The following is a 72,089-nucleotide window of genomic DNA, read 5'->3' as shown; positions in this document are numbered from 1 at the left end:
CTTCTTTCAGAAAACCACGTCATAACCCCATGTTTTCGGTTACTCCCCGCATCCTTAGAGGAACCTTCTCTCCTTATGCCATTTTGACCTTAGTTCTGCAATCACGAGAGTCAAAACCCTTTGACGTAACACAGACAAGATAAAACCTCTATTTTGTCTTGGATTTGAACTGACGACCACCACAAAGAATCCTAATTCTTATATTCATTGCTACAACAAATGAATTAGCCTAGAAGATTTTAAACAAAATCTTATACTTAAAAATAGTTTTATAATGAAGATATATTCATCACATCAAATCAGCGTAGATATATAGCTTTGAAACTATGACTGTGTGACAACGGAATAGGTTTTATTCAAGGTACGATACTGACAATGAAGCAGATTAAATGGCGATTGTTTTACCTTTTTTAGGTCGTGTGCTAAAAAAGTTCGAAGATACAGGTTATGTTAGGCCATTTCCTATATATAGCATTATTTTCAAAATCAATAATATAATTTAAGAACCAATAAGGCATATACACTTTGTCATTTCCTCTCAAATTCACATGTGTATCACTCCATTAGTATGAAATTGTTAAGAAAATGATGGTTAAATACATCCCGGAAAAATTTTCCTATGGGTTCGGGATTTTTCGGTGCTCGTTTTTTTCTGGCGTCAAAGTTTTCGGGCCCAAAGTCATAATTACTATCACATATTATAATTGTTTCCAACGCATTTTCATGTTTTGAAAACAATTCATGACATTTTTAATCACGACTTAAAAAAAAACTCATTTTCAATATAACAAATACAAGCATCATATATATAGTCGTCACCCATTTAATTACGCAAAATCAAAGAAAGATTCGTCGTGAGGTCTGGATCGATTAAAGGCTCATCAAAGAAAGAGTCAGTCGGCAAGCCGTTGTTGTCGTCTGGTTCAAGTGCGACAGATAAGACGTTGGTTGAAGTCTTGAGGCGAACTGGCGAAGGCGACGAGATGGATGGTCGTTGCAGCAATAAGAGAGAGAAATCCTAAGGTCGCAGCTGCCTTCTTGGATGGGTTTTATCGGTTGATAGAAACATAATTTATCGGTCGCCGAGGCGACGGATGTTGTTTTTGTTCTTTTATTTAATTTTCACTTTGGTATTATGTTTAAGAATGCAAATTGAGTTGGGTTTGCTGGACAATTCTATGAATAATTTAGACTTTTTATATAATTTATATATGGGTTATTATTGATCCATTTATAATGTTTGTTAGCAATTTTTAAAACTTATTTATATTATAATAAAATATTCATTACTAAAAGAATTTTAACTAAAATTTTTATAATTAATGGATTCGGATACTTTTTTTAAAATGGCTTTGGGTTCGCTCGCAGAAAAAGAATGAGTTCGATCGTTGTTTCGATACTATAGGTTGTATGTAAACCGAAAAAAGACTGGGTTCGGCCGAACCCGGTCACCACCATGTGGCTCCGCCACTGGTTAAATAGCATCATGCATTTTCTTTTCTTAAAAAGTTGTGATGCCATAAAATAACGGGCTCCAACCCAAGGCCGGCTCAACAAAGGTTAGAGAGCGATCAATGAAGGCCCGGTCTTTTCCATTAGGCCCGTGTTTTTATTTTTTTTCATTTATATATACTATTTAAGAATCAATGTTTTAGGATCATTTATATTATAATGTTAATCATGCTTTGAGCTAAACGTAGGAACTAAACCTTGAATCATTGTTTACTCTCTTTAAGAAATTGGAATATGATTAAAGAATATGAAGAATTAGAAGGATGCCGTGTTTTGATATAAAAAGTTCACTGAAATTGGGATAGCATTAACATTCCTCATTTATCTAAATTAATTTAACACCTAAAAGACCATACCCTTTTATTATAATTCAATAATTTTCACATGTAAAACTATATGAAAATTAAACATTTAAATTTATTTTGTAGAGACTAAAAGTTTAAAAAAGATATGTGTAATGTATATTATAATCTATCTATTTATCCTTCGTATTACGGGGGTTATTTTACATTATTCGTTTTTAATATTTATATATGTATATTTGGATTTTAATTTTATTTATTGTAAGAAAGTTAATAATTAACATACTTGAGGTTTGATGATTAAATGGTTTCACAAATAAATGATATGTTATAATCCGGTATAAAAGTTATCTGGGTTTGGTGATACCCATTACCCGTTTATTTTCTTTATTATAAAATTGTTTATTAATTATAAATAATATTTTTTTTTTAAATAAATTAGGATGTTAATTTTTAGTATATCATGACTTGAGAGAATGATTGTTTTACATTTTTTGTTTTTTAATATTTATTTTTTGAAATTTTAATTTTCTTTATTGTAAAAAAGTTAATAATATACTTAAGGTTAAAGTGTTTCATAAATAAATGATATGTTATAAACTGTTTAAAAGCTATATGAATTTGGTGACCCATGACCCGCTCATGTTTTTTTACTATAAATTTTTTTATTAATTATAAATAATATCTTTTTATTTTTAAATTGGATATTAAATTTTATTATATCCCTATTTTATAGGATTTTCATATCAAATAATTGGTAAGATTAATTTTTAATTTAATGAGATTTTATAACCCATTTAAGAGCTATTTGGTTTTGGTAAGACTCATACCCATGAATTTGGGTTAAATCAATGAGAGACCTCCATTTAAAAATCAAACAATTTGGTGGCTTCCATAAAAATGGGGAGTGACCACATCACGACACGTAGGATTTTAGGGGTTTCGTTTATATATATTACTAGATTTTATCTCCCTTATTACCGGAGTTGTTTTTATTTTTTGTTTCTAATATTTATATATTTTTTTTATTTTAATTTTATTTATTGTAAGAGAGTTAATTATACAATTAGGTTTGATGATAAAAGAGTTTCACAAATAAATGAGATGTTATAATCCGCTTAAAAGATATATGGGTTTGTGAGACCCATGACCGTCTCGTATTATGTGAGTTGTTTTACATTTTTAGTTTTTTAATATTTATGTTTTATATTTTAATTTTCTTTATTGTAAGAAAGTTAATAATATACTTACGGGATTGTTTTACATTTTTTGTTTTTTAATATTTATTTTTTGAATTTTAAAAAAGTTAATAATATGCATAGGCCATGTTTGGCTTTACTTATTTGCACCTCCTTTTGACTTATATAAGATGTTTTTGATAAGTTACTCCTTCCAAACTTATCAAAACCTCATTTTTCCTTCTTTAAAAACTTAAAAAAGTCACATTATCCAACACCTTTTTAACTTATAAAAGTTAATAAGTTACAAGAAGGAATAAATAAGGAATCCCAAACACCCCATTAGGGTTTGATGATAAAGGGTTTAACAGATAAATGATATTTTATAACCCGTTTAAAAGCTATCTGGATTTTGTTACCCATGACCCGTTTATTTTTTTACTATAAAATTGTTTCTTAATTATAAATAATATCTTTTTAAAAGAAATCCAATATTAATTTTTTGTATATCCCTATTTTTATGTAAGGCCCCGAACCCGGTGACCCTACTTTAGCGTCGGATTTACTCATAAACACAGTTCTTCAAATCAAAGTTTATTAAAACTTTTCGCGGAATATAAAACATCAATCATTTGTTACAAACATTAATTCTTTTCTTTGATACCATAACACAAAACTTTATATTTAAAACAGCTTTACTTCTTTCTTCAGATGCCAGTCGTTCAATCCATGCCGTGTGTCATCCTCATGCTAACTCTATAATCAGCTCTCCTGCGTGCATACTAAAAGTCAGCTACGCTGAGTGAGTTCTAGTTAATCGAACGCCATACAATACATACACATACATACATATCTGTAGATACATATCCATACTTCACTAGTTACCCTTCTGTTCTACATACATACTTGCTACCATACATACATACATACATATCTACAATCACTAACCTCAGTCTACCGAGAGTACGTTCATAGTTCACCGTCTATACCTGTACTCAAGGTCGTGAACACGTACAAGGTTCGCAGTCCTTACCTATGTTCACCATTTATGGTACGTACAAGGATCGCGGTCCTTCCCTATACCATAGTACATCCACAACACGTACAAGGTTTGCAGTCCTTCCCTATGTTGCAACCTAATTCATAGCACGTACGAGGTTCGCAGTCCTCCCCTATGCTACAAAATCAGCACGTATAAGGTTCACAGTCCTTTCCTATGCTGAAATACATTCACAACACGTACAAGGTTCGCAGTCCTTCCCTATGTTGCAACCTAATTCATAGCACGTACGAGGTTCGCAGTCCTCCCCTATGCTACAAATACAGCACGTATAAGGTTCACAGTCCTTTCCTATGCTGACGCCTATCTACATTACGTATAAGGTTCGCAGTCCTTATCTACGTCTACATATATCATCTACTTCACGTATAAGGCTCGCAGTCCTTAACTACGCCATCACCAGCCGAGTCTATGTCCGACAGAAGCTTGAGGGATTTGCCATCCTAACTTACTATGTCGAACGTAGAACTCACATGCCATTCGTGTACCTATATACACATACTTACATTATAACATAAGAACACTCTAGGCATTCTTTACCTCATTCATTTAACAACCATACCCCTTGTCGACACGTGCAATATCCGAAGATCGTTCACGCCCCGACAAGTATTCATTTGAAACATTCGTACATCTTCCATATATAATATTCGTACCTTCATTTATAACCTGACAGTACGCGCAATATCCGAAGATCGTTTGCGTACCGACAAGCAATCATTCCTACCTATCACATATATCACATATGACATACACTTATCACTTAGGATAAATGTATTAACAACACATCGAGTATGCACACAGCCCCGAAAACATAACAAGGAATGGGGCTAGAAACTCACCTGAACACGGTTACGTTCTCCGTTGATCGTAATCCCTTTCTTCAGTTGTGCACGACTGACTGTATAACAAGTATACATATCAATTTAACTATCACTACTTATAACGTCTTTCTAGTCTTAATTACTACCCACAACGAACGGGGGTCCGGGGGCAACGCCCCTGGCAGCGGGGTCTAGGGGCGGCAGCCCCTAGCAGGGTCCAAGGGGCAGAGCCCCTGGCTGGGGTCGAGCTGCCAGGTCAGCTTGGAAAAATTTTATTTCCATTAACTGTCTTAACACATTTTTCATTAGATTTTTAATTTATTTTCTAATCGAACTTGACTTTAGGCGAAGTTAACCTTAGGCGAACTTAGCTTTAGGCGAAGTTACCAGCTAGGCGAACTTAGCTTTACAGCGAAGTTGTCATCAGGCGAACTTGGCCTCAGGCGAAGTTACCAGTTAGGCGAACTTAACTTTACAGCGAAGTTGCCATCAGGCGAACTTAGCTTGCAGGCGAAGTTCATCAGGCGAACTTAGCTTGCAGGCGAAGTTCGTCGCTTTGAAGGCGAAGTTGCCCAGACAGCCGCTGTTTTAGTTTCTGATCGGCATTTCGAGCGATTTTAACACCCTTGCTATGGTTCAATATCACCCACTACGCTACCCGACCATTTTTGGTCGTTTATACACTAAAAAGCTTGGATCTTTAAAATTCAAAGATCAAGAATCATACCTTTTTGAGCTTGTTTGGATCTTGTTTACTTGCTAATCACACTAATCTCTCTCTCTCTCTCTCTCTCTCTCTCTCTCTCTCTGATCTCGGTCTTCTCTCATCCCGGCCGCCGGCGAAGTTGGTGGTGTGTGTTTGTTTTGGAGTGTTAGGGAGTTTGGTGTAAATGAAGATATTTTGGGTTTAGGGGATATTTATATCCCTTAGATCCCATTCTCATTTAACCCATCTCAATTAATCTAAGTCCATAACCCATATCCATTACCCAACGCTAGCCCGACCCATACCAACTCCTACTCTATTTATTTATTTCCCGATAACCCGAGTAAACTTTCCCTCTATTATTAAGTAATATAATTAATATCATTTTGGAAATTTCGGGATGTTACATTTTATAGGCTTTTCACATCAATTATTTGGTAAGATTAATTTTTAATTTAATGAGATGTTATAACCCGTTTAAGAGACATTTGGGTTTGGTGAGACCCATACCCGTGAATTCGGGTCAAATGCATGAGAAGTCTCATTTTAAAAATCAAGCAACCACATCGCGATACGTAGGATTTTAAATGTTTCTTTTATATATATTATAGATAGATATAAACGAAACTTTTAAAAGCTCTCTGGTTGCTCTCTAAATTCTCTCAAGCCACCAGATTGCTTTATTTGTAGGTGAAAGCTTCTCATGTATTGAACCGAATTCACGGGTATGGGTCTTACCAAACCTTGATAGCTCTTAAACGGGCTATAATATCTCATTAACTTAAAAATTAATCTTACCAAATATTTGATATGAAAATCCTATAAAATAGAGATATACTAAATATTAATATTCGATTTTTTTAAAAAAAAAGTTATTATTTATAATTAAGAAACTTTTATAGTAAAAAAAAATAAGCAGGTCATGGGTCACCAAATTCAAATTGCTTTTAAATGAGTTATAACATATCATATATTTGTGAAACTCTTTCATCATCAAACCATAAGCATATTACTAACTTTCTTACAATAAAGAAAATTAAAATAAAAAAAATAAATATTAAAAAATAAAAAACGTAAAACAGCGTCGTAATATGGGGGAATAAAACGTAGTACACAATGGGGGTGTTCATGGTTCGGTTTTCGCGGTTTTTGGGTCAAACCGTGAACCGAACCGTTGGTAATGGTTTTTGATTCTTGTAAACCAAAACCAAACCGTTGAACTCTTAAACTAAACCGTTCATTACGGTTTGGTTCCGGTTTGGTTTTGCGGTTTAAGTCGGTAATAATTTGAAATGTTTAACATATATAAATACAATTCGTCCATGATCATGTTTAAATACAATCTGTCAAGAAATATGAAAATATATCGGAATAAGTGGCTTGAGATTCTGAGTCTGAGATCACAAAGTATATTTTGATTTAAGGTTTAATACTTTAATGAATGAAATTTAAAGACCGATTCATTGCAACTTGCTACTGCATTAGCACTATCGGTTCATATTTAACATAAATATTGAAATTATATATCTATATACATATATATATATATATATGTTATTATATATATATAATTATATTATACGGTCCGATCTGGTTTTGTACGGTTGTTTTTTTATATAAACCGTAAACCAAACCGTTCACTCCGGTTTGAAATTATTGAAACTGACTGACCGAAATTTGAAGAAAAAAACCAACCGTTAAACCGAACCGATGACCGGTTTGAACGGTTTCAAACCGAACCGTGAACACGCTAGTACACAATAACTTTAGTCGTATTCTCGTATACAAATTAATTACTCTCTACAAATCAATTTCCTAATTACTAACTGAAAACATGCACCCATCTTTCCTTTTTATGCTTTTCATGAAGTATTTGATTCTAGCTCACTAGATGATATTTGAGTGTCTTGTCATTCAATCAAAATTATTTCTCATCCATGATTAACTTTTCTTTTTTAACTGTAACTTTTATTCACAGGCCAAAGACAACCACAAACACACCCACTTAGAGGTGCACACTGTAACCGGTTAACCGGTTTCTAAACAGTTCCTAACCGAAAAGCTAACCGGTTACTAATCGGTCGGATCCTAACCGGTTACTAATCGGTCCTAACCACCGGTTAGTAACCGGTTTATATTCTTGATTTCAAAACCGGTTAACCGAACCAGTTAACTGATATATTTTTTTAATTTCAAACCGGTTAATAACCGACCGGTTAATCGATTTTCTTTTTTTTTATTAATTTTTCAAAACCAGTTAGTACCCGACCCGATTAACTGGTCTAACCGGTTATTTCGCGCAAAAAAAATCAGGTTAGGAAAAAACCCGGTTTTCGGTTAACCGATTAACCGGAATGTGCACCTCTCCCACTAGCCAAGAGGCCCGCCATAACTCAAATTACACAGAGCTAACTTTATACCAATTCGTACACTCCAAGGACTTAAACTTAACATATTTTTAAACCAAAGAAATCCCAAGGTCATTATATCTCCTATGATTTCCTCCACTATGGTCACTCTCAAAAACCTTTTCGTTTCTTGCCTTTCAAATTCTTCAACACGCTAAGAGCACAATGCCATGAAACACATTCTTTTCGTGACCCCCCAAACCCTCATTAGAAATTTAGAATGCAACTCATCCAAATCTCTCACCGAGTAAGCATAAAATCGGGACACCTTACACCACACGCTAATGTGATGTCAAACCACCGAGGCGATAATACACCCGGTAAATATATGATCCACCGAATCCTTCCCTTCCTCACACAACACACAAATTTCAGAGCCCACATGTATGTTTCTCCTTTGTAATGCTTCTTGGGTCGGAATTTTATTCATCTTTGTCAGCCATGCAAAAATATTGCACTTGGAGGGAAGCCACTTGCACCATGCATGACAAACAGGTTACTTGGATCAATACTGAGCACGCACAGCTTCTTGACCGAACTAACTAAAAAACACCCGAAGGATCTCCTAACCACTTCCACTTATCCATGATTAACTTACTAAGGCGAACTTCGATTTTTTAATAAGAAATGATACATATAATATAAAGTTGAGTTAAACAGATTGCTTTTATTAAATTATTATTGAAGTTATATTAAATATATATACCGGTAATACTAAGAACTATGAAAATTTATCTTGATGGTTCAATCGATAACACAATAACGTAGTGAGTATATTGGCGCTAATGTAACTAAATAGATGTCCTCGAGGGGATCTCATGTTGGTAACTTCAATCTAATGGTTGTGGGTTCAAATTTAGCGGAATGCATCGGTTATGGTAATGGAAATGTTGTTGGTGATAACAAACAAGTGACGAAGACAAACAGTGGCCATGAGTAGTGTTTAATTTTTCAGACCCTTTTTAAGTTAACAAGTTTTTGTAATTGTCAACTCAATCGATGACTGGGTAATAGTTCACATTTTTATGATAGGTTTAGAGAAATTCACATCATCTAATTGAAAGTTATGCTTGTTGGCGCATGTGTTTAATTCTTTATTTTCTCAAAGTGATAAGTTTGTCTTATGATAGAACCCGATTCGAGATGGTTAATCTCCCAATAGATTTTTGAAGTGGGTTAGGCTCTAAGAACAAGAGAAAAAAAAAAGAGAAACCGAACTTGAAACAATTTTCTGATTATTTTTCTTATTCTTTTTCTCAAACAAAGATTACATATATTGTAAAATCAAAGACATAATAATTGGAAAAATAAATAATAAGGAAACCTAATTATAATAAAATAAGGAAACTAAATAAAAGATAAATTAACTTAATTAATATGTTAAACTTAAATAATATTTATGATCATATCAATTTTTCGCCCCTTCAAAACGTTCTTGTCCTCAAGAACGGAAAGCGTTTTCCATGGTGGTCGCCATTCAAGTCGGACTACCTCAAGCAGGGCGGTCTCGACCGCTCGCCACGGTGGCCGCCACTCGCGTCTTCTGGTTGCGTGTGCTAACGGGTTCATTAGTTTTTCTGTAAATATTGATATCATGACTTGATTCAACCAGTATGGAACCATGTATGGTGCTATTTTTGGCACCGGTTCGGGTGTGTTTATTGTTGTCCGTTTTGGTTTAGGTTTTCCAGTATTTGTTAGCAACAAATAAATGTTGATATATGACCTTGGTTTCTTTGTGTGTACAATGGCACTTAGAGTTGTCTCAGAAGATCTTAATTATCGGTAACGGTGGCTACAACACGTAATTTTGAATTATGATTTCATGACCCACACACGTCAAAAAATTAAAAAAAATCATCCTATGTTGCAATATACTGTTCTAGTGGAGAGTGGGAGAGTGCAATACAGCACTGCAGACTGCAGTAGTACTTTACTACTTTGTCTTTGATTATGAGCACTTTCAGTTAACTGGGCCTCATTGGGCCTCCCTCTAAGCTATGCTAAATGTGATCTGAAATCATCTATAGACTACGTGGGTGTTTGGGTGAGCTTTTAAAACTTATTTATTTGCTTGTTTGTTGGTTGAAAAGCAAAATGTATTTGGCAAAGCTCCTCCAAAAGCTTTAAATTGGAGCTTTTTAGAAGTTGCTTTTACTTTTCAAAAAGCAAATCAGCAAAAAAACATTTTTAAAAGCTCATCCAAACACTTCTCCTCGCACACAGAAACCGGTTAACCGGTTTCTAACCAAAAAACTAATCGGTTATCAACCGGTCGGATCGGATCTGTTAGTAGCCGATTTATATTATTGATTTCAAAACCGGTTACTAACCGGTTAACTGATGTTTTTTTAATATTTTATTAAAAACCGGTTTTTACCCGACCGGTTAACCCATTTTTTTATTAATTTATCAAAAACCGGTTAGTACCCGACCCGATTAACCGGTCTAATCGGTTATTTCCCATAAAAAAAACCGGTTAATTCGGTTAACCGGTGAACCGATTTGTGCACCTCGGTACACAACTACGTTAGCCTAGAAATTTGTATCTGATTATAGAAAGCTCATCAATTTTGATACCTAGATCATCCATCCATGATGCTATCAATTTCAAACTCATTCACAAATTACCACCTCACCACAACAAATTACAAACATCCTTCAAAATATCTATTCCCTTGTAAAACTATAATATTTCAAACACCGATTAAAAAAATATTAAACTAATATATTTAATAACTTTGTATGTGTGCGCGGAACCTAGCTCGTTTGAAACCGGTTTGGAATTCCGGACCAAAGGCTTACTTGGGGTGCGGACGAGAGCTACAATGGTGTCGTTTGAAATTGTTTCACGTTTGATAATCTGGATGAGCTCCATGTAGGAGCGTTATGATGCTCTAACAAACGTTGCATAACATGTAATACAATACTTGATATAATTTTTAAGTATTCTCTTTTAGCATTCCTTAATCATCTTATAAACCTTTAAAAGCTTAAAAGTTGTAAAACACTCTTCTTCTTTTCTTTCTTTTCTTTCTTTTTTTTCCCCTTTATTTCCGAAAATACACGGCTGAATCAACCATGTTAATTATAGTCGTAAATATATCATTGAGAAGATAATATTAAAAAAAAAAATGCTAAAGATCATAGATTGGCTTAATCCTGGTTTCCAACTTTCCATCATCCATGACGTTTTAGTCCCACCAATTATTATGCATTTAAATTCAAAGGTGTGGACTTGATGCTTAATTCGATTTTAACATAATGACTTTGTGTTCAAAGTTTTGATTCGACCGATCGCGAGCGGGTTATAACATATCATTTATTTATGAAAAACCCTTTCATCATCAAACCCTAAGTATATTATTAACTTTCTTACAATAAAGAAACTTAAAATCCAAAAAATAAATATTTAAAAACGAAAAATGTAAAACAACCATTCTCCCAAGCCATCAGATTACTTTATTTATAAATGAAGGCTTCTCACGTATTTTACCTGAATTCACGTGTAAAGGTCTCATCAAACCCAGATAGCTCTTAAACAGGTTATAACATCTCATTATATTAAAAAATAATCTCATCAAATATTTGATATGAAAATCCTATAATATAGAAATATACTAAAAATTAATATCCTATTTTATTTTAAAAAAAGATATTATTTATAATTAAGAAACAATTTTATAACAAAGAAAATAAACGGGTAATGGGTATCACCAAACCCAAATATCTTTTAAACCGGATTATACATATCATTTATTTGTGAAACCATTTCATCATCAAACCTCAAGTATATTAATTATTAACTTTCTTACAATAAATAAAGTTTAAATTTAAATATACATATATAAATATTAAAAACGAATAATGTAAAACAATCTCCGTAATACGGGGGATAAAATCTAGTTGATAATAAAAGAGATGGCAATGTTTGCTTTTAACCATCCAAATGGAATTTTTTGGTATGAGAATCTTGGGTAGACAACCCGTTAAGAGGCTTCTAGGTGTTTAGTTTGGAAGTGATTGTGTTTTTTGTATACTTTCGTTTCCTTTTCTTGTATTTGTTTTTAGCCTCTTTCAGTGCCTTATTGAGATTTTTTTAATATATCTTCGCCTTTCACAAAATAAAAAATTAAATACAAACACTTTTGTGCGATAACAATCAGGGGTGTGCAAATTGAGGTTCGATTCAGTTACCACTCATAATCATAACCATAACCATAACTATAACTGTAAGTTTCGGTTATGTGATTTCATTGACCATAACCATAACCGAACTTTGGTCCCAGTTAATCGGTTATGGTTTGCTTTCGGTTAATTAATAGATTCTAAGTTTAAACTAAATTTTATAACTAAATGAGCATAAATGAGCATGTAAAAACAATGGGGACATTAAGTGGGAATTAAATGAATGCTGATATCAGTGGCGGATTCAGGAATTTTTTTTTAGGTAGCGCACTACTTTTAGAGTCGGATATAAAAAAATTTAGGGTCGGTTCGATAGTTCAGGCAAAACTCATTAGATAATAAAAATGCGATAAAACTAGCAATCTAACAAATCAAAACTAAAATTTAGCAAATAACTTAACAATTAACATCAAGAGCAATTAATAAATAACAAGAACCATTAGCATTTAACAAATGAATCTAAAACCCTAAAACTGGTATAAGGCTGAATTAAAAAAAATTCTAAAAATTTGTAAGGTGCACAGAATTGAACCTGCGACTTCTGGTTTACAATGCTTTGAGGTTACCAACTAGATCAGCGCATGTTTTTGTATATAGGATGGTTCCTTCTTAATTTATAAGGTGGTTCACTCTAAATTTCTATATATCAACACACTATTATTTTGAAACTCGGGTGATTTCGGGGAAACACCCATTTGTCAACTGGATCCGCCCCTGCTAATATGCACGTATACACAAACACTCAAGGTTTTTTTCTTACAACATTGACGCGTATACCCAGGGCCATCTCAATTCTCAACATCCCACGCAAGACTCGACCGGTATCTAAGGCACGGTCTCAGAGAGGGCCTGGAATTTCAGAAAAGTTATAGATATATGCATACAAATACATTCTTTTAACATTACTAGGTGAAGTTAATTGAAAATGGCTAATAAGAAACCTATAAGAGTCCCCAAAATTTGAATGGCTAAACAATCTAAAATATGTTACCGAATTTTGAGTTTACTAACGAAGTAATGAACTTGTAAATAACCCAATAATATATTTTATTGGGCCATATTTGAATGGAAATTTTTTTATGCGCGGATCTTTCTTTATTACCAATTCATGAAAGGACTTTTTAATTCTTCTCGGTTAGGTTTGGTTAATATTTAGTAATAGGATGCCCTTAACCATAATCGATTAATCAAATAACCTTAAAGATATTTGTTAGTTGTGAGGCCTCCGACCCGGGAACCCTACTTTCTCGCTGGTTGGATTTACTCATTCACATAATTCGTAAAATCAGAGTTAATTAAAACATTTCGCGGAAGTAAAAGTCATTCATTCATACATATCATAAACATCTTGTTTTAAAATAACATAACATAAGTCTTAAACATAAAACGTAAACGACACGGGTGTCTTCTTCATAGCGATGCCAGTCTTCCTCTTATTGCCACGTGTCCTCATCAAGCAACTTGCCTCATTCTAATTGCATGCATGCATACTAAAAGTCAGTTACGCTGAGTGAGTTCTAGTTAATTAACATACATTGCATTCACTTACTTACTAATATGCGTCCGAAGATACGTATTAATATTTACCTGTTCCTTTATTAATCAATCATACATACATACATTCATACATTCCTACATTCATACTTCTTATTAATCGCATACCTCAGATACTATAAAGATCCGGTCCTTACTTACCTTGGATATTATAAGGGTCTAGTGCCCTACATACCTTGGAATTTATAAGGATCCGGTGTCCTTCATACCATGGATCTCCTCAGAGTCCAGTCCCTACTTACCTTGGATATTATAAGGGTCCAGTGCCCTACATACCTCGGTTATTATTGAGGCCCGGTGCCCTCTAACATACCATACCATTCTAACTTCATTACATTTCCTTTCTAATTCTTTCAACCATAACTAATATAACATTACGTGCATACTAATTAATCAATCCATAACATTAACATTCATACACAAACATATATCTAATATACACTTACCATTTAAGTTAAGTGTATAAATCTAAACAAATCGTAGTATGCACACAGCCCCGAAAACATAACACATAAAAGGGGCTAGAACTCACCTGGATCCTGTTACATTCACCGTCAATACATGCACGGCTAACTTAGACGAACCAGTTTGAATCGGTTTCTCGTACACGGCCGAATCTTGGTGTATTTCTTGCTTGCTAAGACGCTCGAACGCCAACAAACTTCGGTTCTTCCTTGGATTTGGATCCAAAAGGAAGAGAGTATGTGTGTGTGTGTGTTTTAGAGTGTGCTGGTAAAAATAGAAAGGTATGGAAATTATGAGATCTAGGGTTTTAAAAAAGGTTTAAGGGGTACTTATACCCTTAGCTTATGGACCTTAGGCCCATTAATCCACTAAGTCCATGTTTTATTGTTAAGTCCATATCCATTAAGCCTACCATCTCTCATTTTAATTTATTATTTATTATTATACGACGATTAAATAACAAACTTTATTTAAATATTTCTTTATCTATTATTTCTAAAAGTCAGACGTTACATTTGTTAATCTCTTTTAATTTATAATCCAATAACAATTCGGTTATCGGGTAATTTTAGTTAACAGCAAAGGTTTGGTCACCCAAACGACATCCAACATCCAATAATGGAGTATGTTATATATCTTCATCATCTTAAATAAATATCCACATGCCTCGTTGTAATCCACTCTCACCACACCATGGATTATCTCCTCGTCACCATCACACTCCTACTCACCGCCACTTATTTCCGCCGCACCACCACCAACCTCCCACCCACAAACTTCCCAAACCTCCCCATCATCGGCCACCTCTACTTACTAAAACCACCACTCCACAAAACACTCGCCACAGTCTCCACCAACCACGGTCCCCATCCTCTTCCTCCACTTCAGGTCCCGCATGGTCCTGTTAATCTCCTCTCCTACCGCAGCCGAAGAATGCTTCACCAAAAATGACATCGTTTTTGCCAATCGCCATCGTCTTCTCGCCGGCAAGATCCTCGGCTACAACTACACCAGCTTCCGGTGGGCCCTGTACGGCACCCACTGGCGTAACCTTCGCCGGATATCCACCGTCAAAATATTATCTTCTCACCGGTTAAACGAGTTCCACGACATACGTGCGGATGAAGCAAGAATTTTAATCCAGAAGCTGACGTCAGCATGCGGTGAGAATGATCCTGTGATCGATTTGAGTTTGGTGTTTCATGAGATGACCTTGAATATGATGATGAGAATGATATCCGGGAAGAGGTTTTTATTCGGGAATAATAATAATGATGATGATGATGATGAGGAGGAAGAGGGGAAGCGGTTTAAGGAGATAGTGAAGGAGTCGTTTCGGGTGTCGGGTGCTTCGAATTTAGGCGATCATTTGCCGGTTTTGAAGTGGTTGGGAGTTACGGGATTGGAGAAGAAGATGGTTGTGTTGCAGGGGAAGAGGGATTCATTTATTCAAGGGTTGATTGATCAGCTTAGAAATGTGAAGCAGGAAGAAACTGAAACTAATAATAATATGGAGAAGAAGAACAACACCATGATTGAAGTGTTGTTGCAGCTTAAAGAAGATGGTCTTGAATACTACACTGATAAACTTATCAAAAGCTTTGTGCTGGTAAGATATATATATATATATATATATATATATATATATATATTAGAAGTCAATATTGTCTCAATCTTTTCCTTCTCTATTTTCGATATTTTAGTTATTAATTGATTGTGTTTGATTGTATTTCTATTTTGCTTCCCCTTGTATATATGGGGATTGCATCTCATTGTAATTAGTTGATCAATATCAATAAACACATTATCACTCTTGGTACTGATTTCATCATGGTATCAGAATGGTTTTTTACCACTCTTTAAACAAATCAACCCTAACCCTAAATATCAAAGCAGCCGACGCCACCCATGGCTGGCGATGCAAACGCCAACATGGATCCTGCACCCGGATCAGTGGGACCTGATGTAAACTCACCCCTCTATGTTCATCCCTCCGATTATCCGAAACAGCTTCACGTAAACGAAACCCTTAATGACCACAACTACAACGACTGGACACATGAGATGTTGAACTTTCTGTTCGCCAAAAACAGAGTCTCGTTTGTTGATGGCACTCTCAAGAAACCAGAAAACAACTCCGCAGATCAAATGCACTGGAGGCGTGCTGATGCTATGGTAAAGGGGTGGCTCACCACCACCATGGAAAAAGAGATACGAAACAGTGTGAAATATGCTGGAACTGCTTATGAGATCTGGTCAGATCTCCTTGAACGTTTCGGTAAAGATAATGCTCTGAGAGCTTACGAATTGAAGCTCGCCTTAACCAGCATGCAGCAAGCGGGATCAACCGTTTCAGCATACTTCACAAAGCTCCGTGGCATTTGGGACGAGATTGATTCAGTCGTATCCGTACCCAGATGCGTTTGTAATGGGTGCACCTGTGATATTGGAAACAGGTTAACCGATGCAAAAGACAAAGATAGGCTTTATGAGTTCCTTATGGGACTAGATAATGAGTTTGGTGTGATTAAAACTCAGATCTTGGCAACTAAACCTACACCAAGCTTGAACAACGTATTTCATCTAGTTAAAAACGATGAAAACCAAAGGTCTATCTCTTTAGACAGAAAGCCGAATGAAGCTGCCGCTTTCAAGGCCTCCTTTCAATATCGTCGAGATGGTAGTGGCAATCGGGATGCGACAAAACGTGACAAGGCTGTGGTGAAGGATCCAAAACGAAGTGATGTCGTTGAACATTGCACTCATTGCGGTAGAGATGGCCATAACAAAGACGGATGTTTTAAGAAGATTGGGTACCCGGAGTGGTGGCCGGGTAATAAGGCAAAGCGAGAAGGTGGCAAGGCTGCCTATGTTGAAGCTAACTCAAGCCCTATTCCTGGTCTCACAAAAGAACAATACGAGACACTCTTGAAGACTTTTGCGGGAGACAATAATCAAAAGGATGACCCGTCACGTATGTCCAGCTTTGCAGGCAACGAAGAAAGGGAAGGTGAGTGGGTAATGGACTCGGGGGCCACTGAGCACATTACCTATGATCCAGACTTTCTTTATAATAACATTAAAAGCAACTTTGAGGCACCGGTCATTATTGCTAATGGCACTAAGGTGCTAGTTAAAGGAAAGGGCGACGGTGCCCTAAAGGGGGGTACCAAAATAAATAAAATTTTATATGTTCCTGAATTTACTTGCAACCTTCTTTCTGTGGGAAAGTTAGCAAACGATTTACAATGTGTTGTCTCATTTTTTCTCTGATTTTTTCGTGATGCAGAAGCTTCGTACAAAGAGCTTGATTAGTGCGGGGCAATACCGGGAAGGTCTATATCGGATAGGGATGATGAGGAACAACAGGGTGGCAATGGCGGTGAAAAATAGCATATGGCACAACAGGTTGGGACATGCTTCTGATGAAAAACTCAAACATTAGTTTCCTTAAAAGTGTTTCATTCAATAAGTTGTGTGATTCCTGTTCCAAGGCTAAACACAAGAGACTTTCTTTTCCAAATAGTACTATTAAGACAATTGGGTGTTTTGATTTAATACATTGTGAAATTTGGGGCAGATATCGAACACCCTCTTTTACTGGTGCAAGGTATTTTTTGACCAATGTTGATGATTATAGTAGAGCTATTTGGGTTTTCTTGCTAAGGCACAAAAATGAAGCCAGTACGTACATAAAGGATTTTCAAAAAATGGTTAAAACACAATTTGGAAAAGTTGTTAAAAGAATTAGGTGTGATAACGGTGGGGAGTTCACATCAAATGAAATGATATTTTTTTTACAAGGAGAATAGGATAATTCTTGAAACTACTTTCCCCCACACATCGCAACAAAATGGTGTCATCGAAAGAAAACATCGACATCTTCTCGAAACAGCCCGTGCCTTAAGGTTTGAGGCAAAGTTACCAAAATATTTTTGGGGGGAATGTGTTCTAACGGCTACATATATAATCAATCGCTTACCCTCTAAGGTCCTTGGAAATAAAACGCCATTTGAATTGCTTCACAACTAAAAACCCGACTACAACTTTATGAGGGTTTTCGGTTGTTTGGCATACTATAAAAACACCAACACCAAAGGGGACAAGTTTGAAATGAGAGGGAGACCCGGTGTTTTCTTGGGCTACCCACCAGGAACAAAAGGTTATAAAATTTATGATTTAGAAAGCAAAAGGGTAACTATCTCGAGAGAGGTTGTCTTTCACGAGGAGAATTTTCCGTTTGGTCAAATCATTCCTAATTGTGATAATGATGATATGTTCGAGCAAGATAATTCATTTACTGAAGATGTCATGGCCCAGCCAAGTTCTAGGTCCACTTCCCAAACGCTAGAAATGAGAAATGATGATTTAGACACAAGTGAGCCTCATCACCAACCTGATTCTCCACAATCACAAATGAATGGGCCAACAAATGAAACTGGACCGACACCCAATGAAGATTCTGGGGTGGACCTTCATGACCCAAATGAAAGTGAAAATGATGAAAGTGAAAATGGCATTGAATCTCAGGTCCACGATTCCGCTATTGGGTTCGAGCGGGCCCAACGAAGCAGAAGCCAACCTGCACGATTAAAGGACTTTCACGTTGATCTTCCCCCATCCATAGATCCGACCCGGCTTGCACCACGTCAAGGCTCTTCAACGGTATACCCTCTCTCTAATTATGTTTCTTATGATAATTTTTCCAACACTCATAAAATTTTCCTAGCAACCATCACCACCAATGATGAGCCTAAGACTTTCAATAAAAAATGAAAAATGGAAAGATGCCATGGAGAGGGAAATACGAGCTCTTGAAAAGAACGGCACATAGACTCTAGAAAGTTTACCGAAAGGAAAACGAGCTATAGATTCCAAGTGGGTCTACAAAATAAAGTATAAACCAAATGGTGAGGTGGAACGATACAAGGCACTGTTGGTAGCGAAAGGATTCACGCAACAAGAGGGAGTCGATTATCATGATACCTTTGCCCCAGTGGCTAAACTTGTCACGGTTCGAACGCTTCTAGCTGTAGCCACAAAAAGGAATTGGATCATTCACCAAATTGATGTAAACAATGCCTTTCTTCACGGGGATCTGAGTAAAGAACTTTACATGAAAATTCCCCAAGGTTTTTCTAAAGAAGGAGAAACCAGAGTTTGCCGTTTGAAGAAATCCCTTTATGGTTTAAAGCAGGCTTCTCGGAACTGGTATCAAAAGTTTACTGCTTCCCTCCTTAGTCTTGGTTATAAACAGTCGAAGGCCGATTACTCTCTGTTTATATACAAACAGAAGGATGTGTTTGTGGCAGCCTTGATATACGTGGACGACGTTGTTATTGTTGAAATAATCGTGACAGAATACAGGCTCTAAAGGACGAGATGAATAAAAGATTTAGTATTAAAGATTTGAGACCCCTTAAATATTTTCTTGGCATCGAAGCAACACGAACTTCCGAGGGGCTGGTTTTGAGCCAACACAAATACACGCTTGATATTCTCAAAGATTGTGAGCTAGAAGGATGTTGACCTAGCTCTTTTCCGATTGAACCACATTTGAAACTCGATAAGGGAGAATCAGAACCAGCAGTCGATAACAGCCAATATCGTCGACTGGTGGGTCGTTTACTTTATTTACAAGTTACTCGTCCGGATATTACCTATGCGGTCAATGTCTTGAGTCAGTTCATGTCTGACCCCAGACAAAACCACTTGGATGCTGCCCATCGTGTCCTTCGTTATCTTAAAACTACACCGGGACAAGGAATCCTTCTTCCGATTGAGGGAGGTTATCAACTCGAAGCATACTCTGATGCAGATTGTCTTGGTTGTCCATTCATGAGACGCTCTCGTACCGGGTACGTTCTCCTCTTAGGAGGAGCTCCGATTTCTTGGAAAACAAAGAAACAAATTGTCGTATCACGTTCTTCCGCTGAAGCAGAATATCGCTCCATGGCTTCTACTGTTAGTGACATTTTATGGATGCGTTGGCTTCTACAACAATTAGATGTTCCTGTTGCAGGACCTACCCCTTTATTTTGTGATAATCAGGCAGCTCGACACATAGCTAATAATCCGGTATTTCACGAGAGAGCTAAGCATGTGGAAATGGATTGTTATTTTGTTTGTGAACGGGTTGAAAGCAAAGAAATTAGTCCATATCCGGTCACAACCAAGATGCAAGTTGCTGATATTTTAACAAAAGGAATGGCCGCACCCCAACTTAATTTTCTACTTGGCAAGTTGGGTGTTGTCAACTTACACACTCTAACTTGAGAGGGAGTATTAGAAGTCAATATTGTCTCAATCTTTTCCTTCTCTATTTCCGATATTTTAGTTATTAATTGATTGTGTTTGATTGTATTTCCTTTTTGCTTCCCCTTGTATATATGGGGATTGCATCTCATTGTAATTAGTTGATCAATATCAATAAACACATTATCACTCTTGGTACCGATTTCATCAATATATATATATATATAGGGGTGGGTTCTAATGAAAACTCCTCTTAAAGAGAAAACTTAAAAACTCTTGAAAACTTCTAAAAAACTATTTTTAACTTTTTTTTAAAATTTTTTTTGAAGTTTCTTTTTTTCCATTATTCTTATATGTTGTTATTGGTTCCAAAAAAAAATTGTTGGTAACCTCGTCGGTATAGTGCGCATGTGAATAGTGTGCATTGCATATATGCAAAAGTGTTTGTATTGCATAGAATACAACACTATTGCACATATTTGATACACACAATTGTATATATGCAATGTAAGACTAATACACACATCGAATACACATTAGTACGTATGTGTAATACAACATTAACGCACATGTGCACCACATCGACTTTTATTTTATTATTATTAACACTACTACACATATACAATACACAAATATTGAATATATGCAATAAAACACTATTAAACTCAAAAATACATAGTAATACACATGTGTAATACAAATGTATCGCACAGTAATGTGTATGTGCATTACAGCGGTTTTTTTTATTTTTTTTTAATTTTTTTTATATTTTTCGAGTGAAATATGAGAAAATATAAGAATAATGGCTAAAACAGAGTTTTGAAAATATTTTTTTATTTTTAATTAAAAATAATTCTTTAGGAGTTTTTAAGTTTTCTCTTTAAATGTGAGTTTTCTCTTGATCCTCTCCCTATATATATATATATATATATATATAGGGGTGGATCCAGTGAAAACTTCTCTTAAAGAGAAAACTTAAAAACTCCAAAAAACACCTAAAAACTATTTTTAACTTTTTAAAAAAAAAATTTTTTGAAGTTTCTGTTTTTTCATTATTCTTATATTTTGTTATTGGTTCAAAAAAAAAACCTTTTCGGTAACCTCGTCGGTGTAGTGCACACGTGTAATGGTGTGCGCTGCATGTATGCAAAAGTGTTTGTATTGCATAGTATACAATACTATTGCACATATTTGATACACACTATTGTATATATGCAATATAAGACTAATACACACATCGATTACACATTAGTACGTATGTGTAATACAACATTAACGCACATGTGCACTACATCGGCTTTTATTTTATTATTATTTTTTTCCATATAATACAACACTACTACACATATACAATACACAAATATTGAATATATACAACTAAGCACTATTGAACTTAAAAATACATAGTAATACACATGTATAATACAACGGTTTCGCACAGTAATACGTATGTGCATTACAGCGGGTTTTTTTTTAATTTTTTTTTTCGAGTGAAGGGGACCAAAATATAAGAATAATGGCAAAAACAGAAATTTAAAAATATTTTTTATATTTAATTAAAAATAATTCTTTAGGAGTTTTTAAGTTTTCTCCCTAAAGATGAGTTTTCTTTTGATCCTCTCCTTCCAACAATCTCCTATATATATATATAGTTCATTTCAGAAGTGTTTTTAGTGTGAGAAGTGCGAGAAGAGATTCTGGCCAATCAGAAGTTTTCTTTTTAATTTTGGATTATTCAATTATAGAAATATATTAGTAAAAAGTTTAGGAGTTTCTTTTAGTAATTAATACTAATTAATGTTAAGTTAAAAATGATTATACATTTATTTTTATTTTTTAATTTGATTTAATGTTTAAACAATTTATAAAACAAAACCATCATACTCATATTATAAAAAATATAAATATATTAACCATCATAAAAACAAATACCTACACAAATCATAATATTAACCTACACATACAAAAACTAGTTCATGTTATCACCTACACAGATCACAATATTTATATGCGTGTACATATCTAGTTCATGTTAACCTACACAAATCACAATAATAACCTACATATACAAACTTACTTCATGTTATAGCCTACCCATTTGTCTTTACCTACACATATCAGAATATTAACCAACATAAACAAACCTTGTTCATGATATCACATACAATTAATAGTATTAACCTAAACTTGTAAAATATTCGCAATGTAGGAACACATCATATTTTTTATAATTTTAATTATTTTATAATCTATCTTTTTGTGTAGGCAAATACGAGTTATGTGTACATGAATATTATTTATATGTAGGTGAAAACAAAATAAACTAGCAAGCTGTGTAGGTGAATACGATATATGTGTAGGTAAATACTAGTTATGTGTTGGTGAAAAATAAAATAAACAAAATTAGTGTAGGAGAAATAAGTTGTGTTGGTAAATACGAGTTATATTTTGATAAAAATAAAAATAACTAACAGTTTGTATAATTGAATATGAGCTATGTGTAGATTATTATGTTACTTGTGTAGGTGATCAATTTAATACAATTCACCTTCGTATACATTTTTTTATATGTAGGTAATAGATAGTTCAAATGTGTAACTTTCTACTAGAATTAATGTGGAGAATATTTTAGCTGTAATTAAAGGAATTAATGCATTGAACAAATTAGAGATAATCAATTGTTGAGATCGACTTCTCGCACTTCTCGCTATAATATCACTTCTCGCATGATCCATCCCATATATATATATATATATATATATATATATGATCCTCCTCCTCCTACCACTACTACTTAATATTCTAATAACAATAACAATAAATGTTTGAAATCAAGGGGTGTAAACGAGCCAAGCTGACCCGTTAATGGGATGCTCTAGATCAGCTTGTTAAAAACTTGAATCGAGTTAAGTTTAAATGAGATTGAGCTTGAGCTTTTATAAAGGCTCGCTTAATAAACTAGTTCGAGCCAAAGTTTCACATATTAAGCTTGAGCAGGCTTGCGAGCCTAAATGAGATTTTTATCGATATAAATTTTATTTAATATAATAGCTATTATTATATTTAAGTATATGATAATTTAATCAACACTTATATATTATATTATATATAAAAAATTGTAATTAGAAATATATGTAAATAATTAATAAATTATAAAAGAATCGAGCTGGACCTTGACAAATTATTCACGAGCCTAAACCAGCCAGGGCTTAGCTCCGCTCATTCGCCTACTGAAATCTGAACTGAATATTTGAATTGTATATATTATGTTTGATGGGCAGAATCTGTTGTCAGCTGGTACGGATACTTCAACTGCAACAATGGAATGGGCTTTCTCCTTATTGCTGAACCATAAACATGTGCTAAAGAAGGCCCGAGAAGAAATCGATACACAAGTAGGACAAAACCGGCTTGTTAATGAGTCAGATATGGCCAACTTGCCTTACCTTCTATGTATTGTGAACGAGACTATGCGAATGTACCCTGCGGGCCCGTTACTAGTACCTCACGAGTCATCGGATGATTGTGTTGTTGCAGGCTATCACGTGCCACGTGGGACCATGTTTATTGGCAATCAATGGGCTATACATCATGACCCTGAGTTGTGGAGTGAGCATGAGGTGTTTAAGCCAGAATGGTTTGAAAGGTTAGAAGGTAATGCAAGAGATGGGTTCAGGTTTACGTTCATGCCATTTGTGATAGGGTTAGAAACCGTAAGGAGAAAGAAAACTAAGAGACAGAGATTATTTACTCAAATTCTAGATACCCTTCAGTAGGTTCTATTCATTCATTATATAAAACTAGATTTACAACTGGACCCCCCACAAGTGAAAACAAACCATAATACATCCCTATAGAATGCAAAGTACTTAAAACCCAAATAAACTAAAAACGAAACGTATCAATACTCCACCCTTAAAAGATTCTTGACCCCAAGAATTAAAAAAAAAGATAAATAATAATAAAAAATAAATAAACTGCAGAATCCGTGCACTCTTTGGGTCAACCCGTTCCATGGTGGACGCCACTTGAATCTTCCGTTAGCATTTGGAGCAGTTTTATTGGCACGCCACGTTGGGTGTGGGGTGCACTTGTGTTCCATGGCTATAACTTTAAAAATATAACAACCCTTGCATTCAGACCGATACCCCATAGCTCGAAGAATTAAAGCCATTTTCCCATAGCATATTATAGTTGGTTTTCCTGATGTAGTGTCTTTGAGTGTTTCTACAAACTTCTTAGCCCTTAGCTCTTGCAAAAGAATAGTTGTTGCATGAACTGTTAGTAGTAAAACTTAGGCAGAGGCTCAATAAAGGCACCAATTCTCCTTACTTCATATTTAACTCCATCATACCATGCTAAGACTAAGCAAATTTCAGCAACTAGGAAAAACTTAACTAATGTCCCCTTGAATTGTTGTGAAATTAACCTGATAATAGACTGCCCTTGATGCAAACACTCAGATGACTTGAAGAGAAAAACCCAAAACTGCAAGTCATATTCTTTATTCTCGATCGATGCTCTCTAGTGTGCTTTTCCATTGACTGGTTGACTGGACGATCTTGAAATTTTAGTTGATGCTTGGTAAACTTAGCATATAAAGTAACCTATTTCTTGTGAGAAAGTGTATGCTCAACATCTCCTTTATTTCTTTTGAGCAAATATGAATGTACTACCAAATACAACCTCACTACCACTTGTGCAAAAGTCGCATAATTTTGACCCAGGTATGAAAGATGTTTTTCTTTAAAAGTGGACACCCTTACAAGCTTACCACATTCTGCTGCAATCTGAATATATTTTTCATGTATATCATTTTGAGCTGTAGAAGTAGAAATATTTAGTACATCCTTTGAAAATAGGCAGGCACCAAATCTTAGCACGCCACACTCAATGCCTAATGCTACTCGGGTATGATTTCTCAATGCAATCTCTGGAATCATCTGTGAAATCAGATATAGGTACTGTTGTATTATGTTAATGAGTGGTGCATCACCTTTTGAAAACCTAAATTTATCCCTGTCCACCGTGTTCAGGTTTCTACCACTCTTACATTCAACAAAGGGTGTATGTGGAATGTTACTGTCCTATACCATGTACCATACCATTTCAAAATAAGTTTTCTTTTTATAGGCAATATAATCATTCCAAACCTTTTTAATTTGTTGGTTTACTCGAGTAACATTTTCAAAGGTGACATCAAAAATATGCCCATCATGCATGGTCAAGATATCTCCACATTTGATAATTTCAAACCACTTATAATAAGTGCACCAAAAATTCAAGCCCATTATAATATGCAACCAGCTCTGGTGTAGACAAAAGCCATGAAAATAAAGGAAGGGAAGACTTTGTAAAAGCCCTTCTAAGATAATTTTGACACTCTATAATTTGATTTTCCATTTGTGCCACATATACACCCAAGCTTTCATCTTGAAGAGATCCTGGTCTGTCGCATCAGGAATCAATAAAAGTAGTAATGCTTCTTTTATTATTTCCTGGTGACACGCTCCTAACTTGACACCCATAATAACATCATCAAAAGTACCCACAAATTGGAAACCATAATCATTCCTACTTGAATTCTCAGTTCGTCCCCAACCTGTATCACTCCAATAATAATTCAAACGTTTCGTCCATTTCCATGAAGCTTTTTTTTTCGTTAAAGTTAAACCCAAGACTTGAACATTTTCATCAGATTTAACCTGATTATCTGACATGAAACTGAACTTAACTAACCAGGGGCTGAATTGCACATTCCCATAAATTTTATTTTGTATATCCGGATCTAAAACACCAATTTCACGTTGAACGTTCATGTGTGTAACAACCCAATGTTCCTGATTAGTATCAAATAAAACACCAATTGTTTCTTGAATCTTATCCCTAATATCATATTCATCCATAGCTTCTTTAAACTCGTCACCCACTCTTTTATGCATTTCATCGAACACCTTGTGGGCAGTTTTAATTTCGCTACTTTCATTATCACTAGGGGTAACAAAACTATTTTCTTGTTGATAAACATATGTGCTCACCTGAGAATATGTTGACACTTCTTGTATCCGGGCTAAAGAAAACGCCTCCTTCAAAGTTAAATTGCTTCCGATATTATGGTGCCCCTTAAGAACTTCAGCGATTTCTGGTTTAAGACCATATATGAAGAGATGTACTGCATAGACTTCGCAGACGTTCACGGTATTAAACCTGGCCTCGAATGTATCACAGTACTCTTGGACTGTTCCTTCTTGATTGAGGGATAAAACCTCCTCCCAATCATTTTCCATTGAATTAATTCGTGATTCTTTTGCAATATATGTTGTTGATGCAGAAGAACCGTTTGTTGCCCTGCTGTGTGTAGCCCACCGGTCAGGAGGATAGATTGGCTCTGATACCCTTGATAGGGTTAGAAACCGTAAGGAGAAAGAAAACTAAGAGACAGAAGATTTACTCAAATTCTAGATACCTTCCAGTAGGTTCTATTCATTCATTATATAAAACTAGATTTACAACTAGACCCCCCACAAGTAAAAACAAACCATAATACATCTCTATAGAATGCAAAGTACTTAAAACCCAAATAAACTAAAAACGACACGTATCATTTGGGTTTGGAAGGATACTCCTAAAGGAAGAGTTAGCCATGCGGTTGGTTGGGTTAACCTTGGGGTTGCTTATACAATGTTTTAATTGGGAAAGAGTTAGTGAAGAGATGATTGATATGACCGAAGGTCCCGGGCTCACCATGCCCAAGGCTCAACCATTAATAGCTAAGTGTAGCCCGCGTCCAGTGACTCAACATTTAGTATCAGGCTTGAGCTAACATGATGCACCACCTGTTATCGCATTTGTGAATTGTGATTACATGTTAATCTTTACCGTCGATTGTCGTTATATCAATATATATACTTTTAAACTGTTATTGAAGTGCCACAATGATTCTTTTTCTTTGAAGATTGTTGTAAATCACACACCAACAAATAAGTAAAATCATAATAAGACTGAGATTGCAATCAACAATAACATACACCACCTAACATGTAAAACCAATTCATAGTCTCATACTAACAAAACGATCTATGTATCATACACTATGAACCAAAACAACCAAAAATCCGACCTTTATAGCTTATATAAAGGAGCAAAGTCAGTCAATCCTTCTAGAAATCAAAAGGCAAGCCCTCTTCTAATCAGCATTAAGTTGTGAATGTGATCTTCATTTACATTTATCCTAAGCAAAACTCTTATTCTTTGACATCGTCAAAAAAAGAAGGCGGCATTGCTGATGGAGATGACAATTCAGATACGCATTTGAACTGTGTTACAAAAAAGTCAAAACATGTAATCAGATGAAAGAACACAAAAGGCATGTTATAAATCATAACTTCATAAGAGTGTTGCACATACCTTATGTTGCTTGTATTTTTCTCTAACTGCCACTAAATTGCCGGCCCTTCTACCCGATTGCAGATCATGTAAAATTTGAACGCATTCTTTCAAGTCAGATGGCTTATATCCAGAGTGTTTCTCCAAAGCAGAGTTCTGCAATTGTGATTATATATTATTATTATTATTATTATTATTATTATTATTATTATTATTATTATTATTATTATTATTATTATTATTATTATTATAAACAGCTACAAATGGTTTTTTAATTCAAATGGAGTGAATTTGTGCTGTGAATCCTCACCCATGGATGTGACCTCGGTTTGAGAGTGAATCTTGAAAGAAATATAACCGACGCAGCCACCATTGAAGGTAGAAACTTGAGACACCCATACTCTAATAAGCTCAACTCGGCCAAATAATAACCCAAGAACTCTAATTGCAATTTGGGTGTCTGTAATTCACAAAGTTAAATAAATTAGCATTTTAACATACAAATTGGCAACTTAATCAAGAAAACAAAGAACCGAAAAGGAAATGGAGCTTACTTCATAATCTTCTTGAGCAACAATGGTAATCCTCCTGTTAATCAACAAATCAAAAGAGTAACACAAGTTAGTTAACGAATGCATAATGTCACATTAAAATTATAATAATTTTCAGATTATTAATAGCTTTAATTCATACCTAAGGAAAGACTTTACTGTGGGATTTCCCATCTCAAATTTAAGAGCTTTAAGCACATCGGCTTCCATTGTCACAACTTCTTGCTTCGTGTAGGTATTATCCGTGATGTAACAGAAATCTTCGGTGTGCGGGGGGCTAATTTCCTCATATTTTCTATTCATATTCAATAACCAAACATTCAAACTCATTTCACCAACAAAAGCATATTAACCACAAAACATTAAAGCACTTACGAAGCGATGAGCATCGAAGAAACACCAAGGAGTTGAAGCCGCTTTCGGTTAAGAACATTCACTGATAAGAATCTATCAATGTAGGAAATAGTAAGATACAACGTATCCGAAAGAAGCTTATACTCCTCAGCAACTTCAACCAGCCAATCAACCAATACACCCCTCATATTCACACCAACATCCTTCTGCACTTTCTCAATGTAATCCGCCTTCGCTCGTCTATTCGCCTCTCTCTAAATTCACAATCATATTAAACCCTAAGTCAGCAATCGAACCAATCGAAAACAAAATATTAAAAATACATAACTGAAAAACATAGCCCACCTCCATGTTATGAAGATAATCATAAATATCAGTAACATAAGCTTCACACATCTGCGGATCACTTGATTTCTCATCAACGAACTCAATTTTCACTTTGGGCTTTTTCGATCCGCATTTCAGCTTCTGGGCCTTACCCGGAACGGATCTCGACACCCGATTATTCGAGATCTCACCCAAAACCACTCGAGTTCTCTTCACCGGCTGCAACTGAGATTCAATAGCTTCCATGGCTCTCTTCTTTGCCATTCGTGTAACCCTCTTGTTGTTCTCTTGGTCATCCATTTGATTGATGTTTTTGTTCAATAGAGATGCTGGAGGAGATGGTGAAAGTGTGTGAAAAATGGTGTGGGTTTAAAGAAGGAATATACCGCCATTTGTGATGAGTTTCAAAACAATTTCAATTTTCGGAAAATTTGCAAGAGCGAATGTGTTTTTGGACGAATGGGAGTAAGACACGTGGGAAAGTAAGTAATAGGGTTCGGATTGATGAGGTGGTGTGTAAAAGAAGAGTACAAAATTTCAGATTTGATTGAGAAATTTGAGCGCTTACTTGAAATAATTCATTTTCAGTTTACAAGTTTTAACTTTTCCATGTCCTGCTTTTCAGTTTTTCATTAATCAGAGCTTCCCTCTAATGATTATTTTGTTGTGAAATACTGGCTAATATAAATATAAATATTTTTTATTTAAAAATTATTAAGCTTGCGTTTTGAGAGGGGTCGTTGGTGGTTGTGACAGACATAGGAAGCTTTTTCACATGGGCATAAATTTTTAAGGGTTTTTTTTTCAATCACTATATAATAATTTTTTTCGGTCGGGCTCAGGTCGGGTTAGATTAAAAAAAGGATAATCAAACTAAAATAAGTGGTGGAACTAGAAGCGTTTAACCGAAGGGTCATCGTGTATATTTTTATAGAATCAGGGTATAATAATAAATCTTTTATTGATTCAAAATAGATAGACAAAGTAATAACGTAAAAGAATTTATAAAATTAAAATCTAAACATTTCTAAACTACATTAAACACACTAAGACAGTAAGAGTAAATAAATGAAAGGCAAAACCAAAACAAATAAGAGAATTGTTATAAGTTTTTGTTACAAAATATTACATTGATTTGCATAAAAGCATGTTTTACCTATTAAAATGGAAATATGTCATGGCGAAACAAATTGCAGCTAGAATTAATTTGTGTTGTGGGTGTATCAGTATTACAATGATTTGTACAAAATTGTGTTTTACTTGTTAATACAAAAATAAGTAATGGCGGGCCAACTTGTCATCAAGCTTAGTTTAGGTTGTGAATTTTGCATAAAAACGTGCTTTACCTGTTAATACGAAAATACACCATGACAGGCCAAATTGCCGTCGAGCTTAATTTGGGTTATGGGCTTATCAGTATTACACTGATTTACATAAAAAAATGTTTAATCTCAATGTTTTACATTTTAAAGTTGCGAACTCATCAACTTTTTATAGCTGACCGTTTTAAACCCATGTTTTCATATCAAGATAGAAAAAGGTTGATATGCTTATGTTTGAGAGTGTAGTTTTTGGATGACATATATATTTGGTACTGTTTAAGTTGGCTCAATTGTTAATGTGTCCAAAAGCCCAAACCTTTGTGATAGTTATCATGAAATGAAATGTGTATTTGGTTTATTCTCGTTAAACGATGTGTTGTGAAACTATAATTCGTCACATCTTGTTTTTCCGATTTAACGAGGTTTAACAATATATCATAGCTTTCAGTTTATTATTTATTCATCTTCTTGTTTATGATTGCTTATATGGCACATAATCACCCGTCTCAAACAGCTCTATAAAAAAACGAGGTTGAAATCAAAATCTAGGGGAATATCAATGTTGGCAAACGCTAAAATTTAAATGTTTTGTGTGTTGCTTTTGAATAATTTAAATATTTCTTGTATTACATTTAGATATTTTACTTTGTTTTGTTCGAATATTTATCCATTGTATGATATTATATTTATCAAATTTTGAATATAATGTTTATAGAAAAACAAAATGAAAAAGATAAATTTAAAAAAAAAGTAGAAGTTTTTTGAAAAAGACCCGAAAATTTCATACCAAAATATGTACATAACAAAAATCAACGAAGTTGATCACGAAAACCGTAGCAAATTTCCAGCCTGACTATAGCAAAAGTTATACATGAAATCCGTAGTTGGAACTTTGTAGCTAAAATATTCGTTGTTAAAGTCCGTAGTTGAAAACTGTAAAAGAAATTTGTACCTAAAGGTGTGTAGCTAAAAACCGTAGCAAAACTCGGTAGTTAAAAAACCATAGCAAAATTTTGTAGCTAAAAGTTCATTACTAAAATCGGTAGCAAAATTTGGTAGCTAAAGTCCATAGCAAACAGTTATGTAGCAAAATTCGTAGCTAAAATAGCTATATCACTTTTTACAGTTAAATCTGTAGCAAAAATGATTCCGTAGCAAATAAATTAGCTAAAGAACTTTTAGCAACGAACCAAATCCATAGTAAAATGGGTGTTTGCTACGAATTTGACCATAGCAAATACATATTTTATGTTTTGTACATTTGGTACACGTTTTTCACAAGACTTCACATACTCTCATTGATTTTTTATTAGGATACTACTAGGGACACCCAAACACCCCCAATATGCCCCGTAAGATAACTGAGCTTGGGTTAACGGAGTTAACGTGAGAATGCGGGGTGTCACATTATCCCCTTGTTGAAAGATTTTTCATCCCGAAATTTGATATGTTATGCTAAGTGAATCAGTAGACTCCTCATCTATACGTATGATCAAAATGAACCAAGTAGACATCGCGTCTATAGATTAGTGCCGCTAATGTTTAGGGCGGTGTTGCAAATGTTTAAAAAAAATATGTTGTCAAAGGATCAACAATAAACTCGTGTATTCACTCTTGAAAGATATAGATGGACGTGCATAGTTTGATTCAATTACAATAATAGGGTGAATAACTACAATCAAAACACAATATAAATCGTGATGTAGTAGTATGATTTCATAGTCGAATGATTACATGAAGAATACTCACACATACCGACATACACACGTGAACACTCGCCACACCGGGAGAGCTCTTCCCAAGGCGAAACTCTCTAAGAGCATTCACAATAGCTGCTTTATAATTATGCGAGAGAGATCTCTAAATTTTTAGAGGGTTGTCAGTGGTTATGAGCGGAGGAGAAAAAAATTTTAAAGAGATAAAATTTGGAGTAATTTGGAGGAACACTATTCATCCTCTATTATTTTATTATACAGGATTATTGGACTTTAATAATCCTAACTTTTATCTATTGGCCAGTGATAAACTCAACTTTACATGTAATTTCTGGCAATCCTAACTTTAAAAAAAATGATTTTTTTAAGAAACTAGTTAAGCATTCTCAAGTTATTCCCTATTTATAACAATAAGAAAACATCATATTTCTTTTCTTTTGTTTAGCTTTTGTCCCTCTTTCACTAACAACCATTTTAAGAAAATATTAAAAAATTATAAGGTGTGAAATATATAAACTCAAATTAACTTTAAGCATTTTCTCTATTTTCTCACAATCACTCATAACCATACTGTATAATTAAAAAAAACTCATATATATATATATATATATATATATATATAAGAAATGGTCTGAAAATGCTCTTATATATTCAAGATATATACCGTTATAGCTATGTAAAAAAGATTTATTAGATTTTAATAATCCTAGCTTTTATCTATTGGCCAGTAGTAAACCCAACTTTAAATGTAATTTCTGACAATCCCAACTTTTAATCTATTTTCCTTTAACAAACCTAAGCTAACGAAAGATCAACTCCGTTAATTTTTATTTTTTTTTGACTGCACCGCCTATGTAGCTGCTTTATGTGTTATTCACACACATATACATACAGCCTCTGTGTACCGCAGGTCACCACCAACCTCATCCACCATCGCTGCCGGCCACCACTCACCTTCATTGTCACCCACACCCACTACCAACCATGAGCAACAACAACAAACCCCATCATCTTCCTCCATCAGTCGAATCGTTCCATGTAAGAGTTAAATTACCGGAATTGATTAACTGGAGCGAGTATAATCCGGAGCGTAACATTTTACTGATGGTGAAATTTTTGCCAGGGAGTAAGGTATCGTATCAATAGGGTTTTCAAACGAGGTCCAAATTGAAGCGTTGTTGTTTCAGATAACGAGGTTACCTGAATCGGCGAGAGCGGCGGTAGTGGCGCCGCGCCCGACGGTGCTAGATTGCAAACGACGATGCCGAAAGAGCTATTAACGAGGCACAGATTGTCGTCTGGGAGGAAAGTGATGGTGGCGATTGAATCCGCTACTCCGGTGTAATCATCGGAAAACATTGGATTTGAAAGTACGAGGAAAAGTTGTGATAGTGGTGGTCGTTGTCACCTGTTAGTGGTGGAGAGAGGAGATGGTGGTGGTGACTATGGAGGAGGAGATGGGTGGTGGTGGTAGGTTGTTTGTATGTATACTGTTATCTTTTTTTCCACGTCTGCAATATACATGTCAGCAATTTGTCACATAAATGGTCCTAGTCAGCAAAAAATTAACGAGGTTAGTCTTTCGTTAGTTTGGGATTATTGGAAGAAACTAAGGTCTTATTCGTTTCAAGGATTTGGAAAGAATTATAAGGAATGAGATTTTAAATCTCATGAATTGATATATTCATTTCATTAAATGAAAGAATGAGAATGGAAACTAAATCCCACATTTCATAGGATTTAAAATCCCATCTATTTTATAAGGATTGTTATGAAAAATAAAGGATTGTTTTATTAACCCTAATCTAAGAGTGGCAAATGGGTTGGGTTAGGTCGAAACAGGTCATGGGTTGGAACGGGTTAGGGTCGGAACGGGTCAACTAAAAAAATAGTTGTTTTGGTTCGGTCGGAACGGGTTAGAGTCAAAAGGTTCGGGTCAAAACGAGTTTCGGGTCGGGTTTTTTTTTTAAGAACGAGGGCAAAGACGGAAACGTTTTAGTTTTTTTACATTTTTCGTTTTTGAGTTATGATTTTTTTATTAATTTTTTTGAATTTTTTTTGGAGGGGTTTTTATTAACAATAAAAACCCCTCAAAAAAAATTTCAAAAAAATTAATAAAAAAATCATAACTCAAAATATAAATCAAAAACGAAAAATGTAAAAAAACGAAAACGTTTCCTTCGTTGTCCTCGTTTTTCAAAAAAAAAACCCGAGAATGAAAAAGATTCCAATTCCAATACATATTAACCAAATGAAAAGGATTCTCAAACATTCCATTCCATTCCAAATCCAATTCCAATTCCAATTCCTAATCCTTTAAAAAAAGTCCGTAAAACAAACGAACCCTAAGTTTAAAGTTGAGATTGTTATAAATTACATTTAAAGTTGGGCTTACCGCCGGCTATAGATGAAAGTTGGAATTATTAAAATCCAATAAACCTTTTTGGTTTATTGGCAATCCCAACATAAAAACATCATCCTTTGCCATGGGTTACCAACGGAGCAACTTTGTAATGTACTGGTAAGACAAACTACAAATTATGAAAGGGTGCTGCTAAACGTACCCCCTCCATACTTATTTTACTAAATGTGCCCTCTATGAACTTATCAAATTAATTACCATTTTCCTTTAACATTATATAAATACATATTAGCCCCTCCAACATTTTGTTTTCAATTAATATCCTCCACTCATATATCAAAACTATCAAGTTGTTATTATTAGTTTATTTTTATTATTATTAATATTTTAAATATTATTAATATTTTTTTATATTTTTAATAGTATCAATATTAGTATTAGTCACACACACATAATATAATAATGTATTGACTCCGATAATAATAAATATTATTATGATGATCAAGAACCATAAACACAAAAATAGAGAAAAAAAATCAAACTTTATATTTTTTGATTTAGTATTTTAAAGGGAGACCATAAGATGAAAAAATATTAGAGGGGAGTAATATGTTAAATAAAATTGTTAAAGGGATTGAATGTATAGGGGAGGAGGTTTCACAAGTAAAAGAATGGATACGTTTAGCCTAACCCTTTAATCATTAAAGTTAATTTTAAATAACAATAAATACATTACAGTAACAGAAAATGCACAACACATGGGATGTGCCGAAAATAAATTACAATTAACTAACCGACAATACTTTGAGTGGTAGCGTTACATGTCAATAAAGTATTCGGTGATTGATATTATTTCCCGTATGTGGAGGAGTAACATTATTTAATGGAATGGGATTATTAATTCTCCTCCACATATTTCCCGTATGTGGAGGAGTAACATTATTTAGAAAGAAAAAAAAGATAAATAGCATATTGTTTAATTGAAAAATAATAATAAAAATATAAAAAAGTATTGTTTACTTTAATTGGAGAGGATAAATGGCGTAATTATAAAGATTAAGATATATGACCTGATGAGAATGAATGCTCTCATGTAACCTTTTCTTTATTATAAACTACGTTAGAACCCGTGCGATACACGGGCTGGTAACAAAACAAAAACAACAAAAAGATATTCTTCGTTTATATTCGTTCAATTATGTTCATTTGTGTTTGTGAACTGTTCGTTTAGATTTTAAATGAATGAGCATGAATACGCTCATTTTTTAAACGAATGAACATGAGCACAAATACTTGTCCGATTAGGCGTTCATGTTTGTTTCAAGCTAAATGAGTGAACACGAACATGCCCATATTCGTGTTCGTTCGATTAGTTTAAAGTTAGATGAACACAAATACTTGATTTGAACGATGTGCATATATGATATATTATTAAGCTTAAGTTGTAATAATAACATGGGTAGCCCAAGGCTTCTTGAGCCGGATGTGGGCTCATAAGCCACCCAGGAGTGAATTTAATGAAAAAAAATTGCATGAAAACGGATAGAAGAGGAATCTAATGCAAGCTTGTTTGGTTTAAAGTACATGGTGTAAAAATCAGCAATTATTCCTTTTAACGAATACAAATATCAGGTCAGAATTTACTTTTTTTTTACAAGTACAACTGCAAACACGCACTATACACAAGTCCTTGCTGCAATCATAGCCTGAGCAAACAATGCTACTGAAAACTGAAACTTTATATAAACTAACATACACTAATTGGTCAAGCAAAAAGACAAATTCGACGTTCTAAACAACAATATCCAAATCAACCAAACCGTACACCCTCATGCAATAGAAATAAACAAACCAAAAGACATCGAGTAATCATATGGTTCATGTAAATGTTACAGCGCGGAAAATTGTAGCATGTCATAAAACGTTATAACTGAATGCATGCGCGATGAGAAAAGGACACTTTCCAAAACAAATACAAAGTTACCCTGCATCAAAGGTGCACAAGTGATACAATTAATCATGCATGTGTGTGTAATTTTGTAACAACATATCTCCAAGATAAAATGATCATAATATTTTGTTTAATAAACTTTACGTACACAAAGTTAAAATTGAAGAATGGAAAAAACATTACCTATTATAATTGGAATTCAAAGGCACAAAGTCGGCATAAAGTATTGTATTTGCATAACAAAGACTTCGTATCCGAATCAAGTATCTGGATTTCGTTCTCAAAGGTCTTGCATCCGTTAGTTGGATAATAGATCTCCTTACAATGTAACTGCTGAACTCACATCTTAGAATACATTTTCAATGAATTCCTTAATCGTGAATATAATTTCATTTAAGAAACAAACCGCTAAATAAAATATAAAACAACATTTAGATCCTTTATATTTTGTACTAATATGGAAATTTAGTTCCTATCTCATAATCATATCCTTAACTTTTTAAAATTTTATAATCATATTTTTATAAGAAACACAAAAATATGAACAAAAGATACCTTTTCTTCGTGTCTGATTTGCAGAAAACCCCACTACAATTCAATCATGATTGATTATGAACATATGAGCTATTCTGTATGTCTCTGCATCCATCATTCATTAACATATTGAACACATAAATTAGGACCGGCGATTAATTATTGCATACACTAAATATAAATTACTCCGAATATACATGATAGAATCAAAAACCAGAAAATGGATCGATAAACATATCTCGAAGCACACTTCTACTCGGCTAACTTGATACTGAGCAAACCAAAACCCATAAAACGAAATCTATTTCCAACCATAAAAAGCAAAAATTAATCATATGAAACACCTTGTTTAATCCTCTAATCGATGATGAAGTCAGTGTGCAAATAATCCCTAAATGTAGCCAAGCAAAGAAGGTTAATAAACCTTGAAAGTAGCCTGCTTGAGTTTGAATAAATCGGATTAAATCAGTTGTTATAAACAAAGAAAGTAAAAGAAGGGGATAGCCGAGTGAGATACCAGATTGCTTATACCTTCAGAAGGATTGAAGAGGCGATTGGATATCACAGATTGAGAGAGCTAGGGATGGATGGATGGATGAGACGAATTGATAAAGATCGGTTAGGGTTTGTGAAAATGAGATCGAACGAAGAGTTTTCATATAATAAAAAACGGGTTATAATACTTAATCGGATCCCCGCTGGGTTTTCTAATAACCCATTTACTCATTTGGTAAGAGAGATGTGTGAGAATGCCACATGACATTTTAAAGCAATTTGGTAAAATGTAAAGGGTAGGATCCTATTTTTTTATTAGATAGGAAGATATTAAACTGAAAATGGTTAAACAAATCAAAATGACAACAATATGATATATGTGTGAATAATGTGATTTGTGGGGTGAGGGGTAAATAGGAGGTAGAAGAACTGGGAATTCTTATAAAGGACTATTGTTTGAAAATAGAACTTAATTGTGAATATTTTTGAAAACGTGAGATAAGAAATATGTTGTCTATATACACTTCATTTTCATTCATAGTAAAAATTTGCTTCGTATTGAAAAATATATAAAAAAACATTTCCTTAAAAGATAAAGAAATATTCTATCTACTACATTTAGAATTCAATGCACACCTATTTTCCAATATTTTCTCCAAACATATAAAAAATATTAATTTAAATTAATTCACATGCTACATATGCGAATTTTAATTCGTTTCCCCCTCTCTGTATTGATATTTACCATACCACCTCTTTTTTAGCCTAAATTTGTATTTATTTATCTAGACACATTGCAATCCTTTCGTTATTCTATTGGGTTACATTGCCATCCTTTAATTATTCCTATTCTATAAGTAAATAGGTAATTATATTATTTAAATAACAATGAAGAGAAACATAATCACAAAAATGCAACAAAACAATAATGCATTTGGTGGCTTTTCAAGACACTATTACCAACCGTTGTGTTCTTTCACTTTTTTCAAATAACTACCTTTTCTAACTGTAAAATCATAACTGCCATCCCACCCAAACCTATAAATACATCCCATATTCATCTATTCTCCACAATCCAAGTTAGCCTACACATATATGCTATATGCCTACATGCATTCTATCAATCATTACCATTGTGTACGTTAATTACCATAGTGATAATGGCTAACAAAATTAACATTTCTGAAAATTATTTAAAAACACCATTTGGCATGCATCTATTTGATGATCTTAAATATAATTTCTTTTTTAGTATAAACTTTTGTCGCGGGTGACTTAAAAAAACATTGTTTTGACAATCGAATAAGTTGTTTTATACTTTTTTAGTTAATTTTAATGACCATCACCGGGGCGTCGTGATCTCTCGAAGGAAACACTCTATATAAAAGGCATCTTATATCATTTTAGATGTTGTCCTCTATTTATCACTCAAATAATTGATTTGTTTACACACAAATCTTTTCTCAAATATTTTATCAACTTAACGGAGTCTCATGTCAGCCTGTTCCGCTTACGATGACAATCTACACTTATAATCGCGTGCGCCCGATGGTTCAGAGGTCGGTTCAAGAAAATTGCGTGGAAGAGTGTGCGATGGTACATGGGTCGGTTAAAAAAACTGGCGTGCAACACGGTGCGTTTTTCTTAAATTGATGGTCCGTTTGGCGCTGGAGCAAAGCTTCATGATTTATGGTTGTTTGGTTAAAATGTCTGACCAACTATTACCCCACAGACTACAATAAAACCCGTGAAAATGGTTCCGGTAAAAACATTTTATGGCTATTATCCAAAAAGTTATACAGAAAATGCAAATGATCAGGTTAGAATTATTACGAGCGTGACGAGTAAAATTGTTATAATAATAAGTTGGAGTGTATTATTACGATTACTCTTTTCTATTATTATTTTTTTTAAAGCAACCAATTAAATTCATCATCAAATTTATAATAATCTTAAATGTTTTATCGAAAACCTTTTAAATGAGATTTTTAGACACGTGTTCAACGTTTTGCTAAATATAATAACAAGCCAATAGACGCAGCAATGCGCGTGTAAACCTGCTAATGTAAATTATTTATAATTCGGCTCAGGTTTTGATAAAATTTATATTAAATGCTAAAAAAATAAATTTGTTGGGAGCACATACTCGAATTTGTATAGAACAGTTTATATCAAGAATGTTGGTGTATGCACTTGTAAAAAAGAATCATTGAGATGAATGTGGAACACTGGAACATAGAAGTGATAAGCAGATAAGTGTTATATTTAATTGTTTTTAAGACATATTATTAATATCAACTTATCCTACACACTCTTCTAAATTTATTAAGGGTGTAAAGTAAGAATTGATTGCAAAATATAACATAACTAGTTTTAGAGCCCGTTATATACGAGATAATTTAAATTATAAAACTATAAGTAAAAAAAAATTACTTAACGTATATGAAAAAAATGTATTACATCTATGCTTGTATCTATACAATGTGTACATAAATTGATTTTATTTATATCACCAAATGATTTTTTTAAATGAACTTAATAAAAAAAATGCTCGTGTAAAAACTACCCGATAATGCTTTTTTTTATTGAAAAATTCATTCTCGGTGCCATATATGTATAATTGAAAGACTTTTGGTTATGAACCAATTTCGAAAATAAAGCTTCTCATACGATAGTAGTTCTAAGTTCTAACCACTCAGCCTAAATACAAAAGAAGTGTTATCTTTATTGATATATTTATCAATTTACCAACCATAAACTAAAAGTAAAACATTAAATCGTAACAATGGATGTTCTTCAAGAGCTATGTTTTTCTGAGCTACACCATGAAAAAGATTTTGATAAGTTTCAGAGGACTTCTCGACTTTGTCATAATGACAACATAAAAAATAACATGTTAACCCATTCAATTTTGTGAATATTCATTTAAGCATAGTTTTGCATAACATGCTTTTCATACAACGTTCTGATCACCATTGAAGGAAAAATTAATGTTTACATAAATATTTCAAATTTGATAAAAGTTAGAAGCATAGGGGTGGCACGTCGAAAGTGTTAGCAATCTTTTCTTATATGTTAATAGTTTAGGGAAAAATAGTTAGTTTGCCAAATCCCGAACCTTTTGATTATTTCAAAAAATGTCCTTAAAAATAAATTAGAAACCCAAATCAAGTTTAAACTTTTAACTTTCATACTTTTGACATTTTAAAGTCAACACTCTGAATCCATAACAAAGTTAACGATAAATCTATTTTGCATTCTCAAACTTTTAAAAATACTCAAAATTTTCATTTTTGACCTGTTGCAAATTTTAACCTAAATGCAATTAAGTTGTACCAAACAATCTATTTACCAACTTTTGACCCATAAAATCAAATTTAAGTTCCACAAAAAACCCGAAACAATTTTCATTTGAGAAACATGATTTGTTGTTGATTTTTGAAATTCACCAAGTATTTTGAAATATATAATAAAATAATATGTTAATATTTATATTTATAAAATATATAGATATTATATAAATATAGTGTAAAAGGAAAGTGAATTATTATTGATTTGCTACATATATTAGGGTATATTAGTTTTGGAGGAAAAGAATTGTAAGAATTAACTAAAACATGACAAGTGTCCACATTTATTTTACTTTATTAGAATAGGTAGATGCTGAGTAATATAACAAATGTCGAGGAAAAAAGGCATAATGACGAAAATAAACAAAAATACAATGATAAATAAAAAGACAATAATCTAAACAAAAATTCTAAAATCTACAACCTATAAATCAAAACACTAAAATCCAATATTGTAGAGTTTGACGAGACGGTTCTAATACCGTTAATTTAAGTTGTATCGGAGTTCGTTTCCGAGTTTTAAAAGAATATGTATTTGAACTCAACACTCTTTGTGGCTTTTTCATAAAAAAATCAAAGAAAATGAATTAAAAATCACATAACAAAATAAAAATAAAAACTATCAAAAATTGTATTATACCCAAGTTCAATCTCCACTGGTGGCACTTTGGGTGGATATTGACAATGAAATATTTAAACTAGACCTGGCGAGGTTGTCAGTTCGAATCCCGAGCCCACCCGGATTTTAGGCCTAGCGAGGTTGTCTGCTCTTGTGGTGGCACAACGATTGGTAAGTGGCAACCGACGGCATAGTTTGCTGGGGAACACCCTAGGCAAACTCTGAAGACAGCGTATGTTTGGTTAAGACAACATAGTCTGACCAGAATGAGACAATGAGACTCTCCAATATGAAGAGTGCGATGACCTAAATACAAAAAGAAATTTGCGGTTCTATATATATATATATATATATATAACAAGAGGGTCGAGTTAATCAACAAAGGGGAATAAAAATTAGGATGATGCAAAGAATTTGTAGCAAACAAAAAATCTAAAAAAAATAATGAAAAAGTAATAAAAAAAATCATAACTCAAATTTTAAAACAAAACGAAAAATGTAAAAACAAAAAAATGTTACCGTCTTTCTCGTTCTAAAAAAAATAGAGACACAATTTTGAGGGAAAAAGATCATTATGCCTTTTTGTTTATCATTGTGTTTATTTTAGCTATTGATTGTGCCTTTTTGTTTATCATTGTGTTTTATGTTTATTTTAGTAATTGATTGTGTATTTTTTTCTTGATATTGTGTTATATTATTCAAAATCGTGTCATTTTTTGTTCGGCGTTGTGTTATATTTTGCGATATATTGTGTCTTTTTTTGTTTAATATTGTGTTGTTTGTTCATATTCGGCATTGTGTCTTTTTTCCCGACATTGTGTCATTTCGTAGTTTTTTTTTTGTGAACGGAAAGACAGGGAAACATCTTTTTTTTTTATTTATATATTGAGTTATGATTTTTTAATTATTTATTTTAAAGAATTTTATATATAACCATAAATCTTCCTCACACTTCTCATTTTTATCTTCCTATACATTTTAACTTTACAGTATAACAAAAAATTTATCTTGTTTTTACGCGTGAACAATAAGAAACATGAACACCTCCCTTGGAAATTTCCCAAATAGTTTCCAAAACTTGCTTCAACTTTGGTGGAAGAGCAACCGGTTACAGTAGGTTGCAGTTGTTAGGTAACAGACGCGGCTTATTGGCCAGCCTTCATATGAAGAATACTTTCCATGCATTAAATCTCCTATTTTCCTTCCCCTTTAAATCACATTATTCACACATATTTCATATTCTTCTTATTATTATTAACAAACATAATCCCGTTATTTATATTATCATACATCATTTTAAAAAAATGAAAATGAAAATGAAAATGAAAATGAAAATCATCATCCATCTATAAAACCCCAAATCTCGATCGTATAATTTTGTGGTTCGATTTTATTCGTTAACCCAACTAATAAACTACAAACCCTCCCGTTTTTCACTCTCTAATCTTTCGATGAACAGCAATCAAAATCAACAACGAAACACAAACACCCAAATGCCACCACCACCACACCCGTCTGTCAATCTTCCGTCATCTCTCGACATTGATCAAACGTTGTACGACTCATTATCCTTCCTTAATCTCTCCGAAACCAACCACCACCGCCACGTGTTCCCGCCGCCGCCGCCGCCGCCGTACTCATCCAGCCAGGGTTTCACTCTCACCACCCCTGTTCATAATTCTAGGGTTTATTCCGCTGTGGGCCAGTCTACACCTCTTATGGTGGACCCTAGGGTATCTTCTTCTTCTCCTCGGTTTGACTTTGACCAGTGGTCTTACTTGCTCGCCAAGGAACGATTATTTTACTCACAGTCACAACACTTCAATCGTCATCTAACAAACTCCATTGCTGCAATTAATAATAATATAGTTAATCAGAATTCTTATGGTGGGGTATCAAGATTGCAAAATAATCAGTTTTTGAGACCCACGAATTTGCATGAATCGAGGGGAAAGATTTGTTATCTGGCGAAGGATCAAAACGGGTGTCGGATCCTGCAATCGAAATTCGAGTCTCCAACGAAAACCGAGATCGAATTCTTGTTGTATGAGGTGGCGGGTTCGATAGCCGATTTAATGAAAGATCAGTACGGAAACTATATAATTCAGAAGCTTGTATCAGTGTGTAATGATGATCAGAAGGCGTTGATCGTTCGTGAGTTGATCGAAAGGCCCGTTGAGATTATTCTTGTTTGTATGACTCAGTATGGGTATGTAATATGTTACAATGGTTTATAATTTATTGTTGAAAATGTGTTAAAGTTTGTTTGTGTGTTGTTGGATTTATAGGACCCGATCGGTTCAAAAGTTGTTGGAGAATTTGAATTCTCAAATTCAGATTGTGATGGTGATCCGGGCTTTACACCGCGGTGCGGCTCAATTGGCTACTGATCCAAATGGTCATCATGTTTTGCAGTATTGTTTGCTTCATTTTGATTCTGATTATAATCAGGTATTATTTTGTTATTATGTCATCTTGTAAATTGTGCATAAGTTACATTGTATCTTTTATGAGTAATTAAATTATATAATTGACTTAGTGTTTTGCATTTTGCAGCCTATTGTTGATCAGATAGCAGCGAATTGTTTCAAAGTTGCAACAGACCGAAGCGGTTGCTGTGTGTTGCAGGCGTGTGTTGAACACTCTCGTGGTGAAGTTAGAAACCGCCTTCTTGCTGAGGTCATGGCCAATGCAATCCCAATAGCTGAAGATCCTTTTGGGTTTGTATCTCTAATTCCTTGTCGATAAGTTGTTAGCTATACATAACAATTTAATTTCGACCCCTTTACTTATACATGGGTTGATTCGGCTTTCATGTTGTACTTCAATCAAGCGTACCAAATAATTAAAGAAAAAGGTAGCAAGTCAAACAAGTTTTAGGGGTGTAAATGAGTCGAGTTGAGCTCAAGCTTGACTAGGCTCAAGCTCGGCTTGTTTTGAATTACAAGAGCTCAAGCTTGAGCTTAGGTCGTTTCGAGCTCTTTTTCTAAAGCTTGAGCTTGACTTTAGAGTTGTTTTATCAAGCTCGAGCTCGGCTCAGCCTTGGTTTGCCTATTATTTACGGATTTCTATACATTTTTATAATATTTTTTATATATTTTGGGAAACCTTTTAAACGAGACTAAGCTCGGCTTCAGCTTGTGTGCCGTATCTTAAACAAGTCAACGCTCGGTTTGAGCTTGGTTGTGCAATGTACATTAACAGTCCAAAAGAGTTAAAACTTAAAAATTCACAAGGTTCGAGCTTAGACTCGATAACTAAAAGAGCTTTATTGAGGCTATGTTCGATCATTTCAAGTATTTTTATCGATCTGATCTTTAGTAGCTCGTGAGTTGCTCGACTCGTTTGCACCTCTAATAGATTTACACTCCCCGAATATTAAACCATACAACTTTCAAAATATATTATTTAAACATTATCTTATCATATGATCATATTTTTATATCAACTCTTTTAATATGTGAAGCAACTATGTGCTGCAACACTTTTCATACAACTTTCAAAATATATTATTTAAAGTTTAAACATTACCTTATCATTATCATATGATCATACTTTTATATCAACTCTTTTGTTATGTGCAGCAACTATGTGCTGCAACACTTGGTGGGCCTGCAGTCACGCGAGCTAACCAAAGTGCTCGTGAACCAACTCGAAGGAAATTTTGCATATCTGTCACAGAACAAGTACGCAAGTAACGTTGTTGAAAAATGTCTGATTGAATCAGAACCGGATATTTCAACAAAAATAATATTAGAATTGGTCATTGCCCAAATGCAACATCACTTCTTGTAGATCCGTATGGGAATTTTGTTATACAGTCAGCACTAAAGGTTTCCAGTTCCACCAGGGTTAGTTAACACCTTTTATTCGAATTATTGGTTGAATTATTTTAGTTATCTGATTAATTAAATTGTTATTTTTTTTAATATTTTTAATTAGGGGATTGCATCGGAGAGCCTGCGAGAGCTGATATTAAGAAATGTAAATTCGATGCAGAGTAATCTTTACGGTAAAAAGATTCTGGAAATGGTGGAAAAGAAGCGGAACGTATGCAATTAAGATTCAGAGTGCAAGAATTATGTGAATAGGTTTTTGTAATCTGGTCATAAGTACTTTTGTTCATTTCAAATGTGTTTGTTGTGGTTTTTATTATAGGTGTAAATCTTTTGTGTTTTGGTGTAATGGCTGACTGATGTTTGCAGAGACCATTTTAAGGATATGTTAATCTGTTAGGAATATGTTGCAATAATCATGAGATTCCTCGTACAAGGTTTTGGATTTTAATACATGGGTATTAAACAGTACATTTTTGTTTTTAACACATTTATATAGGAATTGATTGGTCTATGCAACTACTTTTGGTTCTTTTTTCTTGTGGGGATGTAGTATATTGCTCATATTATGATTTACATGTGTGTGTTTAAAGAAAATTCTTTTATATTTTTATATGTATTTTACATAACATGACATACAAGTGGTGTTTCATCTTCGAGAGTGGTTACGTGTTGAATACGATCGATTGAGTCCAAGTGATCCTTTAAGCAAATGCACATCTCCACCGACTCCGAATTTAGTCTTGTTCTTCTCACCGATATTACCCTGCCACTAAGAGAAAAAGCGGATTCCGAAGCTACCGTAGAAGCTTGGACGGTTAGTAAATCACGGGCCATGGTGGCAAGAATCGGAAACTCGGTTTCCTTTACCTTCCACCAAGCCAAAACATCAAAATTGCCATATTCCTCTTCGGATAAACCAGTAGAGTAATCATTTGCACTATACCTTCCTAGTTCGCTTGAAGGGGTGTTACCCCTTTGTTTTTTAGCCGTTACGTTGCGAACGGTGTTCATAAGGCTAATCATGGGATCTCGTACTCTAGTAGCACTTGAACTTGATGAAGACCCCCCCGGCATAGGCATGTGTATGTTTGACCCATATTTATTTAAATAAAAGTCATACATAAATTTAAAATTCAAGTTAAAATAATTTTTTGCCTCTGTTGAAAAGTTTGGGTCAACTTCATGCATATCTAAGGCTGAAAAAATTTCGTCTATCACACATTCAACCCCCATAACATTTAACATTGGGTTTAAAGCGGCGGCGCAAGTAAAAACCAGTGGCAATTCAAGAAAGTATTTTTTTTTTTAATTTAAACTTTATTGGTAATATGATGTTTGAAAACATTGGACTTTTATTTTCAAATTCTTTAAGATTGTTAACCATTAAAAATAACTCCGAAAGAACCAAGGGACTTGTCGGATAATACGTTCCCGATAGTTTCGTAGTTGATGTTTTAAAAACTTCAAGAAAAGTCGATAAGTCATTGATAATTTCCCATTTCTCATTTGAAAAGGGGATTGCCAAATCATTCTCGGCAAGACTAGAATGAAACATTTGTAAAGTTTCTCTTTGTTCCAAAGCACTTTGAAACATTATGCAAGTGGAATTCCATCGATGAGGTACATCCCAATTAGCTCCCAAAGCTTTTCTTCCCGTATCTTTACAAAATTTTCTATATTCCATTTGTCTTTTTTTACTTTTCTTAAAAACTTCATGTATCATTAGTCTAAAATCGTTTATAACCGATGTAACCTCATCCGAAGCAAGTCCGTCTTGCACGATTAAATTAATGATATGTGCAGCACACCTTGAGTGAAAAAATACACCATTGCAAATCGGCGTATATTTTAATTTTAATTTATCAACCGCCGATGTATTATTCGACGCGTTATCAAATGCCATTGAAAATATTTTATTTTCTAGTTTATAAGTTTTTATAACATAATCTAAAATTTCAAACAAATTATCTCCCGTATGTGGATACTCAAAGAGTTCGAAAGCAATGGTGCGTTTCATCATTTCCCACGATGACGGGTCTACCCAATGAGCGGTGACACAAAGATAAGATTCGGGTAGACCATGTGGAGCCGACCAAACATCACTAGTTAAGTTTATTCCCGTATTTATATTTTCAAAATATGCAATTAGTACCTCTTTGGCCTTCTTCCACAATTTTAAACAATAACGTTTAAGAGTATGACGACTTACGTGAGTGTATTGTGGTTGAAGCGTATCTCGAATCATGGCAGTTAAGCGAGGGTTGTCGAAGTGGCTAAACGGCAAAGCTTCTCGAATCACAAACTTCGCCATACGATCTTGAACTCGATCAATTTGGTATGTAAATATTCCGCCTTCACTATCCATTTGCGTTTGTTGCGAATCGACGTTCTTTTTCAACGCCTTGCAATACGGTTTTTCGATGTGTTTCTTCAAATTTGAATTCGAAAGTGGGTTTAAATAAACCCCACAAAACTTGCACCGAGCCTTCAATGAATGGTCACTCAATTCAACCAAATCCCAATTGCACCAAATCTCTTGATTACGATTATGAGGTACAATACGAACGAAACTTGGTTCGGCGTTGGAACCTTGACCAACCGATGATTGTGAGGCAGCCATAACAACAAATATGAATATAGAAGAAGAGAAAACAAGAGATTATAGAACTCAAAACGTTGTAATAGCGTTTTTTTGTATTTTTTTGCGTTCGGATTTGCGTTTTGAGTGTTGTGATGAACCCATGACACCAAATACCTATTTATACTAGTAGTGAGGTGCTTGGGGGAGCCAAAAAACGGCTATTTTTGATCCCAACGGTCAAAAAACGGCCAAAAAAACGATTTCCAACGGCTATAATCGATCCAACGGCTAGAACCGGTTCCTAACCGGTTCAGGATGGTTCGGTTCCAGAACCAGTTCCGGTTCGGTTCCGGTTCCTACCCGCCCCCACTCAGAAATGCAAGAACCGGTCACGGATCATCGGGTTGAATCAGATTGGGTCCGGTTCCTACAAAAAACGGGTAGGAACCGGTTCGGGTCCGGTTCGGATCCACCGGTTCGGTTCCAGGAACCGGTTTCGTTGTTCAACCCTACTTCAAACCCTAACAGCAACCGCCATCAAACTTCGTCTCCGATCGTCCTCCATCTCCGCGCGCCGCCCTCGCGAGTTCATTCCTTCACTTCAGTCTTCGGAGTAAGGTAATTAATTATTTTCATGTTTCGCTTCAAGTATTTCGTTTATTTATTGAAATTAGAATTACAAATGATGACTCTATCGGAATTTGTTAATTGAATTAGATAATTAGTGATGTTTAAATTTAATTTGTAGGCATTATGAATATTAAGAGATATTTCCAAAATGAACCATCAAACATTCAATCATAATCTTTAAGTAGTAAAGAACCCTCAAGAATTTATTGGATGATCTTTCATGGGAAAGGAAATCAATTTCATCTTATAATCCAAGTCAAAATAATGAAATTAGACGAACGTATTTGCTTAGAGGTCCATGTCAACCAATAGAGCATGAGTTTCCACACACAGATTTTAGTGGTAATTCAAGACGTTTTATTAAGGGTTGGTACACACAAGAACATGGAAATTGGTTATAGTATCGTGTTAAAACGGATAGTGTAATTGTTACTTGTTTAAGAAAATTGGCCACAATGATGCTTTTGTTAGTGAAAGGGTACGGTGTTGGCATAGAATCTCCGGATTTACTACTCATGTCGGTAAAGGATATTTCTTATATCATATCTTTATTATGTATGCTTTCGTTTATATGACTATGTTTGTTTTTTGCTAATTTATCGCATTTATATTTTGTAATGAACCTTACTTGGCCCGAATCGTTGAACCGACCCGAATCTTTGAACTAACCCAAAAATTTTTATGCTCGGTCGTATAAAATGATAATATTTAAAAAACAGTCAATCCACTGAAAAAAATTCCTAGATCCCCACTGATGGTAGTCAAAGGTGGTCAACATGGCTAATATAGGTAGTCGATGATGCCTTTTCATTAATTGTTTAACCATTAAATAGTGTTATGAAAGTTAATGTAAGGCTAGTCTATTTAACAGATGCAGTGGCTTCTTAAAGGAGAGGTTCTAGATTCAAACTTTACAATGGTGTAACAGTAGGGAAAGTGGAAAACATTTGAAGTTCAGAAAATATAGTGCTAAGCTAAAAAAGTAGTTAAAGTTAAAAGATAAAAAAGTAAAATAGCAAAGGTAGGTTGACTACTATAAGTGAAAACAAACACTAAAATACAAATTAAATACGTAAACAGTTTATTAAATAAATAATCTGTATTAATAATTTACGTTTTATCTGGTATTTATATATTTATACGAAGATGGGGCAGTTATAAATACAATTTATGGTCGAAGGGTAACAACATAATAAAATAAAGAGTTTGAGGGTCAACCATACAAATTTCGATACACAATAAGGTTGTTTCTTGTTGGTAATGTATAACTGAAGTTGGTGGAGAGAGGAAAACTCTGGACGTTCTACTACAGATTGTAAAACTTGCACCATCCACCACTTTGCTTTTCCTTTCGGGCTGTTTGAGATTCCTTATTTTACCTCCTTATAACTTATAAGTTATAAGGTATTTGAGAAAGTTAGGCTTCGTGAGTGTATAACTCATAAGTTACAACTTTATAACTTATGACTTAAATAAGTTATAAAGAGGTAAAAAAAGGAATCCCAAACACCCCTCTAATCTAGTGGTTGTGATTTATCCATTATACTTTATGACATCACGAACGATACATAGTTTTAGGCCATCACTGTTTTCCTTATCTAATGCAATTTTATTGTTTTAGAATGGGTTGGTGGCCATTTAAAAATGCAAAGCCTTTAAAATATTTTTACTATTTTGGAAGGTTGGGATGTGTTGGATTCAAGTCCAACAAATAATAGAAATTCTCAGTCCAAAAAAATACACTTTTGTTTTCGAGCGGACACCATCTTTAATTCTACACAAAAACTGAAGTACACCTAAACATTCACAATGAAGTTTGAACTATCACCAATTTAGTAAAAAAAATTCACAAATGTCATTGGGCAGAAGACCTCTTATTCCTTTTAGCATCTTATCCCCGTTTGTTTTATTGGTTCACCAATTGAACTGATATTTAACCCAACTATTGAATAATAATGTTAAACTTGTATGCATTAACAATTTAAATAAAATATGAAGTATGAATTAACAATGAATTAGTAAATTAAATAAGATTTTGAAAGAAAAAGCCTTTTAAGTAAAATGTGATGCTAGTTAAAATTAGACCAAATCATGTATATGATTTTGTAGAGTGTTTATTATTCGAATCGTACTAAAAAGAGACACGGAATTAGATTCGAATTCAGGTTTTGAATATTCGAATTTAGTTAATATTCCAGGCTTAAAAATATAAGTATTCGTTAGTTTTTAAAGGTATTGCTAATATAGTTTTCACAGCTAATGATTAAAATGACATCATCATCATCATCATCATCATCATCATCATCATCATCAAAAGGTTGTTTGTAAGAAAGATTAAGATATGAAATAGCCTATGCAAAGATAGTCATGAACTCCTTGAGTTTATGGTACGTTTATGATTCATACATATTTATACAATTATCAGAAATTATACTGATATTACTAGAAATACAAACATAGGAAATTTCTTATCTTCTAGATTGTTACGTGGAGGCTTGTAGCTGGATTTCGTAGTTTAAAAGATCGGTTAAATAAACCAAGAGAAACTAAGTTCCTTGGAGGGCAAACATTAAGTATTCCATTTTGTTTACCTTTTATATTTCGACATGTACATTTGATTGGTTATGCAATGAACACTCATTTTAGGTCATGCACTATACCTGCACCATCCAATGATGTTCTTGAAACACCACACCCCTACCCCTTGATCACTAGTGGCGTGATCTCAATAAGCTAGCCCACATGTATCATTCAAATCTAAACCCAATCAAAATTTGTTTTTTCTCTCATCTTTTTGTTTTTAAATAATATAAATAATTGAAACAGTGAAAAATGAAGGTTAAATGGTGAGTTGAAGGGTAGAGAAAAAATTGAGGTGATGCTGATTTGACGAATGATTCATAATTGAATATATAACACATAGCCTCACTATGTCTCAATAATAGTAGTAAGAGTACATTTTTTTTATAGAAAAATACCATTCAAATTTATATGTATTTTATATAGATATTTAACAAATGGGTATAAGCTAAACTACAAGTTAAAAGATAAGATTGAGAAAAATACACATTAAAAATCAAAATCAACAAATATTAATAATTAACAGTCTTGTTTCTTTAACAAACGAATTTCTTTTTAATTTTTGTAATTTATGAGACTTCAACTCAAAACTTTCTAAACCCTTCAAACCTAAACTGTGTTATAGAACCCCTTGATAATAATTAAGAGCCTTATTGATAAAACTTTCAATTGTGTTCATTATACTTTCGAAATTGTAGTGTTTTAAAAAGAATTTACTTTTTCAACCCAACAAGCATTACTTCAGGTTACCTAAAATCTAAAGAGTGCAATTCTTGTTTAAAGCTATAAATAACAATATAGTTTTCTCATGTAACAAAATGTGGCATTTTCTCCTTTACGTCTTCACTTATAAACTTAAAAGTGATTTTAAGTGAAGAATTCAAAAATATTCTTGAAAGATGTTCAAAAGTGTTTAAATCAAAGGGACATTTACATATTTCCCCCTTTTAAACTTTGAAATTATATATTTTCTCAAATCATGTTTAAAGAGCATTGTACATTTTGCATTAAAAACTTGTATTTTGGGAAAATATGTAATTTCAAAGTTTAGGAGGGGGAAATATATAAAATTACCATTCAAAAGGTGCTTGGACTCGATGGAACGTAACTGGATATTTTTTAAATTAATTATAATGTTTTTCTTATAAAAACAAGCATTTATATTAGAGTTTCATGTATTAATTAAAGGGTGTTGCTAAATATATCATTTCTCCTTTAGTTATATTAAGCGTACTCCCTCTCTTAACTTTGACATTAATATGATTCACATTTTTTTTATTCTTTTTTCTTTTCCATTAATTTGTTATCTTTTATAATCATTATTATTTTCAAAAACGTATTTTTTCTATGTAAAAATTAAAGTATTTTTGCTATTTTTCCTTTAATTTATTGCTATTATAAAATGGCGGCGTTACTAAGTTGGTCGTTCCAAAAAAAATGTTTGTATTTTAATTAATTACTTTTTTTTTATTAATTAACATGTTTTTCTTATTAGTAAAACATTTTTTTCTTATTTTTAGCGTTACTAAGTTGGTCGTTCCAAAAAAAAAATATTTATATTTTAATTAATTACTTTTTTTTATTAATTAACATGTTTTTCTTATAGTAAAACATTTTTTTCTTATTTTTAAAAAATGTCCTTATTTCTATAAATGTATTACTTTATTTGGAGAGTATAACTAATTTTTAGAGATAGTTTATATATATATATGTGTGTGTAATCGTATTGCTTTTTAATAAAGGGATTTTTACATATATCCCCTCATTAAGTCTTTTAATTACATCTCTCTCTAATGTAAAAATCCTAATTACATATTTTCCCTTTTAGCATGCAATTACATTTTTACCCTTGTTATGTGACAAAATTTGTTCATATGTCACCCATGTTAGAAATATTTAGTTTATTAACTATGTAAAAATATTTTTGACATTTGCTAACGATTAAAAAATTGACTCCAATAATGTGTTAATAATAATAATATTAATAAAGGGATTAAAAGTTTTATAAAAGTTTACAAACATTTTAGATGAATTTCAACTTGTATCACGAGTGATGTTTGGAAATAATATCCATAAATTTAAATTATTAAATCTAGACATATGTTCATTTGAGTAAGTCCAAATAAACAACTTAGACTACTTACTACTTCTTATATTAAATAATTTATTTCACTTTTGTAACATTAGCAGCTGCTGCTACTACTACTACTACTACTAATAAAAAGAAACTTTTACATATATCTCCTCCTTAAGCCTCTTAATAGCTTCGATATGTTTGTCTTAGCATGGACTCACTTTGGGTTAAATTGGGGATATATGTAGTTATTGTTGTTAAAAAGGGGAAATATGTAAATAAGTCTTTAACTAGTTCATTAATGGTAAAATAGTCATTTTTAGTTAATTTTATTGAAATGGGAAAATCTGTAATATATGTGATTTAGGGAGGGAAAATATGTAATTGATTTTAAGGGTTGGGTAAATATGTAACAAGGGAACTTAGGGAGGGGATATTTGTAAATGCCCCTTTAATAAATAAAAAAGATTAGATAGCATACGACTTGATCGACAAGTTTGGTTCTTTCCTCAGTTGACAATAATATTATGCGCCTGAATCTAACAAAAAAAAATCATTTTTATTAATACGTAATATCATTATTCTATAAATACATTTATAAAAATGAGCTGGAAAATAGTATTAAAACTATTTTTAAATTTTTTAAAGGAAGCATTTTAAGTTCTTTATAAATTAAAAAAAAAACATTTTTTTCAGTTTAATGGAACATTTTTTTAAATAAAGTGTTTTTAAACTTTTTTCTATAAAGAAAACCGTAAAGAAATTTCAAATGAAGGAATATAACAAGTTTTAATTTGATTTTGTTGGGGTAGGGTATGATAAGTAAAAAGAGGTACATTTAACCTGACCATCAATCATATTTTTTCTTCTGTTTTTTTTTTCCTTTTTTTAGAAATTTTCAATTGCAATTTACTATTACTTGTGCTTCATCTTAAAATAAGAACTCTTGTTGTAAGAAAGAAGTAAAAAGTATAGAGTTGGCAACATGAATTGGCTTCCACTCTCATGCAGTTTGGTGAGGATTCAGGAGGATGATCCACATGTCAAAGTGTATATACATACATAATACAGACGCATGCATTAAACAATAATTTGATTTACTTCAAAGCATAGTCCTACATTATTAATCAATCGCTACTTCTTAAGAGTTTGAATTAGTGCCTGTTGGAAATTTTGGACGAATAATATTAGTATTTGTTACTAATAAATGAGTATTAACGCGTTTAAATAGTAAATATGAATGCGATATCGATACTCTAAAGTGTGTAGTTGAGAACTTGAACATTGATGAAATAGGAAATGGGCTTGTCCCACATTGACAGAATGATAAACTTGTGAGCTATATAAGTGGGAGAACTCACAAAATTATGTTCTTATGTGATTGGACACACTCGGTGGAATTATCAAGAGTGCGGAGAACCCGACGCCTGCTCATGCAGGGCTCTGACGATGGTCGCAATGTGACGCTTTGATGACGCACACCTCACTGCTAGTGACATGTATCATGTGAATATGTCATGCGTTGACAAGTGTTTAGCTGACTCATCACTAAACTTGCAATAAATTGCGACGCTTTGATGACGCACACCTCACTACTAGTGACATGTATCATGTGAATATGTCCTGCGTTGGCAAGTGTTTAGCTGACTCATCACTAAACTTGCAATAAATAGACGTGATACGGAGCAACTCAAAAGACATAACATAGAACACCATATCAATCATGAGACACACACACACACTATGGTTTCTTCAATGCCACACACACACACTAGACCAGAACTTGATTCGATTTAGTTCCAACTTTCTTAATCCTAAGTTTGCGTTTCAATTATGATTCAGGTTCTAGGGTAATCCTGACAGTTTACACCGTTTCGATTGCTTATATCCTGGGAAACATACAGGCTCGCGGAGGTAGGTCGAAATCTAGTTTAAGGGTTTAACATAAACCCCCAGGCACAACCACGAATTATAATTTATTCAGTCTTGCAGGTAAGAAGGTGCAAATGGCTTCGAACGATCAAGACAGGTTCACCAAGCAAAGGACCGTACAATAATACATGACTCGGAGGTGATGCTAGGGTATCAGTCAACACGAGCTAGACTATGCAAACGTGGTTCCGGTGCGGTTTCAACTCATCTCAAAGAATTAGCTATTGGAGCACAAGTTATGGCCCTCGATATGAATCAAAATATATATATATCTGTTATATTTAGTATTATTTTTGTGTAGATTTGTATACGACATATGCACTACGATTTTCTAAATATACAAAGAGGATTTCTTTAATTGTTTTATTTAATACTGTTTATTAAAATTGTGATCCATGTCCAAAAGTACCCTTATTTCGTAATACTTGTCTTGAAAGAAACAAATAGAACTAAAGACTAATAGCACAATTAGCTCACCTAGTCACAAACTGGCTTCACACAGCATGTCCGATCTACCTTCCAAAACCTCTCTGTTCTCTCTCCTTCATCAAGGGCAGTTCTCACTTCTCTTTCCTCCCCGATCATAATCGGCTCTTTCATCCCCCCCCCCACCCTCCCAACACATACGCTCCATGGCTATGGGCTAGATCTTTCTCTCCTCATCGTCTTGCTTCCAAATCGCAGTTCCTGAGGATTTATAAACCATCATTGGTCTAAGGGTAGTGGTCATAGTCCAACAAAGAAATAGCTAGATTTTTTGCTTTGTTATAAATGGTTGATTAATCCAGTATGTTATTATTAGTTGTATTCAGGTTGAGTTATATATAAACGGGTAGAATATATCAATTTAACAATGTAACTAAAAATAACAAATATGTAATTTATAAGTCTATGCTAAGAGCAGCTCGGTCCATGCAAGGAGCAACACCGCCCATCCAAACCAAATTGATTCATGCCCATCGAACAAAAAAAGGAGATTAAAAAGCCTTTACGTTAGCTAAAGTAAAAAGAGAATAACCAACTAGATAAATCAATTTATTTAAAGTTCTTATCGTTTAGTTTTTAAAATTTGTTTTTGAGTTATGCTAGGATTTGTCTTTTTTGTTTCTCTATTTAATGTTATGTGGTTTTGCATAACTGAACAAGAGAAATTTATCTGGCCATTCTTTTTCTTTATCTTGTGTTCTTCGGAGATTATCGATTGTCTCGAATAAACCTATCAATTAGTGCTTTCATTAATCCTTAGTCTAGATGGCTTTGGAAGAACTCTTGTGGGAACATCCATGATTACCAACCTATTACTACATGTTTTGTTTACCCATTTACAACTTGACATCCCATTTTAACACGCCAAAATGCTTACATAAGAGAGTTACACAAGCCATATCATGTTTGTTTGGTGATTTTAGGATCATTAAAGCAATCATTTTAGTAAATTGAGATTTACTTAAGGCCGAAGAAAAAGTGCATACTTGTTTGAGAATAAACTTCTTTATTGACACCTAGAACGTTCGAGGTTCAATGGACAGCGCCCCATGCAAGATCCAATTAGAAGTTGTCCTCGTTGGGTCCAATGGAAAGAGCCTCTCGAGGGGTGAGCCCCTTGGTGAACTGAAAATAGATTACCATATTTGAGAGTCTCTAGAACTTAATTGCTTATGAGTTAAGTACCATAAGTAGAAAATAAGCCATCAGTATTAACAATATGATAAATAATTACGTGATCAGTAGCAATATAGCGATCCACATCGCTTGTGCAATCACCGGTAAACGAGTGATCAACAACTAATTCATTGTTGACGTAGCAAATCATCAATAGTAATCGGTTGCCAGAATTAACCACGAAACGTTTAAAGCTAATTGATAATTCTTTCGTAAAATGTTACATCATTTCAAGTAAAGTTGTGATAGTTTACTACCTATAGAAAAAAGTCGTTGATCTATTTTCAAGTACAATTTCACAACATAAACATATATACACACACATTCTTATATTTTATGAATAACTCAGTTAAGATTTTGCATGTCTATCAAATTAACCTCAATCTGACATTAAATGCATAATTCAAATATATCATCCAATGCGTTACGTAATAAACTGGCTATATGATTTTAATTTCAACCATATTCCAATTATGATTGATGCTTTTACTAAGGGTGTGAAAGAAACCGAAACAACCAATACGAAACTGAAAAAACTTAAAAAATAAAAAACTGAAAGTTTGTTGGGCGTTATTTCGCTATATTTTCAAGGTTTATGTATTAGATAGTTCGTCCATGTAGTTTTACGTATTATTCTAGCTTTCATTTAACTAATGTATGCGCTCGAGACCATTTTGGTTGTAATAAGCCCAATGGGCAAGCCCATTTTGACCTAACTTAACGAAACCCTAGGATGCATGAGGTGTCCCTATAAAAGGTAGACTCTTTACTCCATGACCTCCTTACTAAAAAAGAAAATCTCACCCCCACTCTAAACTCACATTTTCCAACATCTTTCTCTATCTAAACTCACATTTCTCTCATCTTCTCTAAAGAAAACCAATTTTCCCAACATCAACCATATCATTTACATCTTAAAGTCATCATAATCTCACAACCAGTGGTGGATCTTGAGCATCTAGTATGAACAGGTCGAAATTCACGACAGCAAAAAAAAAAAAATTCCCCTACTTCTATGTTTCTGGCCGACAATCCGGTTTGGATCGGGTCAAACAATAAAAATTATATTCAATCATTCAACTCACATACCAATTCAATAATTTAAATTTAAATTCAATAATTCTAATTATTGTTCTTACACAAAAGAAATCAATATTTTAAACAAACAAAAACAAGATGCAAGGAGAATAATGAGTACCTGAAAAAAAATCACAACTCAGTCCAGCGACCTTTAAGGTCTTTGAACTCATCAATTACGGATGTTGAATCAACACTTTCAACAAGTTCTTTTTCGATGTACATCACCAAGTTATTCTCCTCCTCTAGATTTTCGTCAACTTTTCTTTTAAAAAAGAGTTAATCCTTTTCGACTTTACCATGATTTAACTTAACACATAACCACAACAAATATTTCACAAATTAACCTAATATAGTAACAACAAATATTTAACCTATAAATCCAAACCTTAACCTATAAAATTGGGGGGGGGGGGGGGATGATGAAATGTGTAACATCTCGAGAATACCCTGTTCAATTTTGGGCCAAAAGTGACAATTATGAAACATAGAGGATTGAAATTGAAAATTTTGGTTTTCTAGACCCATCGCGCTACGCGATGGGCATATAAACAAGATCATCGCGCTACGCGATTCAAATTCCCAGAAATTAGAAAAAAAAGGGGCGCCGCGCTACGCGACGACCCAGAATCAGATGGGCATCGCGCTATGCGATACCCCATTAAGTAATCGGGGCCACGTGGCCAACCACGTGTCAAAACGTGGCATCACCTCATCAATTGCTGCGTCACGCTACGCGACGACCTAAGGAAAAAGGGCATCGCGCTACGCGACGGTCCCTAAAACTCAATTATAAAAGGAAGGATACGGGTTTGAAGCTCATTCATCCCTCATTCACCATCAGTTTCACATAGTAAGTATTGGAGTACGTGCCCGAGTGCTGTATAGTTCCAAGGCCCTGTTTTCTTGAAGTTCGTGCAAGTATTGAAGTTATAACGAGTCGTAAAGCAGATAAACGAGTTAGGAGTGAAGTTCTGCCAATTAAGCAATCATTCTGCCGAGCATTCACTAAAGGTAGAATCTAAGTTTAAGTTGTTTCAATTATATTATAGATAGCTTAGACTCAGTCAAGGCTATGGCCTTTAACCTTGAAATGATTTTCAAAAGCATTCACAAACAGATTTCAATCAAACATTATTTTTATAAATATAATGTTATCCAAAACTATATTTTGACGGGCATGTAGTAACTGAAAGGGGGATATCATTAGTAGACTCTTCTTGCCTAAGGTAAGTAATTCGTACATATCCCAATCAACCGCGGGACCCGTTTACTTACATGGAGAAGTTTGCCAACGTGATAAACCCTATTACGCCAAAGCATGCTATACCAAACGTCACATTAATACAATCATGATTTCAAAACATTCACAAACCTAATCAAGGTTAAAACCAGACTTAAAGTCTGCAGTCTAATCAAGAAACACCATCAAGGTGATCATTCAAACCTATTTGTTTATAGGTTGACAATCATCCGCAATCAAGAAAGGTTTTCAAACAATCATATCATCAATACAGGTTAATACGTTCAACCTTTATAAACAGTCAAACATATTTATACTCTATAAGATAGACAGGTTGTTGTCTTATAGAGTCAGTCAAACATTTACATGAGATTACGTGATCTCTAAAACTTTATAATATAAAGTAGAGAATAAACCAACTCAGACCGATTACACATGTGTCTGGATCCAAACATAACCGTTAAGCCTAAACAGTCAAAGGCTACGTGGCCGCGGGCTAATGGTCATATATAATTTCTCCGGTATGGGCTACGTGGCTTGGAGACTTGTGTGTGTGTAGGGCAGTGTTACAAATACCAGGTATAGCAATATATCTGCTGAGCTAGGCAAGAAAACTATATTTGTATTATGATTGTTATTTAAATGCTTTTAGAGTCATAACGATTCACCAGCACATAGCTGACGTATTTTAATCCCATTTGCAGGTAATTAAGTTTGATTGATACTAGACACAAGGATTAGAGTCATCCCGGAGATAGAAGTTCGCGTACTTGGTGGCTCAGTTCTTAATATACAAATCCTTGTAATATTTGATAAAACAATATTTTGTATAACTTCAAACTTGGGTATTTAATTCCCAAGTAATTTTCAATGTAAATTAATATTATATTAAACCTTTAAGTCTTCCGCTAAAAATAACCCATAACTCTGATACATTTACAAAACAGGTACCAACTATTCGTCACACTCATAGGCCCTAAGTTGGGGTGTGACAGGTTGGTATCAGAGCCATCGGTTCTAGCAAATTAGGTATTATGATAATAGTACCTAAGCTTTAACCATAAGATTATTATTATTATATATGTAAGGATAAGATAGGATTTGTAATCTTTTCTATCCCTAAGACTAATTAAAGTGCAGATGTCGTATATTAATTATCTTTGTCATAAGCATCGAGTCGCTAGAAGAACTAATCCCACATCTGTTCCTTATCCGCCAGATATGGCAAGGAGCAATAATAATATACTAGATTTTTCGGCCGGGAGTAGCCGATAGTTCCGAATTTGCCATACGGAGCTCAACCAGTATACATGCCTGGTAGCCAGCAAATGCCGATAGAGATATCGGATGACACAACTGAGAACAATCCACAGTACCAACCGATAGAGGAAGTAGAAGTTCAGAGTAGATTTAAGCAGGAAATATATACCGATTCCTGTAGTTGGATGAATTGTCACTCGGATCCAAACAGATGACATTTCGGATCGCCACCCCCTAATGTTCAAATCATTGTAGAACCCAGTCGCCGTATTCCAGCACAACCCCAAATACCAATGGATGATTCCTCTGAACCCGAGGAGGAAGAAGAAAATGAACAAGATAATCGCTAATTTCCACCTTACGTAGGTCCCATCCCAACAATTTCAGAACAAGCTAACGCGATAAGAAAAGAAGGACGTTTGATTGAGTAATTTTACACCAACAACATACCTGATGAGGAAATGCAGGCATACGTAGCTAATCCCCACTTGTATCCTAGAGAAAATGCATATTTATTCCCTGCTGCATCAGCACCCAAAGGTTATCCAAATCCGCCCAACGCGGTGATGGATGAACTCAGGAATGAACGAGTAGATAAAAAGAAAATAGAGAAGAAAATAGAAGTGTGATAAGATGAAAAATCTTGTCAAAAAGTGGGTCAAAGATTAGAATGGGTTGTTATGTTATGTGTTGTTGTATTCCCTTTCTATGTATCATAAATCAAATGAAATGGAAAGTGTTGTATTCCTATTTCCTAAGTTATTGTTAATTTTAATTTTACATAATGTCAGGAAAAGAAAAAGGCCGATAGTAATCCAACTGTCCAAGATAACAACAATGAAAGGACAGTGGGTGAAAATATCCGAGCAATACCTCCTTAGTATGTATGTGGTATTTGTGACTTGATCAAAGAAGCTGTCAACCCATTAGTTGAACTAATGAAAACTAATCCAAGTAGAACTGCTTCTCGTTCTAAAAGACCAAGCCAAAGCAAAAATGAAACTGTCCAATCTAAAAGGGAAACTAAGAAGGAGACTGAAAAGAAAGAATCTGAAAAGAAGGAAACAGAAAAGAAAGAATCAGGAAAGAAAGAAGAAGTGAGTGTTAATAGCTCGACTGCAGAGAACGAGCTACCAAATAAAACAAAGAAAGTAAAACTTCAAGAAGGTTGTGATTTTAAGGTGTTCAAAGTTTATAGCCCCAAAGAATTTCATGGAGATAAGGGAGCGATTGTAACCCTACGATGGTTGGAGGAGATGGAATCAATTGTGATCATCAGCAAGTGTTCAGAAACGAAAAAAGTTCAGTATACCTCCCAGATGTTTAAGGGAGAGGCATTAGAGTGGTGGAATACGCTCATCGAAGTAAAAAGTAGAGAGAACTTATATAATTTGGAGTGGAAGGTGTTTCAAGAAATGATTTTGAAAAGGTTCTGTCCAATTAACGAAATAGACCAAATCCAAACGAAGTTGTGGAATCACCGGGTTGTTGGAACCAATTTAAAGGAGTATAACACCAAGTTTTTGGAGTATTGTCGCATTGTTCCACATCTGGTAACCCCCGAGTTCAACAAAGTGACTAGATACATTTACGGGTTACCAATTGAAATTCGTGATTTAGTTCGTTCGCACATGCTAGCGACAATTGAGTCAGCAATGGAGTTACCCGGATATCTGATGGATGGGATGATCCGGAACCGTGATGAGAAGAAAAAGAATGAGGAGAAAACGCCTGTTGGAGGAAAAATGAGGAAGGTCGAAAAGAGGAAGGAAGGGACATTTATGTACACTCATCCCATTTGTAAGTCATGTGGTAGGAGGCACTATGGTAAATGTTTACGACCGGCCAACACTGTCACCTGTAAGTTTTGTTAGAAGCCTGGTCATGTGGAAGCTGATTGTAAGAGGAAAATGGTTGGATGCTTTGATTGTGGAGAAAAAGGGCACTTTAGCACGGAATGTCCAAAGAAGAAGCCAATGGTCACCACGGCTGGAGCAAGTGGAAGTGGTGCAAAAACTGATGGTCGAAAAGGAAATGCTCTAGTTTTTATGCTCGACACACAAAAGGCAGCAGATATACCAGACGTGATTATTGGTACGTTTCTTATCAATAACGTTTATGCTAGAGTGTTATTTGACTCCGGTGCTAATCAAAGTTTCATAGACCATAAGTTTTGTAGTCTATTAAATACACCTATAGTAAAATTGAATGATCATCTTGAGGTTGAAACTGCTAATGGTGAATTGATTAAAATAAATGAAGCCTTAAGTAACGCAACAATTTCATTAGCTAGTTATGATATACCTATACGACTGTTACCCATGACCTTAGCAGGATTCGATGTAGTCTTAGGAATGGATTGGTTAGTTATGAACCAAGCCTGTATTCTATGTAGTGATAAGACGATTGAAATTCGAACACCAAATAGTAAAATCATTCGGATCGTTGGAGATAAAGAGGCAGGAAAAGTTGGAATAATTTCAAAGATAAAAGCCAGTCGTTGTTTAGGTAAGGGATGTCTTGCTTTTATGGCTTTTGTAACTAAAGTACCCGAAGCAAAGAAGTTGGAAGAAGTACCAGTTGTTTCAGAGTTTAAAGATGTATTTCCTTATGAGTTACCAGGAATTCCGCCAGACAGAGAGGTAGAGTTTAAAATTGATTTAGTTCCAGGAACCTCACCGATAGCTAAGTCCCCTTATAGACTAGCCTCTACAGAGATGAAGGAATTGAAGAAACAGTTGGATGAATTATTAGAAAAAGGATTCATTAGGCCAAGCTCATCGCCGTGGGGAGCCCCGATATTGTTTGTTAAAAAGAAGGATGGTTCAATAAGAATGTGTATAGATTATCGGGAGTTGAATAAGGTCACAATCAAATACAAACATCCGCTTCCCAGGATTGATGATCTGTTTGACCAACTTCAAGGTGCAAGTTATTTTTTTAAAATTGATCTCAGATCAGGATATCATTAACTAAAGGTCCAAGAAGAAGATATTCCTAAAACGGCATTTAGAACAAGGTACGGATATTATGAGTTCACAGTTATGCCTTTCGGACTCACTAATGCTCCGTCAGCATTCATGGATATGATGAACCGAATTTGCAAGCCATACCTTGACAATTTGTTATTGTGTTCATTGATGATATTCTTATATATTTCAAATCGAAAGAAGATCATCGAGTTCATCTGAGAGTTATGTTGGAAACCTTGAGGAAAGAAAAGTTATATGCCAAGTTCTCTAAATGTGAATTTTGGTTGCCGGAAGTTCAATTTCTTGGTAATATTTTAAATGCAAAAGGAATTCAAGTCGATCCCGCTAAGATAGAAGCCATAACCAAATGGGAGAAACCAAAGACGCCAACACAAGTGATAAGGTTTCTAGGTCTAGCTGGATATTATTGAAGGTTTATTCAAAATTTTTCAAGAATAGCTGTTCCGTTAACAGCACTTACTCGAAAGTCAGCCAAGTTTGAATGGGGACTAAAGCAAGAAGAAGCATTTGATACATTAAAAGAGAAATTAACAAATGCGCCAATCTTGGCTTTACCAGAAGGTCAGGATGACTTTGCTATATACTGTGATGCATCGCACACGGGTATGGGATGTGTTTTGATGCAAGGAAAGAAAGTCATTGCATATGCTTTAAGACAATTGAAGGTTCATGAAAATAATTACACTACACATGATTTGGAACTGGGTGCGATAATTTTTGCGTTAAAGCTATGGAGACATTGTTTGTATGGTGTTAAGTTTACCATATACACTAATCACAAGAGTTTGAAACATATTTTTGATCAGAAGGAATTGAATATGAGACAAAGGCGTTGGATGGAAACTTTGAATGACTATGACTGTGAAATCGTATATCATCGAAGGGAAAGCAAACGTTGTGGCAGATGCCTTGAGCAGAAAGGAACATGATAAACCAAAAAGAGTTCGAGCCTTAAGACTAGAACTTAAAGTAGACTTGATCAATCAAATTAAAGAAGCTTAGAAGAAGAAAATATTAAAGCGGAAAAAGAAAATGGAACGATTGATCAGTTAGTAAAAGGCAATGATGAAATACTTCGATTGGGGAAAAGAATATGGATACCTATGATTGGAGAACTAAGAACTAAGATTCTTGATGAAGCCTATAAGTCAAAATATATGATGCATCCGAGAAGTGACAAGATGTATCATAATTTGAGAAATGATTATTGGTGAATTGGCATGAAAAAGGACATTGCCATATATGTTGCCAAGTGTTTAACGTTTTCAAAAGTAAAAGCTGAACACCAGAAGCCGTTGGGGTTATTACAGCAACCTAAAATCCCGATATGGAAATGGGATATGATAACCATGGACTTTATTATGAAGTTACCGAAAACTGCTCAACAAAATGATGCGATCTGGGTTATTGTAGATAGATTGATGAAATCGGCTCATTTCATTCCAATACAAGAATCTTATAGCATGGATAAATTGGCACGATTATATGTTGAAAATGTCGTGTCTTTGCATGGTGTGCCGTTGTCTATCATTTCTGATAGATATAGTCGTTTCACTTCAAAATTTTGGACAAGTTTTCGAAAGGCTATGGGAACGCAACTGAATTTAAGTACTGCGTATCACCCGCAAACAGATGGTCAAAGTGAACGTACTATTCAGACATTTGAAGATATGCTTCGTGCATGTGTGATTGATCTAGGAGGAAGTTGGGATACTCATTTACCATTAATGGAATTTTCATACAACAACAGTTATCATACGAATATCCAAATGGCACCGTTTGAAGCGCTATACGGACGGAAATGTAGAACGCCTATATGTTGGTCAGAAACAGGGGATAACCAGTTATCAGGTCCTGGAATCGTTCAAAAGACCATTGATCAAGTAATACAGATACGAGAGCGATTGAAGGCGGCAAGAGATATACAAAAAACTTACGCTGATATTCGCCGCAAGCCTTCGGAATTTCAAGTAGGAGACTAAGTACTACTTAAAGTATCACCTTGGAAAGGTGTAGTACGATTTGGAAAGAAAGGAAAATTAAGTCTGCTATTCGTAGGACCATTCAAAATACTTGAAAGAATAGGACCTGTTGCATATCGGTTGGAGTTACCCAATGAAATGAAAGGCATACATGATGTGTTTCATGTGTCAAACCTACGCAAGTGTCTAGCTGATGAAACCCTTGCTATGCCATTAAAAGATGTTGAGATTAATGAAAAACTTAAGTTTGTGGAGCAACCAATTCAAATTGAAGATAGTATAATTAAATTCCTCAAGCGTAAATGACTTAAGTTAGTAAAAGTCCGTTGGGATTCGAGACATGGACCTGGGTATACATGGGAACTTGAATCGGAAATGAAAAGAAAATACCCATACTTATTTCAATAAATCTCGAGGACGAGATTATTCTAAAGGTGGGGAGGATGCAACATCTCGGGAATACCCTGCTCAATTTTGGGCAAAAAGTGACAATTCTGAAACATAGAGGGTTGAAATTGAAAATTTTGGTTTTCTAGATCCACCGCGCTACGCGATGGGTATATAAACAAGATCATAGCGCTACGCGATGCAGATTACCAGAAATTAGAAAAAAAGGGGCCGCCGCGCTTCGCAACGACCCAGAATCAGATGGGCATCGCGCTACGCGATACCCCATTAAGTAATCGGGGCCACGTAGCCAACCACGTGTCAAAACGTGGCATCACCTCATCAATTGCTGCGTCACGCTACGCGACGGCCTAAGGAAAAAGGGCATCGCGCTACGCGACGTCCCTAAAACTCAATTATAAAAGGAGGGATACGGGTTTGAAGCTCATTCATCCCTCATTCACCATCAGTTTCACATAGTTAGTACTGGAGTACGTGCCCGAGTGCTGTATAGTTCCAAGGCCCTGTTTTCTTAAAGTTCGTGCAAGTATTGAAGTTATAACAAGTCGTAAAGCAGATAAGCGAGTTAGGAGTGAAGTTCTGCCAATTAAGCAATCATTCTGCCTTAGCATAAGTATCCCGAGCATTCACTAAAGGTAGAATCTAAGTTTAAGTTGTTTCAGTTATATTATAGATAGCTTAGACTCAGTCAAGGCTATGGCCTTTAACCTTGAAATGATTTTCAAAAGCATTCACAGACAGATTTCAATCAAACATTATTTTTATAAATATAATGTTATCCAAAACTATATTTTGACGGGCATGTAGTAACTGAAAGGGGGATATCATTAGTAGACTCTTCTTGCCTAAAGTAAGTAATTCGTACACATCCCAATCAACCGCGGGACCCGTTTACTTACCTGGAGAAGTTTTCCAACGTGATAAACCCTATTACGCCAAAGCATGCTATACCAAACGTCACATTAATACAATCATGATTTCAAAACATTCACAAACCTAATCAAGGTTAAAACCAGACTTAAAGTCTGCAGTCTAATCAAGAAACACCATCAAGGTGATCATTCAAACCTATTTGTTTATAGGTTGACAATCATCCGCAATCAAGAAAGGTTTTCAAACAATCATATCATCAATACAGGTTAATACGTTAAACCTTTATAAACAGTCAAACATATTTATACTCTATAAGATAGACAGGTTGTTGTCTTATAGAATCAGTCAAACATTTACATGAGATTACGTGATCTCTAAAACTTTATAATACAAAGTAGAGAATAAACCAACTCAGACCGATTACACATGTGTCTGGATCCAAACATAACCGTTAAGCCTAAACAGTCAAAGGCTACGTGGCCGCGGGCTAATGGTCATATATAGTTTCTCCGGTATGGGCTACGTGGCTTGGAGACTTGTGTGTGTGTAGGGCAGTGTTACAAATACCAGGTATAGCAATATATCTGCTGAGCTAGTCAAGAAAACTATATTTGTATTATGATTGTTATTTAAATGCTTTTAGAGTCATAACGATTCACCAGCACATAGCTGACGTATTTTAATCCCATTTGCAGGTAATTAAGTTTGATGGATACTAGACACAAGGATTAGAGTCATCCCGGAGATAGAAGTTCGCGTACTTGGTGGCTCAGTTTTTAATATACAAATCCTTGTAATATTTGATAAAACAATATTTTGTATAACTTCAAACTTGGGTATTTAATTCCCAAGTAATTTTCAATGTAAATTAATATCATATTAAACCTTTAAGTCTTCCGCTAAAATTAACCCATAACTCTGATATATTTACAAAACAGGTACCAATTATTAGTTACACTCCTAGGCTCTAAGTTATGGTGTGACAAAATGCTTTTGGGAACCTGATTTTTTAATTCCTTCTATTGCAAATCGTCTGGGCTACTCAGTTCCTGGCTTGCCTCCTCAAAAGTCTAAAGCTGCAAATTGATTTCAAGACGCCAATGGCACCCAATCTTTGTTCGATTATCAATCAAAGGTTAGGTAATAAGTTTAATTGGGCTTGGCTAATAAGTTGTTCAAAAAAATAATTCCATTATAATTGTATTTTATTTTTTTAACCCTTCTTGGCTGGCCCGGACTCAAATAATATGGATGGCCCGGACTCAAATAACATGGCTAGGCCTGACTTAAAAAAATATTTTTTTTGGGATTTTTCCGGTAAAAATACACTACTAAACTAAAAAGATGGTGGGGTCGTGGCCCGGTTCAGCCCGAAGAAAGAACTGCCAATGCTCACAACCCTCATCTCTTTCGTGTTGTTCTAAAACCTAACCAGACCAGATCGGGTTTATGTATCAGATGATGTTGGTTGAAGTATCTGGGTTAGGAGTTATGCATCCGACATATTGATAAGTGTTCCATCTCTGTTTAATTTAACTTGGTTGAGTTTTGGTGTTTGTTCAGGATCTAAGGTTGTTGAACAAAAAATTGGGAAAAACCCATATCTTGAAATTTTGAATTGGTGTTTGATAAAATTGATAGAGGGTTATGGCTATCGACAACATGGAGAACTTTGATCTGAAAGGAATTGATTGTTGGTCATGTTTGGCAGAAATTGAAAAATTTTGGGAAAATTGTGGTCGCGGTTCTCAAAAGATACAGCTTGCAAGAACTTGAAGCGGCTCGCATCTATTAGTTCATTAAAGTTTTTCAACTTGGGCATTTGGACTAAGACAACTATCTCACTTCACTGCGCGGAGAAGAAGCAAAGAACTTGATGAAGGGCCTATGATAGGGCGACTATCAAGTTTCATGGCATGGAAGTTGACCTAAACTATAGCCTTGAAGACTATCCAGACGATCTTAAACAGATAAACAATTTAACCCAAGAAGAGTTTAGTGCGTGTACTAAGGAGACAAAGTACAAGATTTTCAAGAGGAAGTTCAAAATTCGAAGGAGTTACTTCGCATAAAAACGGTAGATGGGAAGTTAAAACGGAAAAACGTTTAGGCGAAGGAAAAAGGCATGTGTATGTAAATTTGATACAGAAGTTGAAGCAGTCAGGGCCTATGATAAAGTTGCCATTAAATGTAATGGAAAGGCTGCTCCCTATGATAAAGTTGCCATTGAATGTAATGGAAAGGCTGCTGTTACAAATTTTGATCCAAGAATATATGAGAATGAGCTCATTTCGACTGGATGTTCAAGTAATGACAACGCTTCTTCAAATCATAATCTTGATTTGAGCTTAGGTGGCTTGACACATGGCTAATGAAGAACAGATTGACATATGATGAAGAAGAATAACTGCTATGCTTTTGAAATGTTAAGACATAAATATGTTTTGTAATGACCTGGATGGTCTATGGTTTTGAATGGTTTTGTAATATATGAATGTTTTCACGAAACTTTTAATTAAAAAAAAGTTCAGAGACCTAAAGTGCATTTTTTGAAAAAAGGTTTAGAGACCTAAAGTACATAATAAGTATGTAATTCAAATATTTAATAAAATATGTAATAGTCAATTAGTTAATAATTAACGAAATTATTAATACATAAATTTATTATTTTCTGTTTTTTTTTTTTGGAATATAATTTTCAAGCTCAAATAAAAAAAACCAAACTGAAATAAAAATGAAAATTAAAGCCAAAAAATCCAAAAACTAAAGTTTCAGTTTTTAGTTTGGTTTTCGCCCGAAACAACACCGCACACCCTTAGTTTTTTTTTAATCACAAATCACAAATAAAAATATAGATAAGACTGATTCTCTAATCTCATCCATGAATGTGTTTAAATCTCACACGTAAACCGGAGTAGCCAGCCCGGCCCATATAGAAATGGCTAGCCATCCAGTCCTCAATCAGTAAGTTGGTCTCCTCCGATCATTTAGGGGCTACTACTGAACAAGTCATTCCGACGATCGGCTGTTGGGATTCAACAACGATGTCTGCCGTACAACCTATTCCGGCCGACACGTACAAAGTAGGGTTCATCGGAGCTGGTAAAATGGCCGAGAGCATAGCCAAAGGCGTCGTCAAATCCGGTGTTCTTCCCGCTTCTCGTATTCATACTGCTCATAAAGGTGCTCGTCGTGCCGCTTTTGAATCCATCGGTGTTGATGTTAAAGAACACAACAATCAGGTTTGTTATATTCGTAACTGTGTGCGTGTTAATTAGGAATAAATAATTGACTAACTTAATATTGGAATTCAATTTATTCATACTATGAGCTGAACCTGGTTTTGCTCGTATTTTGTATAAGGATACATACATGATACATACACTTTGTGATTTTAAAAACATATGAAATTTACATAAACCCATTATTCATTTGCTACTTTTGTAAATATGATAGAAACCGGAAATCTAATTTACTTAGCTGATTCGAGATGGCAATTCTCCAAATAAAAGGATCAGAAACCCTAATTTTGATTAACATAAACATCGACAAGACACAATTGAACGAGAATATAATTTTAATGCTACTCCTAATGGCTACTAGATTGGAAGTTACCGAATTCGCTCAGACACCTGCGAATTCCGAATTGGATCGTGGGATGTACCGAATTGGAATTCGCTCTGTTCCAAATCGCTCCTGTACATCGTGCCAAACATACGAATTTTGCATCCAAATCGCTCGGGAATTGAACGAAATCGGTGGGCCAAATCCAATTAAAATTCGACCCGATCTTTGTTGGTTCCGCAAACTAGGTCAATTAAGGGGTACGCTGGTGGCCATTTTGATGGGTTTGTATCAAAATATCATCTAATAGATTGAGTTTATAAGAACTTGTATAGATTTTTTATCAAGCTTTTTAAGCTTTTTGTACGTGTACAAATCTGAGTGTTTATTGATTCAGTGTTTGTACATCATTTCAGGTTGTTGAAAACTGTGATGTGGTGATTTTCTCTGTCAAGCCACAAGTTGGTATTTCCCTTATTTTTATGCCTTTTTTTTAAATTTATTTTAATATAGCAATTTTAGTGCTAAATAATATTGCATATAGTCAAGTACCTCATAAATGCAAAATGCTAAATTTGTTGATATTTATGCTGCAGTGAAAGATGCTATTTTGCAGCTGAAACCACTACTATCTAAGAAAAAGCTTTTGGTCTCAGTAGCTGCTGGCATCAAATTGAAAGACCTTCAAGTTTGATTATTGTTCTTTTTCTTGTGATTTTATCATTATCGAAGTTATGATCGAATATTTGCTGATTATGTGAATATACACTGTATTGTATAATGCAGGAGTGGGCTGGACATGACCGCTTCATCAGGGTGATGCCAAACACCCCTGCTTCTGTAGGTGAAGGAGCATCTGGTATGAGTTCTCTTTATCTTTGCTTTTAATATTTTAATCAAGCCGGGGGTCTCACTGGAAGCAGCCTCTCTATTCCTACAGGGTAGAGGTAAGGCTGTCTACATCTTACCCTCCTTAGACCCTACCATAGCTTTGCTATTGGTGGGATTACTTAGTACGATGATGATGAAAATTTTTTTTGTCTAAATCGTATTTTGTTGTGCAGTTATGAGTTTGGGAGCAGGTGCAACACAAGAAGATGGTGAAATAATAGCCAACTTATTTGGAGCAGTTGGTAAGATTTGGAAAGCTGATGAGAAACTTTTTGATGCAGTCACCGGGTTAAGGTACGCCTTTCATTTTATAATTTAACCAAAACAATAATATGATTATATAGCCTTTTTTAAGTTTTTCTTTTTTAATTACAGCGGGAGCGGTCCTGCATATATATTTTTGGTGATTGAGGCTTTGGCTGATGGAGCTGTAGCTGCAGGTTTACCATGGGAACTTGCACTCGGTTTAGCCTCTCAAACTGTATGTTTTTTGTGTCACATTTTGTTATTGAAAAAAAATTAAAGCAAAAACAGAGAGTGATCGTGAAAGGTTTGATTGTTTTAGGTTCTGGGAGCAGCATCTATGGCTAGTCAGACAGGGAAGCATCCAGGTCAGCTTAAAGATGATGTTACTTCACCAGGCGGGACCACCATATCTGGAGTTCATGAGCTAGAGAAGTCGGGTTTTCGTGGGATATTAATGAATGCGGTTGTGGCTGCTGCAAAACGCAGCCGTGAGCTTTCACAGAATTAGTTTTTTTAATACAATTTTTTACGTACATTAAACGGTTTGAGCATATCAGTCTATTTGTAGTAATTGGATTATGCTGTTTCAGACAAAAAAGGAGCGGTTATCTTTAGTTTTCTTTTGTCTACCGTCATTTCTGAGTGGTACAAATTTAACGTTACATGACAAAATATAAAAATAACATAGAACTGTACAAATCTGTATCTAAAATGGGGACAGAAGGCTTGAGTTATCTCACAGCTTGACCACCCGAAGAGACGAGATCATTGGCGCAATTTGCCTGCATATTATAGTTCTTAATTGCTGGTGCGGCTACTATGCTGATGAATTTGAC

General features: G+C 34.4%; 4 protein-coding genes and 2 pseudogenes across 5 annotated transcripts in view; 4 read left to right on the top strand and 2 right to left on the bottom strand.

Annotated features, from left to right (window-relative positions):
- Positions 1–14,890: 14,890 nt before the first annotated feature.
- Positions 14,891–27,357, top strand: LOC143612149 (cytochrome P450 81Q32-like; annotated as a pseudogene). The gene is made up of 4 exons (XR_013149901.1): positions 14,891–15,806; positions 23,734–24,155; positions 26,784–26,805; positions 27,084–27,357. The product of XR_013149901.1 is annotated as a cytochrome P450 81Q32-like (transcript).
- A 339-nt stretch (positions 27,358–27,696) lies between these two features.
- On the bottom strand, positions 27,697–29,370 carry LOC143612153 (G2/mitotic-specific cyclin C13-1-like). The gene is made up of 7 exons (XM_077086204.1): positions 29,089–29,370; positions 28,765–28,997; positions 28,532–28,684; positions 28,393–28,426; positions 28,149–28,298; positions 27,860–27,994; positions 27,697–27,768 (listed from the first exon to the last, which is right to left on the bottom strand). Exons 1-7 carry the CDS (start codon positions 29,368–29,370, stop codon positions 27,697–27,699), a joined length of 1,059 nt encoding a protein of 352 aa, XP_076942319.1.
- Positions 29,371–42,911: 13,541 nt separating this feature from the next.
- Positions 42,912–45,582, top strand: LOC143612152 (pumilio homolog 12-like; annotated as a pseudogene).
- A 16,624-nt stretch (positions 45,583–62,206) lies between these two features.
- Positions 62,207–65,271, top strand: LOC143612150 (uncharacterized). Its single transcript, XM_077086203.1, has 4 exons — positions 62,207–63,033; positions 63,723–63,954; positions 64,519–64,811; positions 65,040–65,271. The coding sequence occupies exons 1-4, from the start codon at positions 62,207–62,209 to the stop codon at positions 65,269–65,271; spliced, it is 1,584 nt and encodes a 527-aa protein (XP_076942318.1).
- Positions 65,272–69,584: 4,313 nt separating this feature from the next.
- On the top strand, positions 69,585–71,926 carry LOC143612148 (pyrroline-5-carboxylate reductase-like). Its single transcript, XM_077086202.1, has 7 exons — positions 69,585–69,794; positions 70,533–70,581; positions 70,713–70,804; positions 70,903–70,975; positions 71,181–71,301; positions 71,383–71,488; positions 71,573–71,926. Exons 1-7 carry the CDS (start codon positions 69,597–69,599, stop codon positions 71,759–71,761), a joined length of 828 nt encoding a protein of 275 aa, XP_076942317.1. The 5' UTR covers positions 69,585–69,596; the 3' UTR covers positions 71,762–71,926.
- Positions 71,927–71,984: 58 nt separating this feature from the next.
- Positions 71,985–72,089, bottom strand: part of LOC143612155 (uncharacterized) — a 1,797-nt gene continuing 1,692 nt past the window's right edge. The window contains exon 5 of the mRNA XM_077086206.1: positions 71,985–72,089. This exon is cut by the window's right edge and continues 35 nt beyond it. The gene's annotated coding sequence lies outside the window, so the exon portion shown is untranslated.

This window comes from Bidens hawaiensis, unplaced genomic scaffold, assembly GCF_021521415.1.
Source record: "Bidens hawaiensis isolate Kalapana, Puna unplaced genomic scaffold, B.hawaiensis_p1.1 tig00033696_1, whole genome shotgun sequence".
Classification (NCBI taxonomy): domain Eukaryota; kingdom Viridiplantae; phylum Streptophyta; class Magnoliopsida; order Asterales; family Asteraceae; genus Bidens; species Bidens hawaiensis.
The sequence above is the reverse complement of the archived record's forward strand: the minus strand, read 5'-3'. Positions and strand labels throughout refer to the sequence as shown.

Coding starts and splice junctions, on each gene's coding strand:
- LOC143612153 (XM_077086204.1), bottom strand. CDS start 29,370: ATGGATGACCAAGAGAACAACAAGAGGGTTACACGAATGGCAAAGAAG. Junction 28,998..29,088: donor ATTATCTTCATAACATGGAG/GTGGGCTATGTT, acceptor TTGTGAATTTAG/AGAGAGGCGAATAGACGAGC. Junction 28,299..28,392: donor TTGCTCAAGAAGATTATGAA/GTAAGCTCCATT, acceptor TGTGAATTACAG/ACACCCAAATTGCAATTAGA.
- LOC143612150 (XM_077086203.1), top strand. CDS start 62,207: ATGGTTGGATGCTTTGATTGTGGAGAAAAAGGGCACTTTAGCACGGAA. Junction 63,034..63,722: donor ATGAAGGAATTGAAGAAACA/GTTGGATGAATT, acceptor AAATTTTTCAAG/AATAGCTGTTCCGTTAACAG. Junction 64,812..65,039: donor TCTTTGCATGGTGTGCCGTT/GTCTATCATTTC, acceptor ATACAACAACAG/TTATCATACGAATATCCAAA.
- LOC143612148 (XM_077086202.1), top strand. CDS start 69,597: ATGTCTGCCGTACAACCTATTCCGGCCGACACGTACAAAGTAGGGTTC. Junction 69,795..70,532: donor TTAAAGAACACAACAATCAG/GTTTGTTATATT, acceptor ACATCATTTCAG/GTTGTTGAAAACTGTGATGT. Junction 71,302..71,382: donor GATGCAGTCACCGGGTTAAG/GTACGCCTTTCA, acceptor TTTTAATTACAG/CGGGAGCGGTCCTGCATATA.